Consider the following 62,371-nt stretch of genomic DNA (forward strand, 5'->3'; position numbering starts at 1 on the left):
CAGAGCAAGCAGAGAAAATGGCAGAAAGGAAAGTATTTAAGAAATAAGTTACATAAAAGATATTCTAAAAACTGAACAACATAAATTACCAGATTGAAAAGGCCCAGCAAATGCACTGTGCAATTAGTAGAAAAGACCTCCATCAAGGCACATACGATGAAGTTTCAGAACATAAGGGAAGAAGAGGAGTTATTTATAAAAGGTCAGGAATCCAGATGACAGAATTTCAACAGCCATACTGGAACTCAGTAACTTCAGAGTTCTGAGGGGCAGTACATCCAATCTAGAATTTTATAACTAACTAAAATATCAAGAATGAAGGTAGATTACAGATATGTAACATCACAAGATATAATAGTGCCTTTCATACACTGTTAAGATATTAAAAGATGTGCTTTGCTGAAATGAAGACATAAACAATAAAGATGGCAATGGAATTTTTTTTTTTTTTTTTTTTTTTTTTTTTTGAGACAGAGTCTTGCTGTCACCCAGGCTGGAGTGCAGTGGCGCGATCTCGGCTCACTGCAAGCTCCGCCTCCCAGGTTCACGCCATTCTCCTGCCTCAGCCTCTCTGAGTACCTGGGACTACAGGCGCCCGCCATCACGCCCGGCTAATTTTTTTTGTATTTTTAGTAGAGACGGGGTTTCACCGTGGTCTCGATCTCCTGACCTCGTGATCCGCCCGCCTCGGCCTCCCAAAGTGCTGGGATTACAAGCGTGAGCCACCGCTCCCGGCTGGCAATGGAATTTAGAAAACAAAAATTCCAACCCAGGAAAGAGGTCAAGGAAATGTCCAGAATGATAGGAAAGGCAGTCCCAGAACCACAACTGACCAACAACACAAATTGGGCAGGAAAACGGGGGACTCCATCATGGAGAGTTCCAAGCTGGGGAGAAAAAAAAAAAAATGAGTTAAGAGAGTGCCTGATGTATTTGCCTATTCTGAGAGGACATTTGTAGGTTTTGCTTTGTTTTGTTTTGTTTTTTCCCCCAGACATTTAGAGGCTAAATTAGGAGATAAATCAAATGAAAAAAAAAAAAAGCAAAGCTCATGGTTCTGTAAGAAAGGAAATCTGGTCTTTACGTTTTGAAGATCAGTTATGAAACAATATTTACAAAATCATCAGGTAAGATTATTTAGAATTTTGAAAGAAAACACAAGAAATCTAAGTATATGCTTCTAAGGAAAATGGATGAGGAAGAATGGAGGAGAGGATGAGAGGATTACCATTTTTTGAACTAGATCTTGTATTACTATTTAACTTTTTAAACTATGTGTGCATATCTACTAAAAACAAAAATCAAGTTTAAAAATCAAGTAAATAAAAAACAAGACAAAAGTTTCAAATTGGGGTGTTGAAAAGGAAATAAACAAGATGATTTGAAGGTAAGTAAGTGGGAATGAATAATCCTATGTTAAATAGAATGGTCAGGGAAGAACCCTCGAAGGGGTAATATTTGAGCTGAGACAAGAAAGATGAAAGGATTCAGCTATGACACAAGCCTGGGGAAAGAGTTCCAGGAAGCTGCAATAACGAGTGCAAAGGTGCTATTCACTCAGAGTGTTTGAGAACAGAAAGGAGCCCAGCACAGCTGGAGCTTAGAGAGGAGGGCCAAGTGGTGAGGAATGAAGAGGAAGAGGTAGGCAGAAGCCATAGCATAGAGGAGCTCAGTAGCCAAGGAGAGCAGTTTCTATTTTATTAAAAATGTGGTGGGAAGTCACTAAAAGTTTTCAAGCAAGTGGAGTGAATTGAATTAACATTGAGACAATTGCTGTGGCTGCTCTGCAGAGAATGGAAAATGGAGCAAGAGAGTTGAAGTTGGTAGAATAATTCAATGCTATTACCATAATTCTAATAGGTGAAGATGCCACTTGGACAGTGAAGACAAAAAAATGGAGTTGGATTTGAGATATGTCTTGAAACTAGAACCAATGGGACTTGCTAAATGATTGACTGTAGGGCATGAGGAGCGAGAAAAATCAAAAATGACCATTAGATATTTTAGCAGAACACTTAAGTGGAAGATGTACTATTTACTCAGATGAAGATGAAGTGGGGTGGAGGACGAAAGGTTTAGGGATGGAGGCGAGGCATTAGGAATCAAGTATTCCATTTTGGATGGGTTACGTCCAATATGCCTGTAAGATATCCAAGTGTCCAAGATGAGTACCAAGTAAAATTGTTTATATAAGTTTGGAATGGAAATACAGATCTGGGAGTCATAAGCACATAGATGGTGTTGAAAGCCATGGAACTAGGAGAAGAGAGCCAAGATCCAAGCCCAGAAGCATTAAGAGGTGAACCACAGGCCTTTTACTGGACACTGGATAACAGACTTGCTCACAGTAAGCAATTATTTACGGAATGGAATTGGCTAAGACATATTAGACCCAACACTTAAACAGAATACATTCATAGCTGTTCAAAGCTACTCAAGGAATTTGAGGACAGAAGAGCCTGGGATGAGATGTAAAGGGGTAGTCAGCAAGGAAATGGCCATTTGCTTAAGAATGTGGGAGACATTTAAACATTAGATTTTCACAGAGAATTCCTGTGAAAGAGAATGAAAATAGAAAGTTATTCTTTACTTGATATTTTATTATACAGAAAGGAAAACTGTGATGCTATGTGGTCTTTGGAAATTATTTAATCTTTTTAATACTTGATTTCCTCATCTATAAAATGGGGATAATAACAATATTTACCTCAGTTCATGAGGAATAGAAGTACATGTAACAGGCTTAACCCAGTGGCTGGCCCATAGTCAGCACTCAATAAATATTACCTATCACAATAATCATTATCATCAGTATCATTTCTCATGGACAATGCAAAATGCTTCATAGGCATCTGAAAATATTTATTCTTAATTTATTGGACAAATATATAAATTGTATGAAAATTGATCATTTGATCATTCCAGGCATGTATAGCCCACTTCTTTTTAATTTATTTAATCCATTAATTTCTGAACAAGATGTATTAAAGTGTTCTAATATAAATCTTCTTATATTTCTAATAGCTTTTGAAAATATTGTTTTAAAGTCTTCTTTCGGACCTTAATTTTCTTGTGAAATATGTCATTCTACAAAAGTTTTAAATAATTCTTTCATGCTTCTACTTTTAATGCCACGCTAAGAAAGGCCTTCTTCATTCGATATAAGAAAAGTGTTCTCTTTCCTACTAGCATCTTTCCATATTTATACGTATATCTGTGACACAGTAAGTGAACCAAAGATTTGAACAGACACCAAAGACAAAAAGTTGGAGCAATTATAGAATTCACCCCATCTGGGGTGGGTGCAGTGGCTCAAACCTGTAATCCCAACTCTGGGAGGCCAAGGCAGGAGGATCACTGAGACCAAGAGTTCAAAACTACCCTGGGCAACATAGCAAGAGCTCTAGAAAAAATAATTATAATAATTCAATGTGGTGATAGGTACCCGTAGTCCTAGCTACTCAAGAGGCTGAGGCAGGAAGATCACTTGAGCTCAGCAGTTTGAGGCTTCAGCAAGCCATGATTGCACCACTGTGCTCCAACCTGGGCAACAGAGTGAGACCCTACCTCAAACAAACAAATCAAAAAAGAATTTACTTCATCTTTTCCCTGTCTTTCCAGGATCCCTGAGCTTTGCTGTCTGATGTTCAGTCTTGAAAGCTGACCCACATATGTTTCTAACACATTTAATAAAAATGAGAATGTGCTAAATATATTGTAAAATTTCATTTTTATATACAATATACATGCATAAATACATACAAATAAATGTGCACATAGATTTCTAAGTGCATTGAAAATAAACAGAAATGATATATACCAAATTATTAACAATGCTTATCCTCATGAGTGAAGGAATAAAAATGAAGCAGGGATCACTTTTTATTTTACTTCATATATCCCTTCAATGCATTAATTTTCTATAGTGTTCATATATTACCTTTATAAATTATTGTAGAAATAATAAAAGTGTCGATAAGAATGTCTTGAATCATTCTCCCTGACTAACCCTCTTCAACTCAGTAAGCTGTGTTGAAGCAGAGGTGTTTGTGACTGACTGGCTCACATATCAGTTCAAATGACATTGTTTCCTTCACATTGTGATTTCTTATTAAGGTTTCCTAGACTTTATCTGTCTCCCATGTTTTGAAAAGCTCATCATTTAATTCAAATAATATGAGAATGAGGACAATTTAAATCAACAAATATATGCTTTTAAATTCAGTTTGAGAAAAATAACTCTATCAACCATAATTTGAAATATAGCTATGGATATTACCATCTCCATTGAAACTTTCTTGCTGGTAGAAGAGCTGTTTTGTCTCCAGAGAAAATTGAGAGGCTGTCAAGCAATTCCACTACATGGTACAACCCATCTCTACCATCTCTAAAAGTCTGGTTTCTTGTTTTGAATACTGTATTTAAGTTAGATGACAGGTTTTGCATTGTAAATTGAGGGAAAAAATTCTTGTGCAACCAAACGTCAATCTTATTTCCAGAGCTAGAGCTCAAAATGTAAATTCCACTATGTATTTTGAATGCCCTTTGAATAAAAAAAGTTTAGCAAAAGCATTTGGTCCAGATGTAAAGAAATGCCTCTTAATGTGTCTCCAGGTGGGATGTTAGTCCCTCAAGTGTTTTGAACCTAGGTCAGGTCACCACATAAAATAAAGTATGTCAAGTTTTTCCTTTCTATAATCAGAGAGGTGACATGGATGCTCTCTGGAGGGCCCCTTAAACTTTAGGTTCCATTTAAATCTATCATGTATTTTGTACTCCCACACACACACACACACAGAAACACACACTTATACATATACACATATTTACCCCTGTCTTACTCAGGGTTCTCCAGAGAAACAGAACCAGTGGGATATATAGAGATATATATGGGAAGATTTATTATAGGAATTGGCTCACATGGTGATGGAAGACAAGAGGTCCCAAAATATGCCACCTGCAAGCTGAAGAACCATGAAGCCAGTGGTGTAATTCGGTCCCATGTCTGCAGGCTGAGAATCAGGGGGAACGATGTGCAAGTTCTGATCTGAGTCCAAAGGCTCAAGAACCCAGAACACTGCTGTCCAAGGGCAGGAGAAGATGGATATCCCAGCTCCAGCAGAGCGAGAAGTTGCTCTTTTTCTGCCTTTTTGCTCTATGTGGGCCCTAAAGAGACTGGGTGATGCCCACCCACACTGGGGAGGGCAGCCTGAGTTACTCAGTCCACAAACTCAAATGCTAATCTCTTCCAGAAACACCTTTACAAATACACCCAGAAATATGTTTTATTGGCTATGTGGACATCCCTTAACCTTATCAAGTTGACACATAAGATTAACCATCACAATTCCTGACTTTTAACCTCAAACTACTGTAAGAAGTCCTAGCCAGAGCAACCAATCAAGAGAAAGAAATAAAAGGCACCCAAATAGGAAAAGAAGAACTCAAACTATCTCTTTTCATAGACAATATGATGCTATTCCTAGAAAACCCCAGTCTCTGCCCAAAGGCTCCTAGATCCAATAAAGAATTTCAAAGTTTCAAGATACAAAATCAATTGTAAAAAATTAGTAGCATTTCTATACATAAACAACATCCAAGCTGAGAGCCAAATCAAGAATATAATCCCATTCACAATAGCCACAGAAAGAATAAAATACCTATGAATATGGCTAACTATGGAGGTGAAAGATTTCTACAATGAAAATTAGGAAACACTGCAGAAAGAAATCAGAGACAACACATATAAATGGAAAATCATTCCATGCTCATGGATAGGAAGACTCAATATTGTTAAAATGGCCATACTGCCCAAAACAATTTACAGATTCAGTGCTATTTCTATCAAACTACCAATGACCTTTTTCACAGAATTAGAAAAAACTATTCTAAAATTCATCTGGAACCAAAAGAGAGCCTGAATAGCCAAAGCAATTCTATGAAAAAGAACAAAGCTGGAGATGTGACACTCCCTAACTTTATACTACAAGGCTACAGTAACTAAAACACAAACAGTAACTAAAACACAAACTATACTACAAGGCTACAGTAACCAAAACACAAACTATACTACAAGGCTACAGTAACTAAAACAGCATGGTACTGATACAAAAACAGACACATAGATCAATGGAACACTTTAGAGAATCCAGAAATAAAGCCACACACATAAAACCATCTGATTTTTGACAAATCCAACACAAGCAACAGGGAAAGCATTCTCTATTCAATAAATGGTGCTGGAATAACTAGCTAGCCATATGCAGCTGGTCAAAACTGGATCCCTATCTTTCAGAAGGTGAAAACTGGACCCCTATCTTTCACCATTTACAAAAATCAGCTCAAGATAGATTAAAGACTTAAATATAAAACCTAAAACTATGAAGACCGTAGAAGAAAATCTAGGAAATACCATTCCAGTCATCAGCCCAGGCGAAGATTCTATAATGAAGACTCCAAAAGTAACTGCAACAAAAAACAAAAAATGACAGGTGGGACCTAATTAAAATAAAGAGCTTCTGTACAGCAAAACAAACTATTGACATAATAAACAGACAGCCTACAGAATGGGAGAAAATACTTGCCAAATATGCATCTGACAAAGGTCTGATATCCAGAATCTATAAGAAACTCAAATCAAGCAAAAAACAATCCCACTAAAAAAAAAAGGGCAATGGACATGAACTGACACTTCTCAAAAGAAGACACACACATGACCAAGAAGCATATGAAAAACTGCTCAATATCACTAATCATTAAGAAAATGCCAATCAAAACCACAATGAGACACTATCTCATACCAGTCAGAATGGCTATAATTAAAGAGTCAAAAAATTATGATGCTGGCCACCTTGCAGAGAAAAGGGAATACTTACACACTGCTGGTGGGAATGTAAATTAGTTCAGCCACTGTGGAAAGCAGTCCAGAGATTTCTCAAAGAACTCAAAATAGAATTACCATTTCACCCAGCAATTCCATTACTGGGGATATACCCAGAGGAATATAAATCACTCTACCATAAAGACACCTGCACGTATATGTTCATCATAGCACTATTTACAATAGCAAAGACATGGAGGCAACCTAGATGGCCATCGATGGTGGACTGGATAAAGAAAATGTAGTACACATACAATATGGAATACTATGCAGCTATAAGAAAAAATGAGATCGTGACCTTTGCAGCAACATGGATGGAGATAGAGGCCATAATCCTTAGCAAACCAACACAGGGACAAAAAACTAAACACCACATGTTTTCACTTATAAGTGGAAGCTAAATATTGAGTACACATGGATACGAAGAAGGGAATAGACACTAGGGCCTATTTGAGGGTAGAGGGTAGGAGGAGGGTGAGGATTGAAAAACTCCCTATGAGGTATTATGCTGATTACCTGAGTGACAAAAGTATCTGTATATCAAACCCCCACAACATGCAATTTACCCATGCAACAAACCTGCACACGTACCCTTTGAACCCAAAATAAAAGTCGAAAATGACAACAAAAAACTACTATAGATTTTGAGTAGATCCTAAACTTTTAAAAGTGCCAGAGCTATAGCCATCAGGATTGTAGGAGAAAATATAATTTAATACTGAAACCTAAATGACTAACTTTTGTGAAAGCACTTAGAACAGTGCCCTGAACATGATAGAAGCCAGGGACGACATATTCAAAATATTTTATCATCAATATGGCATAGTCACCTACCAATCAGAACACATACCAGCTATAAAACTTTAGGATTATACCACAGCATACTGGCTAAATTGTTAATAAAAGTTCAATAAATGTTTGGAATTTTTATGTGTGCCTTTATTCACAGTTTGTCAAAATAAATTTAATATTTATAAGATGTTATAATACTAAATATCCTTTTTAATTGGGTTACAGTTTGGTGCAAAAGTAACTGCAGTTTTGGCCATTAAAAGTAATACAATAAATATTTAAATGTATTTACATTTTATCCACTAATCTCATTGATACTAGAAGACTGTAGAAAGCTATCTCCCAAGAATTTGAAATAAGAGAAATAAGATCTGCCTCTGAGGGTTAAACTACGAAATCAACTTTTGCTGGGAGAAATTATCTGTCATGGTAGCTGGAGAACTTCCTCAAATTAAGTAATTGGAGGGTAACTCAAAGCAAAGTTTATTATTATGTTAAAGCTGTGGAATATCTAAAGTCCAGAAAAAAGAGAGAAATAGAGAAAAACTCCATAGAAAACATTCAGAACTGCCCCATAGAAAAAAAAAAAAAAAAGAGCAGATGCTGACCTGGAGTACCTTGGCCCACATCACAGCTACCTTTAGAGGTGGGGAGCCCCTGGAACAATATCGCTAAGGGAAGTTACCCTGCGATTAACTACATTTCTTTCATTTTGACTTGCTTACTGATTTGGTAACCAAAAATGGGGGGTCGGGGGTGTGGAGGGGAATGATATGCTCATATGGACCTAATCATACACTCTGGCTCCTGTGAAGCTCCTTCTCACTGTAAATTAGTAAATCGACATTCTGGGCCGGGCGCGGTGGCTCACGCTTGTAATCCCAGCACTTTGGGAGGCCGAGGCGGGCGGATCACGAGGTCAGGAGATCGAGCCCATGGTGAAACCCCGTCTCTACTAAAAATACAAAAAAAAAATTAGCCGGGCGTGGTGGCGGGCGCCTGTAGTCCCAGCTACTCGGAGAGGCTGAGGCAGGAGAATGGCGTGAACCCGGGAGGCGGAGCTTGCAGTGAGCCGAGATTGCGCCACTGCACTCCAGCCTAGGTGACAGAGCGAGACTCCGTCTCAAAAAAAAAAAAAAAAAAAAAAAAAAAAAAAAAAATCGACATTCTGGTGCCCCAATCAGCCCCAAGTACATTCTAATTAATAAATGCCAGCCACTCAGGGCCTCATGACCTTCCAGTACTGATTAGAGAGAGAGGTGGTAGAGCCTAGTCCTGGAGACTACAAGATTTTAAATCATATAGAGCTAGATTCAAATGCCAGTTCTGCCTTTCACTATACTCTGCCTATAATTCTGGGCAAGTTTTAACTTCCTACATCTTGTTTTACACATTGCTAAAATGTATATACTAGCTCTTCCCATATAGGGTGATTAATGGATTAAAAGTGCTAAAGTTCATGAAGTGCTGTCATCATTAAGGGAGTCTCTGGGCTTTCAGAGCAGGAGACACTTCCCTATGACCAGACCCCAACACACACACGTTTACATGTCATCTGCAAATGCCTAAAAATGCACTGAATTATGTTTACATGGTATCTCTTTTGATGGACTCTGAGCTCATATTCATCTTTTTCTCCTCAGTGTCTCACTCACAATAGGTTTGCTTAGTTCTTCTAAATTGTTTTAAATCCTGAGAAAACAACTATAGTGCATGCGCAATGAAGCTACAGCACATCTGTAGAGCTTTTTCTATACTTTTAATAACAATTGTTACTGTAGCACAGTGATAATTTAGAAATGGAAGGATGTACACAATGACTGATAGCCATATTATCAGTATTTGCTTATTTTGATTCTCATAGGCACCTGTGCTGTTGCTTTATTATTGACCCTTTATTTCTAGATTTTTTTCAAAAAAGTCATAAAAGCTAAGTAGCTTACAAATATCAGATATGGAACAAATGTTCTCAGGTGCTTCCCATGTGCTTTTGATATCACAGCACTACCCACAATAAGCATACCTGTGCATGCGTGTGCACACGAGCACGCACGCACGCACACACACACACACACACACACACCAACTGGCTGGTAAGAATCTAAAGTTGCCAAAACAAACATCTGTCAGGAGAGATCAGTTGGCAAGAAAGAAAGAGAAGCAGATTCTTAAAGCAAGAAAACAGAAACTGAGTTGATATCTATAAATATTAAGAGCCTATGTTAGGTCAAGGCAGCTGCTGGGGAAACTTCTTTATTTCTGACTATTCTACGGGAAGGGAGCTGAATAGTGTAACTCTTGGACTCTCTGTGCCTCTGTATTCACTTCATCTCTGGAGAGCTGAAGGGATGGATCTGATTGGTAAATTGGGGGAAATCAAGGCATGCTGTGCTCTGCCACCTCATGGGAATCAAGCTGCTTGAAGGATGCGGTATTCTCTACCGCTTTCCCTCAAATACGGAGTCTTCCAGGCCCATGGCTGCCATGACTGCAAGGGCTAGTCTATCCAATTTGTGCATTCAGTCTTCAGGTCTCTTTGGCTCTCACAATAAGCCATATTTTCTAACCTTGCCCTTATTAGTAATTAAGATGATCATCTGGCCTCCACCTGCCATTCCTTTGTCTTGCCTGGAACTCAGGCAGGAAAAAGGAATATTATTTATTGAATTTAAACACTCGTAAGTATAAATTCTGATATTAGCAACGTCACCTTGGACGAGTTGGTTATCCACTCGGTAACATGGGACAAATTACTTAATCTCTCTGGGCCTCAGTGTCAACATCTATAAAGAACACAAAACACCACTCAGGTTAGGCCTAAGCATGAAACAAGATTTTAAATAGATTTATATATTTGCTATGGTGTGGCTCTGTCTCCACCCAAATCTCACCTTGTAGTTCTCACAATCCCCATGTGTCACGGGAGGGCCCTGGTGGGGGGTAATTTAATCATGGGGGTGGTTACCTCATGCTGTTCTCATGATACTGAGCGAGTTATCACGAGATCTAATGGTTTTATAAGGGGCTTCCCCATTTTGCTCAGCACTTCCCCTTCCCGCCGCCATGAGGACATGTTTGCTTCATCTTCCACCATGATTGTAAGTTTCCTGAGGCCTCCCCAACCATACTGAACTGTGAGTCGATTAAACTTCTTTCCTTTATAAATTACCCAGTCTTGGGCAGTTCTTTATAGCAGTGTGTGAACAGACTAATATTGTATATTGTACATTATATATTTTATATACTATATTTCATATATATATATATATATATATATATATATATCTCAAAGGTTCTGAAACTCTCAACTTGAATCAAGCATCAGAATCACCTGGAAGGCTTGCAAAAAAGATTTCTGGGCCCACTACTCCCTGCCACCTCAGTTTCCGCTTTGGCAGGTAGGGCCTAGAATTTACTAATGCTGCTAAATTAGGAACCACACTTTGAGAACCACAGAGATTATGTATATACACACACACACACACACACACACACACACAGAGAGAGATCTTAGCATAGCACCTGTCTCATGGGATATACTCAATAAAATATTTAATAAAATATTCTATAAAACAGCTACCATTGGTTTTCTTTTGTTATAACAAATAACAGCAGTGGTTGTCAACCAATGGAGATTTTGCACACACATACATGCACACACACATACATATACACACACCCGCAAGGACACTTGGCCTATATTTTTATTGTCCCAACTGGAGTATGGGCAAACTGCTCCTAGCATCTATTGGCCTACTGAGTAGAGGCCAGAGATGCTGCTAAACGTCCTACAGTGCACAAGACAGCCCCCCACAATAAAGAATGGTCTGGCCCAAAATGTCAATAGTGCTGAGATTTCAAAATCCTGCTCCAATGCCTCTCCTAAAACCCTCCATCTATAATTCAAGCATCTATGGCTACCTATTTCCACACACAGCCTCTCTTACCATTTGATAGAGATTTGACCCATTAGAGACTCATTAGGCTAAGCAGAAACACTGTGTAATAGTCATAAAGGAAGCTTACATTTGTTTCATCAGATTATTTTCCTATATAAAAAATGTCAGTTCAAGAGGGGTTTTGATAAAGGAGAACAAGTCCTGGAACCATTGGTGTGTGGGTTGAGAAATTTTTTAAGAGAATTGAGAGAGTTTTTAAGAGAAATTTGTGAATAAAGACTTATAAATATCCAGGATAGTCATAAAATCACTGTTTAAATGCAGAAATAAAAACAAATTATGCACAAGTTTCTTGCTCATTAAATTTTCATGCTTGAATATTTAGAAATGTTAAGATGCTAAGGAAAAATACATTTTTCTCCCTGAAGATTCCCTGAGTTTTTCTACCAGCAAATAAACAAGACACAATTTTAGTGGTCAGCAGTTTTAGGAATATAGAGTTGTTTGTACTTTTTTTCCATCTATTTGAGAAAATTAGATGGGCCTTCTGAAATAATTATTTTGAGTGATTTCTTCTCATTCACAGCTTTTAAGACCTAGCACAGTTTTACTACTTCTGTTGCAACCTCTCTGAGCTTTCGTTTATTAATGTAGAACACCAGATTCAGAAATTATAAATTGACAGTGCATGCGCAAATCTCGTCTTCACAATTGCTATTTTTTCACCTACCAACTTTTCTCAAACTTTGTACCTTAGGGCATCTGAGTTTGATCCCTGGCCTAGATTCAGTACCCACTGAAAATCCAGGGAAGTTCTTGAGTCAGGCCACGTTAGGTATTAACATGCAGCCTCTTTAGCCGCCTGGGAGAGACAATGACCAGTCAGATTGGACTAAGGCTATTCCCCAGGTTCTGGTTCCCAAGCCATCAGGAAGCAGTCCCCTGACTGCTGTACCTGCGACAGAAAGAACTCAACCAGAGGGAAGAGAAAGTTCAGTAAACAGTCTTGGTCTGTAGCTGTTGTTTGCCAGTAACTAAAGAACTGTAACAGTAGGAAAGCACATGCAGTTTCAAATAGCCATCTCATATACCCCCAAGGAAAATCTGCAGGCTCCCTAATGAGAAATTGGCTGTAATCAATTAGGAACGGCTCAGATTATTTTAAGTGCTAACAACTGAGATTCAGTAAAAAGGGAGAGCCAAATGACTTAACTGTATGGCCCAATGCCAGACTCCAGCCAGCTAGGGGCAGGGCTAACACAGGTGAGAAAAAGAGAGCTGTTTCATATCTAAGAAAGGGCCCCAATTTAGATTTGGTATGCGGTCTCCAAATTAAGCTTAAAGCATAATCAGTGTATCTGTTACATGAAAAGTGATAATGTATTAAAAGTAAAACTTTTAAATGTTTTCTTAGTCCAATTTTCTTAGTCATATTTGGCTACTTCTTCACTTCTTAATATAGAAAGATCTTTTAAAAATTGGCCTGGGGCTTTTCTCAACCTCTGAACAAGCCCATTTGGAGTTAGACAGTCAAGGAGAGCAAAGGAACAGCTAACGGACCAAAGTGCTGAGCCAGCCTATCTGCCAGTCCTCCCCTCGAAGAGCGGCAACTACCGTGAGAAAATGGAGAAACCCTGAGAGAACCTGGGGTAAGAGGAAGAAGCCCTGCTCTGGACTACCCCACACCCTCCTCGCCACTGCCCTAGGATGCAGTGCCTGCCCCACACCTGGCCCAGGTGTCTAATGGAGTAAAATCAAGGCCGAATGGAACCCCTAGGCTTACACGAGGAGCGAAGGAAAAATGGGTGAAGACTGACTGCTCCTGGCAGTTGTTTCCCCATCCTTGCCAACACAGCCCCTGGGCTATGAATAACCCTGGAAGGAGAGTGTCTTCCTAAGGTAGCTTATTATACGGGGAGGGGAAAAGGGTGAAGTTCTGACCTGGTGAGTTGTTTTGTGAGTAAGGGGAAAACATAAAACCAAGAAGAAATATGAGATACAAAATACATAATAGTGAAATAAAGAATGCAATAGAAAAATAAATAGCAGGATGGAAACAGCCAGGGGAGCAATTGGAGAGCTGGAAGAATTGATTGTGGCAACCTCCTGCAAAAAAGAAAAGACAAAGCAATGGAAAATATAACAGAGCTAAGAAAAATGGAAGGTACAAGTAGAAGTGCTAATATCCAAATGGGAATCTCCGACAGAGAAAAACATGAAAATGAAGAAGTTATTTCAATTTTTGTGTGGGTTGAAGTTTCAAAGATAAAATGTTTTTCAGAGGTGATTAGAAGTATTTGAAGAAATAATGAAAATAAATTTCCTGAAATTAAAAAAAAAGACTTTAGATTGAAAGTGCATAGGGTAGGGTGTCAATGGGGAGAGAGAGAAAAAAGTCTCTTTTAGTGTAATTTGAGGATGTCAACCAAAAAAAAAAAAAAAAAACTCTAAATCTTAGAGAGAGAATGAACAACCAGTATAAGAAAAGGTCAAGAAAGATTGATATCTGATTTTTCAACAGTTACATTGGATATAAGACAATAGAGCAATATTTTCAAGATATCCCCCAATATGCCATTATCAAGTTAGGGTTTTCCCAATTTTCATCTTAGAAAATCCATAGAGTTTACAACATTAAAGGAGAAATACCACGTAACTCTCTTAATAAATGCAGAAAATGATTTGATAAAATTTAACATCAATCCATGATTTTTAAAAAACACCTAACATATTTGTAATCAAAGACTGCATTCTTAGCCTGATAAAGAGATGAAAAGCCTACAGTAAATATTATCTTAATGGGGAAATGTTTGTGGATTGACAACATGATCCCTCAGATCTCCTTTGGCACGAATATGTAAGGCTGCTCCAGAAAGCGGGGGAGATGATTGTGGAGCATGGGCCTCTTTGAGGAAAGCAGATTTGAGGGAGCCTCGGAATTGGGAGCTTTATATATGCAGGAGACAGCATGAGAGAATGGGGCAAAGAGGGTCTCTAAGTGGCAAGGAAACGGGGGCGCAGACAGATCTGAGAAGGAGCCTTCTTCAAAATATTCCCTAAGGTGAGTTCTGTTCTTTCTCCCCAGCTCCCTCTATTAGTCTATTCTCACACTGCTAATAAAGACATACCTGAGACTGTGTAATTTATAAAGGAAAGAGAATTAATTGACTCAGTGTGGCAGAGAGGCCTCAGGAAACTTACAATCCTGGGGAAGGCGAAAGGGAAGCAAGGCACCTTCTTCACAAGGCAGCAGGAGGAATTGCCCAGAGAAGGGGGGAAAGACCCCCTTATAAAACCATGAGATCTCTCGAGAACTCACTTACTTTTATGAGAACAGCATGGGGAAACCACCTCCTTGATTTAATTACCAGCACCTGGTCTCTCCTTTGAAAACATGGGGATTACAATTCAAGATTAGATTCAGTTGGGGACCAAAAGCCAAACCATATCACCTGCCTTCCCTCACGTTCCATTAGCTGTGATGACAGGAGGCTCTTGGAAAGGGTCAAAGAGACTCATACCCGGAAAGTTTTCCCAAGGGGGCCCAGGATCCTCACAGGCTCACACCTAGGGACAGGAGCCTTGAAGGACTGAGCATGTGCACCATAGAGCAGAAACTTGGACGCTCAAACTTCAATCGCTAAGAACCCTGGAAAGATCTTCAAGTGCCAGCCTTGCTTTTGTCTTTTTTGTTCTCATACCCTTCCATAGCTTAGGAAATCCAAGTGCAAAATTCAGAACTGTAGGAAAGAAGGTGGATTCATTATATCTGGAATGGCACTTTGGGCTCTAACCTTGTAAAGTGATGACTCTTTTCCCTGTATAGCAGACGAGGTAGCATATGTTCTGAAGCCGTCAAGCATGCAGTGTAAAATCGAAGCTAGAAGGGAAAAAATACTTTTCCAAAGAGAAGACAACCTGTGTTAACTGTGGATTCATGAACAAAAAAATACCATGAAAGAGGGTGCTTAAGTCTTGGAAGTTTGGGGTCTACTAAACTATTTCCTTTGTTCATTTTCTTTTCCTAATAATGAGGCTCTTAGGATGGGCTAAAATATAGAAAACCTGGCACTCCCCATTTATGTTATTAAATACCATATTTATTTTATAAGAAGAAAAATTCCATTATTGAGCCAGTGTGTATTAAGAGAAAGAGACAGTGAGAACGCACTTAGGGCCTCTCTGAAGAGACATCTAGAATTTGGCACTACTTATCAGAGTGCTCCACGTTTTTAATTTCCACAGTTAAGTTGCATTATATTTAATTTGGGGAGAAAAAGTCTAACTCTGCAAAGGAGAATAGATTGAGTAGGGAATTTAACAGCATTACAACTGGATGACTTGTTATATGTTTGGGGAAAAAAAAAATAAGCCCTGGAACAAAAGAAAATAACCATGGATGTAATTCAGTCACATGTGAGGTGACATTTAAACTGCGTATTTAAAAATAAGTAGGTTTTCATCAGATAGACCAGGTGAGGAAGAACATTCCAGAATGTCCACAGGAGAGGGCACGCTGTGCACAGAGGAAGATGGCACAAGACAGCACCGTGTGTTCAGTGACCAGCATGACTTTCAATGTGACAGAGGCGTGCAATGCTCCCGTGAACTAGGGAGGGATGAGGCCAGAGAAGTACAAGGGGTGGCCATGTCATAAGGAACCTTCAATGCCCAATTTATCATTCAAGAACTTTTCTGCTGTGAGTAAAAAAGACTGGTTTAAGCAAAAAAATAAAAATAAATAACTAAAAGGAGGATATTCATTGTTTCATGAAACTGAAAGATCCAAGTGTAGGCTTCAGGCACAGTTCGAGTCACGGTTCAAATGATGGCATCAGGGCTTAAGTTCTCCCCAGTCTTCGTCTGGGTTGCCTTCATTTTCAGATTCCACATAGAAATTTCCAGAATCACACCCAGGACCTGGACTAGGGTAAGGCAAGTGAGGCACTGGCCACATCATACACAAAATTTGAAGGGGCACCCAAAAACTCTGTAATCAAAATAAATATTATTTTAGTGCAATATTTTTTAAAATCAAAATTAATGCAAGGAAATCTGTGATGAACAAAATATCAAAATTTTAAATAAAGACAGGATCCATATTACTCATCTCTCCTTTTGCACCTGGCTTCACTGTGGCTCTAATTTTACATAAAGAGAGAGTCAGTAATGGTGCTACTGATACTAGAAGAGTAAATGGATGCTGGGGGTGGGAGGGCACAATTTGATGGACACCACATTATGGTTAGAAGCATAACTTGGAGACATTGGGAATGAGAAATGTTGGGTAGTTAGGGACAGTGCTCTGACTTCTGGCTCTAGCAGCTGGCTGAATGGTAGTACCAATAACCAAGATCAAGAATATGAGCAGTTTGATGATTGTCCCAAGGAAGGCAAGGGTGGGAAACAGATACAGTTCTGGACATGTTTTGACACCAAGGTGGCAGTATCCAGCAGATAACAGGATCTGAAACTTGCAAGAGAGGTGTGGGCTGGAGAAGTGGTTTTGAAAGGTGCACAGATATGGGATAACTGAAGCCCTAGGAATTACTGCATTTGTCCAGGAAGCAGGTGCAGAAGGAGGAGAGAAGAAGACAGAGAATGGAGCTGTTTTCATGTGGAGTTCTCTCTAGTGTAAATTCTTCCCTGCTGATCTTGCAATAACTCCTAGAATTTTCACCTCACTCCTGCCTTGGGTTAAGATACCAAAGGCTTTTTAAAGTAATACAGATGTTACATATGTAATTTTAAACCTTGCATATACATGTTAAAATGGCTAGGATAACCACTGAGTGAATGGATTTAGAGCACATAACTTCCAAAAAGGAGAGAGGGGAAATGGAATGAGGTAACAGGTACTACCTATTGAGTGTGTGACCACCCTAAAAACCCTTGGTTTATAATTAATTCCCCAGGTTGGGCCTAAAGGAATTACAGAGAATTAAAGACTCCCTGATGTATCTTTCAGACACTCTATATATGATCACCTTGAAGAGTTAAGGGAAACCGAAGCAAGAAATATTCACTGCAAAGAAAGAAGGAAGGCCTCAAGCTTTGGGGTCTGGGCCCATGGTAGGTTTCTGTACTCTTTTCACCCTCCCTTCAGGTTAGGAGAGGAAAAAAATCAGTCATCTCTGGATGCCCCTTGATGATGCCAACCATAGGGAAAAATAAGAAGCCATCACATGGCTCTCAAGAGAAAGAACAGAGAGCAGACTCACTCCTCTTCCTGCAAAGTGAAGAAAAGCATCTGAAATATTTGAGTACTTCATCAGGAAATGCATGATTCAATAACAGGGTGCAATATAACTTTTTTAAAAGCCCAGCAAGATCTACAAGAAGAAGAAGGATGACTTTCATTTGCAGCTAAAGCTGGAATCATTATTTTTATAGTGTAAGGTTTAGTGGATTTTAAAAATCTCTTGTTACTCTAAAACTTTAGCCTGTTTTTAATTAAGACACACATGTCAGTTGAAAAATATGACATATTTGCATAGAAATAACTATGGAAAACCAAAATCTTAATTTTAAGCCATTTTAATCACTTTTCCAGATACACCAGTAATTACTTCTGGTTGACACCACTGAAATGCTTTCCAGCAGCATAGAATATATCATATCAATTGAAATTTTCCCTTGTGCAGAAAGATGAGATGCCCAGGATAAGTCTGTGGGAGTGGGCAAATCACATTTTTCATCAGTGCCTAATAATTAGCAGAAATTCATTACCCTGTGTTTGTTTGAGCCTGAACAATATCAGCTTGTAATTACTGGCAGCTTAGGGCAAGGTAAATATTTGGTGTGATGCTGGTAAATCAGTTTTAGTAATACCAGGAGTTAGCTGATCATGTATTTCTTTAGCCTTTAATAAGATTGTAAGTATTAACAACAAAGGTGAGGCTGAACCTCCCCCATCTGCTATTGTTCCTTCACGCTGCTAACAAATAACAGGAAAGAGACTGCCCATGGAACACCAAGCTAATGAACCCCTCGGGGACCAGGGCTGTCTACTTGGGTTAAAAACAGGAAATTGCTTTTAGCAGATTCAATGCAGGAAAACTGACTACGGTGGCCTTATCGCACAAGCTCTATCACCAGTTACAGGGCTAAGCTTTGGCCTAGTTTTGATTTAAATCTTTAATTTTTTTTGAGTCTGTATCTCTGATACTAGAGGTGAATTCAAGATTTCTGGGTGGTTTACTAGATATTTTTTAAGGCTTAAAATTAAGCAATATTCTTTATGCAATAACACAGCAGATAAGTTCCAGGACAATCTTCTCTGATGGTAAATATAAAAGTGACAATAAAAGTGCATAGGACTTTTTAACAGTCAAAACACAAACACACATGTCTCATTTGAACTCACTATAGCTCTGCCAGGTAGACACAGCTGGTGGCATTATGCCCATTTAAGAATGATAAAACTGAGTCTCAGAGAGGTTAAGGCATTGACATGAGGTCAGAGTTTTAATTAGTGGTGGAGTCAGGCTGAGAACACAGACCATCTAACTCTTAGTTTAGATGATGCCACATTTACTTCTAGGTCAACATCAAGAGCAAATCAGCAGTAATGGGTTCAGAACCAGAGATAACTGCCTTTCTCAAGGCTTAGGAACACTGCCAGTGCATTGTACAACACTAAGGGCACCACATCAATAGCTGCCTCTGATGGTTAATCTCATATGTTAATTTGACTGGGTTATGGGATGCACAGATCTCTGATTAAACATTATTTAGGGGCATGTCTCTGAGTGTTTCTGGAAGAGATTAGCATTTGAATTGGTAGACTAAGTTAAAGCAGATGGTCCTCTCCAGTGTGGTCAGGTATCATCCAATTCATTGAGGGCCTGAATTGAACAAAAAGATGGAGGAAGGCTGAATTTGTTCTCTGCCTGACTGCTTCAGCTGGGACATCTATCTTCTCCTGCCCTCAGTGTGCCTGGTTCTCAGGCCTGCAAATACAGACTGGAGTTCACAACATCGACTCTCTAGCTCTCAGGCCTTCAAACTATACCATCCACTCTCCTGAGTCTCCAGCTTGCAGACAGCAGGTTGTTGGACTTCTCAACCTCCATAACCATGTGAGCCAATACCTTATAATAAATCTCTTTCTAGATGCGTAAAGATATCAATACATATACTCCACAGAATACCACATAAATACTGCCTAACTGTATTGAAGGCAAACCAGAGGAAGGCACCAATTTGGGAAGTGACTTGGTGAGCATCAGAATAAGCTCCTTGAACACAAGGATTATATGTCTCTCTTCCTGATATCCTACATCCTAGCACAGTATCCATGCAGCAGAGGCTTAATAAACATGTGCATATTCGTGAGCCCAGTTGAGAGGAAAGGGAAAGGCAGAGGCAAAGGGAAGTACAGCGTACTGATCCATTCTCAAACTGACATCAGACTCTCCTATAACAAGTTCCAATCAGGCCAGGCAGAGTGGCTCGCACCTGTAATCCCAGCACTTTGGGAGGCTGAGGCAGGAGCATCGCTTGAGCCCGGGAGTATAAGACCAGCTCAGGCAACACAGTGAGACTTCATCTCCATTTAAAAAAATAAATTAATAAATGAAAAATAAAAGAAATTCCAGTCAAATCTTTCCTCTGCTCAGAAATTATCAAGGGCTCCCCATTGCCCACCAATGGCCTCACTTTCAAAGTCCTCATCAGCAACCCCTGTCCCCACTAAGATCCAGCCAGAATGGTTTATTGTTTCTTCCAGAACATGCCCTAGGGGTTCTCACTTCTGCAGAACTGGCTTAAGCTGCCCTCTTGATGCTGTCTCTGCAGCTGATGTCCCGCCCTCTTTTCACCTTCATTTGAAAGGCTGTCTACCCCATGAAGACCCTTCTGGTTTCTCCACCTGAGTAAGATTTCATTCTCCCTTGAACTCCCACACTTTCTTATGTTTACTTTCTTACCCTGCCTTGAACAGGTTGAAGTAAATGAAACTGCCAAAATTCAGGTGCTTCAGCCTAAAATTGTTGTCTGTCTTACGTTTGAGAGCTTTGGAGAACTGGAACTTATTCCTTTTAGTTGGTATCCTCCATAATGCCTGGGCTGTAACAACTGAACAAGAATTTTCAGTCAACAAAGAGGTTATTGATTGTTCCTCAAACTCTTCAGTTTTCTTTTACGTGATACTCACTCTATAAGACAGGTCAGGTCTCAGCCCTGCCACCTCCACTCCTCTCTCTCCGCTCTTTCTTTCTCTCCACCTCCATTGACTCCATTCTAGAAATTCTTCCTCCACAATAGTTCCTGAACTAATGCTGAAGAGGGTTGATTCCCATATCTAATCACAACCTGTAGAATAAATAGGAGCTCTGTATTCCATTTGTCCATCTATTCAACTAACATGCATTGAGGATTGCCACTTTGCCAGATTCTTGGAGCCCCCAGATAGACACAGCTAAAATATTCCATCTCTGTCTTCCCATCACAGTCCAGTGGGGAAAAAAGCAAGCAAGAAATCCAGGGATTGTCAAAGAATGTGGCAGGTACAATGAAAGGGCTTCACAGGGTCTTGTAGGGACACAGAGGATGGGCTGCTCCTGAGTTATTCTATAGGTGGCAGAGGGAGGGTAAAGTCAAAGAATTCTTCCCAAAGAAACTATTATAACTGAATCTTGAGAGATAAGTTAACTGGGTGGGAAAAAATAAGAAAATTTTTCCAGGGAGACAGAATAATGTTCAAAGGCAGAGACCTGTGTCAAAACATGCATTTTGGTGGACTATTAAGTGGTTTGTAAGGCATACATTTATAATTCTATGTACAAATATTTATTTGAAAATTAGTTTTTCTTACTATCGACCCTAATACATAGTCTTTAGCTGCTATATATACTTAGAGTCCTTCTCCACATGTATTTATAATTTATAAATACACACACACACACACACACACACACACATACAGAGAGAGACAGACAATTCTAATGACTTCTAATTATTTTCAGGATAAAGCCAACATTTCTTGCCTTGGCACACAAGGTCCACCATGATCTAGTTTTGTTCACTTCTCCAGTCCCCTCTTTTGTCTTAGCAAGGTTGTCAATATTTAAAATAGCTTATATAATAAATCGAATTTCAATATGAGCTATATCCAGATAGGAATAAATAAGTTTTCCATGATAGGAATAAAGCACAATCAGGGCGGTGTCATTAAGAAGTCACAGACAATGTCATTGACATTGCCCACGTCAGCTTTGGAACTCCTCATCTGAATGCCTCTGAAACATCTGGAGGGAACGCAGCACAGTCATTAAGCGTCGGCCTCTTGAGTCCCAGGGTGTCTACGTTCAATCTTGGCTCTGGCCCTTACAAGGTGAGTGATCTGAGCAAGTTGCTTAACTGCTTTGTGTCTCAGTTTCCCCATGCAGGGAAAGAAGAATAATTATACTTACCTCTAGAGTTGTTATGAGGATTAAATGAATTACAATTTATAATGGTGAGAATAGTGACAGGCACACGAGAGGCATTACATAAGCATGTTAACCATTCCGTCAAATATGAATATTTCTTCTTTTATTTGTTCAATGTTTATTGTTTAATTGTTGGCAAATCTCTTGTCTGTTTACATGTTTAAAACCTCAAATGACAAAAACCATGCTCTCTGAACCTACTCTCTAAGGTGCCCAATGCGAGTGAACACTTTTAATGATGAGGACTAAGCTAAATAAACAAGTACCTTTTCTTTCTCTGTCAGCTTTACTTGGCTTTTCTATTTTTTTTGGCCTATTACGCATTTCCTTGTCATTTACTTTATTTTGCTTCTCTTTTGAATGGGGAGGGATAGTGGGAAGATAGTTTCCCCCTGATTTTGGTGATCTGTAAGATCGCTGCATTCCCCAACTACGTGTAATCTGCCTCTTGGCTATTTTATTGCTGACTGGGTCTTCAGTAGGTCATTGAAGACACGAGGCAGCTTCATTTAGAGGTGAGACTGGGAGAGACCTACATAGGAGGAGAGGCAGTTATCTCACAGCAGCACACTGTTGCCCACCTGATCAAAAGGGCTTGCTCCTTGGATCAACCCAGAGAGCCTTGATATCATGCTCCAATCATTGTGATGAGGTAAATAATATAAAATAGAATGCTGAAATGAAACACGGTGGTTCTATATTTTGTAGGAAATAACTTACCAAAACACACAAAGGAAAGGACATGTCAGCGAAAAAATGGTTCTCGATACAGATAGAATTAAAACCACTTTTTAAAATCCCCAAAACAAAACATCACAAATTTAGCTATTTCAATTCCACTTCTTGAACTACCTACATATACCTTAAATTATTAAGTGCTTTGTAGGGCAAAATCTACACATTGGCTTTTCAAATAGTAGAAAATCGTTTCAAGAAAAATTTTGCAAAGAAAAAATCATTAAATCTCCCACACAATACTTCTGGAAATAAGAATGAGGCAAGGTCAACATGTTGAACTTCAACCAATATATAATAACATGAAAGCAAATAACTGAAAGCAAAAAGCAGGTTGTGAATAAGATAAAACACTTGAAACTAAAGGATCCTCTTAAGCATGTCCATATTCATAATAAGTAATATTTCTGTCAGCGATGAATGAAACTAGTGAGAAGCTAGATTGGTTCCAGAGTTATAGACATGTCAGAGCCCTCACCAAGCCCGGAGCTTACTGATCCAGTGGAACATTTGTAGCACAAGTTGTTGAGTTAATTAGTACAGACAGTATAGTATAATGAAAATATTCTCTTAAGGTGGAAATGCTTCTGTGTAATCTATTTGGACAATAAGATAAGAGCATTTTTATGAGCTTCCAAAGGTTGAAAAAAGGTCAAAGGAAAAGAACTACATAAGAGGTATACTAGGACAGCTAAGCACGGTGCTCATACCTGTAATCCTAGCTACTCAAGAGGCTAAAGCAAGAGGATTGCTTGAGCGCGGGATTGGAGGCTGCAGTGAGCTATAATCGCACCACTGCACTCCAGCCTGTCAGTGAGATCATGTCTCTGAAAAAAAAAAAAAAAAGACATATACATATTAGGATAATGAGACGAAATCTTCCCTGCTGTCAATACCTACCTAGCAGACACTAAATGTCAAGTACAAAGTCTGTGTTGTCAATGGGCAGCCTCTCCCACAATGTGAGTTTGGTACTTCAGAAGCGTCTCTACTGTTGTTTGTAAGAAAGTCTCTGAATTGCACCAAATCTGCTATTAATGCATAAGATGTGTATTTTCAATGTGCCAAGGAAATATGACAATATTGAATTGCCTACATTCAAGTAAATAAATCATTTCTCTGTGATGATATTACAATGGATCCCTCCTTTTTTCACGAGCTACTTCACATCTTCAAAGATCAAATCAATTAGGAATTAAGAAATTCACCTGTATTATTTCAAGAAATGCAACAAATATAATTCTCTTTTAAAAAACGTTCTGCAAGTCTATTTTTTTTTTTAAAAAAAGTCCTTGCTATCAATTTGTCAAGAATGTCTGAAAAGAGTGATTTGTGACCAAAAGGTCTTTCCATAGGAAATATATACATTCCCTCTCTGTTTCATTCTGACAGGAATAGCCAGCATTAATACACCTAATTATTTATGGTTTGACCTTTACTTTTCACAGAAATTCAATGAGCATCTTTCTTTGTAAATTCAAGATAATAACCATACTAACTTTCTGACTATAAATCAACTTTTTAAAATTAAAAGTGTGCCTACTACCATTTTGATTTCTTGTAAATAATCATATGAGAGAAGAACAAAAGAAATAAAATTTCAATATACCTGATTATCCTTTAATTTCATCTCTTCAACAAGTGTGAATGCAGTTTCTCCTAAAAGCAGCACACTGTGCTATATATAACATGAAGGAGGAGAATTAAGAAAAATAAAATAAAATGAAAACTTCACTTTGAGGAGGCAAAATTTTTATTAAGAAGTACTAGGAACTTGCCTCTGAAGGCAAAATTATTAATAACATGATGTTAAAAATGCAAAGTAGTATAACTACAAGGGCAAAACCATTTGATACAAAGAGTGTCTCTAACAGCTGGGAGAATGACAAATAATGGAATGATTTCTGTACGCAGGCTGTTATGCTGAGAAAGGTTTTTGAACAAGTCAGATTTTAAATTGAGTCTACAGGGGAGTAGCTTATCAAAATCTTGATTTCTATGACCTTCTGCTCACCTTTCTAAATTGTCTCTTTAAATTAACTCTCATTTGTTCATTCACTACTTAGTATGTGCCAGTCACTGTGCTGGGTTATACAAATACAGAAAGTAAAATACCTGAATCCTAACCTCAAAGAGGGAAGTAGGAGTGAATCTCCTAAATTTAAAGTAATGATAGTGGGGGAATGACATCTGCAAGATGGTAGAATAGGAAGTCCCAGGCTTCACTACCCCCAAAGAAAGTTCAACTAGTAACTACCCAAAGACAAGAACACCCTGGTGAAAACAATTTTAAAAAAATAGAAATAACCCTGAATCACCTGCATGATCCACAAAATGGAATAAAAACCATAGAAAAGGAGTAGGAGAAATGGTCTCACTTTAACTATGTCACCTCTCTCATCTCAACCCCCAAGTCAGCACAGTGCCCCACACACATACACACACACACACACACACACACACACACACAGAAGAATTCCCTAGGGCCCATGGTTTCTACAAAGAAAAAAGAGAACCAGAGGTGGACACCCAGCTTCCCTAGCATTCCAAGATACTTCCCAGGAAACCCACTCCCATTGTACCTCAAAGGAAACACAAGAAAAAATAGCATGGCTAGACCACCTGGGTTCAGGTAAAAACAAAGCAAGGAGGCAGAGCTCACAGTAGCATGCAGATCTTGGTGATAGCTCTATGTACCTGACAGCAACAGTGCCCAATCAGAAGTTCTAGCTAAGAACACAGCCCACCCACAAAGCTGATCTGGTTGCTCCCAGAAGCAGAGGGAAGCGCTACCTTGTTTGAATCCCTAGACAACTAGCCTCCAAGACCAGCCTTAGATCTTATCTCAGGATCTTGCCCAGGGAAGAAAATGACTCCTGCAACAAATTATAGAAAAGAGCAAGAGCTAGTTGTGCCATACTCAGGAGTTTCATAGCACCACATGCAACCTCAAAGTCCACCCGCAGACTCCACCCAGGGAGGGAGACAACTATCACAGAGAATTTTGGCAAAGAGCAGAGCTAAGTCTGCCAGACACAGGAGTTTAAACAGTCTTCAGCTAGCCTCAAAGCCCACCCTAAGACTCCAAATAGGCAAGGAGGCAAACCTCAATAATATATTTCCACAGAGAAGGCAACTGGTCCTGTGCATCCCCATCAGTAACTTCACCTAAGTTTGGGGCCCTTCCATAGTCTTGGCCAAAAAGTTCCTTCAGCTGATAAACAGCTTCACAAAGTTTCAGGGTATAAAATCAATTTATAGAAACCACTAGCACTCCTGCATACCAACAACAGCCAAGCCAAGAACCAAATCAGAAAGGCAATTTCACTCACAATTGCCACAGAAATAACAAAATACCTAGGAATACAGCTAACCACAGAGGTAAAAGATCTCTACAATGAGAACTACAAAACACTGCTCAAAGAAATCAGAAAAGACACCAACAAATGGAAAAACATCCCATGTTCATGAATAGGAAGAATCATTATCATTAAAACGGCCATACTACTCAAAACAATTTACAGCTTCAATGCTATTCCTATCAAACTACCAACCACATTCTTCAAAGAACGAGAAAAACTATTTTAAAATTTATATGTAACCAACAAAAAGAGCCCAAATAGCTATGGCAATCCTAAGCAAAAAGAACGAAGCTGGAGGAATCATGTTACTCGACTTCAAACTATACTACAGGACTAGAATAACCAAAACAGCATGGTACTGGCACAAAAACAGGCACATAGACCAATGGAACAGAAATGAGAGCCCAGAAATAAGGCCACACACCTATGACCACCTGAACTTCAATAAAGGTGACAAAAACAAGCAATAGAGAAAAGAATCAATATTTAATAAATGGTGCTGGGATAACTGGCTAGCCATATGCAGAAGATTGAAGCTGGACCCCTTTCTTACACTATATACAAAAACCAACTGAAGATACATTAAAGACTTGAATGTAAAACCCAAAAGTATAAAAACTTTGAAAGACAACCAGGCAATACTATCCTGGACATAGGAATGGACAAAGGTTTCATGGCAAAAACACCAAAAGTAATTAGAACAAAAACAAAAATTGACAAGTGGGATATAATTAAACTTAAGAGCTTCTGCATAGCCAAATAAACTATGAACAGAGTAAACAAACAACCTGCAGAATAGGAGAAACTTTTTGCAAACCATGCATCTGACAAAGGTCTAATATCCAGCATGTATAAGGAGCTTAAACAAATTTACAAGAAAACAGACAAACAACCCCATTAAAAAGTGGGCAAAGGACATGAACAGACACTTCTCCAAAGAAGATATACATGCAGCCAATAAGCATATGAAAAAAAGCTCAATATCACAAGGTTGTAGAGAAAAGGGAAACTTATGTACTGTTGGTGAGAGTGTAAATTAGTTCAACCATTGAGGAAAGCAAGATGGCAATTCCTCAAAGAGCTAAAAGCAGAATTATCATTTGACCCATACAATCCCATTCATCCCAGATGAATATAAATCATTCTACCATAAAGACACATGCACACTAATGTTCATTGCAGCACTATTCACAATAACAAAGACATAGAATCAACCTAAATGCCACCAATGACAGAATGGATAAAGAAAACGTGGTACATTTACACCATGGAATAGTATGCAGCCATAAAAATGAAATTATGTCATTTACAGAAACGTGGATGGAGCTGGAGGCCATTATCCTTAGCAAACTAACACAGGAACAGAAAATTAAATGCCACATGTTCTCACTTATAAGTGGGAGCTAAATGACGAGAACTTATGAACACAAAGAAGGAAGCGACAGACACTGGGGTCTATTTGAGGGTGGAGGGTGGGAGGAGGGAGAGGAGCAGAAAAGGTAACCATTGGATACTAGGCTTAACACCTGGGCGAAAAAATAATCTGTACAACAAATCCCCATGACAGGAGTTTACCTATGTAACAAACCCTTACGTGGACCCCTGAACATAAAATAAAAGTTAAAAAAAATAAAGTATACAATACAGTGTTTTTTACATACTTACTTGTATGTGCAAGTAACACCACGGTCAATTTTAGAATATTTTTATTACCTCAAAAGAACCCTGTATTATTTAAGTATCACACTTCTATTCCCTCCAACCAACTCCCCCAGACCTAAGCAACAAATAACCTACTTTGTCTACATTTCCCTGTACTGGACATTTTATATAAATAAAATTACATATGGGAGGGAAAGGCCAATGAAGAGTTAGCTTCTTGAAAAAAATAAACAAAATAGAAAAGAAATTAGCTAGACTAAGAAAATAAGAAGACTCAAATAAATTAAACCGGAAATGAAAAAGGAAATATTACAACTGATACCACATAATACAAAGGATCATAGGAGACTATTATGGACATTATATACCAAAAAAATGGATAGCCTAGAAATAAGTAAATAAGACACATATAACCTACCAAGACTGAATGATGAAGAAACAGAAAATATGGACAGACTAATAACAAGTAAGGTTATTGCAACAATAATAAAAAGTCTCCCATAAAGACCAGGACCTAATGGTCTTACAGCTTAATTCTACCAAACATTTAAAGAACAAATATCAATCTTTCACAAACTCCTCCAAAAAATTGAAGAGAAGGAGATACTTTCAAACTATTTTTACAAAGCCCTGTAACCAAGGCCAAACAAGAACATCACAAGAAAATAAAACTACAGGCCAATATGCACAATGAATATAGATGAAAAAGTCCTCAACAAAATACAAGCAACCTGAATTCTACAAAACATTAAAAAGATCATACACCATGATCAAATGTGGTTTATCCCTTGGATATGAGGATGATTCAACATACACAAATCAACAAATATGATAGATCAAATTAACAAAATAAAGTACAAAAACAATATGATCATCTCATCAGCTGCAGAAAAAAGCACTTGACAAAACACTTAACAGATCAGATACAGAGGGAATGCATCTCAACACAATAAAGGCTATATATAATAAGCCCACAGCTAACATTACACTTAACAGTTAAAATTTGAAATTTTTCCTCCAAGATCCAGAACAAGACAAAAATGCCCACCCTCACCTTTTCTATTCAATATAGTACTAGAAGTTCTTGCCAGAGCAATCAGGCAAGAGAAGGAAATAAAAGGCATCCAAAAAAGGAAATAAAGAAGTGAAATTATTATTGTTTGCTGACATGATCTCATATATAGAAAATGCTAGAGATTTCATTATTAGAACTAATAAATAAAGTTAAGTCACAGGATAAAAAAACCACACACAAAATAAGTAACATTTCTATACACTAAAAATGAACTATCTTGAAAAGAAACCAAGAGAACAATCTTATTTATAATAGCTACAAAAAAACCTTAGAAATAAATTTAACCAAAGTATGAAAGACTTGTATGCTGAAAACTATAAAACAATGATGACAGAAATTGAAGAAAACACAAATAAATGAAAAGATATCCCATGTTCATGGATCAGAAGAATTAATATTGCTAACATGTCCATACTACCCAACACAATCTACAGATTCAATGAAATGCTTATCAAAACTCCAATGTCATTTTTACAGAAATAGAAAAACTAATCCTCAAATTCATATGGAACCACAAAAAAACCTGACTAGCCAAGGAAATTGTGAGCAAAAAAGAACAAAACTACAGGCATCACACTACCTGATTTCAAACTATACCATGAGTGATAACCATTAAAACAGCATGTTACTAACATAAAAATAGACTCATCGACCAATGGAACACAATAAAGAGCCCAGTAGTGAATCCACATATGTGTGGTCATTTGATTTTCAACAGAGGTGGCAAGTATACATATTGGGGAAAAGACAGTCTCTTCGATAAATGGTGTTGGGAAAACTAGATATTCATATACAGAAAAATAAAATTGGACACATCTCACATCACATACAAAAACAACTCAAAATGGATTAAAAATTTAAATACAAGACTGGAATCTGTAAAACTGCTAGAAGAAAACAAGGGGGGAAACTACATGGCATTGGTCTGGATTTTAGATTTAACCCCAAAAGCACAGGCAACAAAAGCAAAAATAGACAATCAAAATTAAAAGCTTCTGCACAATAAAGGAAATAATTCATGGGATAAAGAGACAACCTACAGATTGGGAGAAAATATTTGCAAGCCACACATCTGATAAGAGGTTAATATCTAAAATAGTAGAAACTCAACTCTATAGAAAGAAAACAAATAATTTAATTTAGAAATGGGCTAGAGATATGATTAGATATTTACATTTCTCAAAAGAATACATACAAAAGGTCAACAGACATATGAAAAATGCTCAACATCACTAATAGTTAAGGAAATGCAAATTAAAACCACAATGAGATATCACCTCACATCTGTCATAATGGCTATCACAAAAAAAACAAAAGGTAACAAAAGTTGGCGAGGATGTGGAGAAAAGGAAGCCATCATACACTGATGGCAGGAATGTTAATTAGGATAGCCATTGTAAAAAACGGTATGGAGGTTCCTCAAAAACCTAAAAATAGGATTACTATACGATCCAGCAATCTCACTTTTAGATATTTACCCAAAAGATTTGAAATCAGTATGTCAAAGAGATATCTGCCCTTCTATATGTATTGCAATGCTATTCACTATAGCCAAGTTATGGAATAAACCTAAGTGTCCATGAACTGACGAATGGATAAAGAAAACGTGGTATATATACACAATGGAATACTAGTCAGCCTTCAAAAAGGAAAAAATATTATCATTTGTGACAACATAGATGGAATTGGAGAACATTATGTTAAGTGAAATAAGCCAGGCACAGAAAGACAAATACTATATCATCTCACCTATATGTGGAATCTAAAACAATCGAACTCAAAGAAGCAGAGAGTAGAATGGTGTTTACAAGAGACTGGGTGGGGTGGGGGTGGGAGACAGAGGGGGCAGATGGTGATCAAATGGTCCAAAGCCTCAATTACCCAGAGGGAGTATGGTTTTTTTTAATTTTGAGATATATTGCACAGGGTAGTGGATATTGCAAATAATAACGTATTGTATGTCTCCAAATCCCAAGAAAGTAAACTTCAAATGTTCTCATCACAAAAAATGTTAAGTATTTGAAGTGATGGATATGTTAATGACTTTAATTATTCCACATTGTATTCTGAATCATATAACTTTGTGCGCCATAAATATATACAACCATAATTTATCAACTTGCAATTAAAAAATAAAAATTTTTAAAGAAATTTTCTTTTCATTAAAAAAATACAAAAACAAAGGGATGATGGTGGTAACAGTGTAATCAAATTAAAAGAGAAAAATGGTTCTCCCCTGCAAATTAGAGATGTTTTCAAAAGGCAGAAACTAAGTTTAGTGTTGAGAGAGTAACAAAAGTCCCACCAGAAGAGTAGGAGAAAAGGCCATTCCATGCATACAACCATCAAAATTTGCAGAGCGTAGGGCATCCAGAGTGCAGCAGGGAGCTCTCTGTGGCTGGCTGGGCCAGAGAGCCGGGAGATATGTCTGTGAGCTAGTGGAGAGGCGGGGTGGTAGCAGAAGATCTACAGGAAAGCTGGTCTGGGCCAGAATGTAAGAATTATTTATTTTTCAAGTCTGTTTCCTCCTCAGCACTAAAAGCATTTCAAGAACAGCAGCTATTTTATTTATTATAATTTATTATTACGATTGTATTTACTCTTTTTTTTTTTTACCTCCAGCATGATTATCCAGTTGGTCTGTGGGGAGCCAAGGAGGGAAATAATATCAGATACTTACATTTTGTTACTTAGCATTGTTCTAAAATTAATCTTGTGAGGGAAAAAGAGGCACATATATAAGTATTTTTGTGTTGGATATTGACTTGCAGTACTAATTTCAGTTCTTAAATAGGGCAATCTTTATTATTCAGAAAAGACTAACGTATAATAGAGGATAAAGACTGCATTTATTAGCACGCACTTCGCTTAATCAGCCTGATAGTTACCATTGGCCAGACAAGTGCTTACGAATTATGGCATTGCTTTTGGCAAAACTATTTATCTGTGTGACACGATATGTCACTTTTGAACTTCAACTTGACATCTGTAAAATTACATTTTCATCAAACTGAAAGATCAAGCTTTCTGTGCTGACTCACTTGGGTCGACATTTTGCAAATGCCTAGATTTACCACTTGAACCATAAACCCTTTGTGAATAATTTTGTGTACCGATGTTTGATAGCCTAGGGCACAGATCATAATTTCTGAGCAGAAGAAGAGGTGTCAAAGCAAAGTGCATTTCCTTTCTGCATACAGGATGACTTACTCCAAAGTGTATTCTCATCAAGTCATTTTAAAATCACTGGATAAACACTTTGTTGAGATCCGAAACAGAGTAAATAACACCCGTGGTGTATCCTTTATTTCTTAGAGATTAGGAAGGCACATCACCTCCACTGCCAGAGGATTTTCACTGGTGCAATAGATGCCTGCTACAACTTGGTGATTCTCTTCTAAGGTTAGACCTAATTTTAGGTTCTTTAAAAATAAGCAAGAGGGTCAGATGTGGTGGTTCACACCTGTAATCCCAGCACTTTGGGAGGCCGAGGCAGGCAGATCGCTTGAGGCCAGGAGTTCAAGACCAGCCTGGCCAACATGCCGAAACCCCTTCTCTATGAAAAATTAAAAAAATTAGCCAGATGTAGTGGCACACACATGTAATCCCAGCTACTCGGTTGGCTAAAGCCTGAGAATCGCCTGAAACTGGGAGGCAGAGGTTGCAATAAGCCAAGATAGTGCCACTGCACTCCAGCCTAGGCAACAGAGCAAGACTCTGTCTCAAAAAATAAATAAATAAATAAGCAATGAGGTAGAAATTTCAGGACTGACCAAAAGACCTGGAGGTGAGTCAAGAGTTATTCTATCCTTACTTCTTTCCTTAAAATAATCTTACACAGCTTTCAGGTATTACCACCATTGTCTAAGCCCTCTGTGAGGTGATTCTTTATCTCATATGAACAAGCAGATTTCAACCTCTCACCCTGGTAAGTAGATGTAGAGGATTTAGCCCTCAGACAAGTGCCTGCTGGAAAAAGAAATTGATCCAATGCCCCCTGTAATCTGTTTAGACAGAAATGACTGGCTGTGATGAACTCCAGTCATAACTCAGTCACCCCATTCAAGAATTATTGAATGAATCATGTGCCTCACTGATCTTTGCTAACCAAGTTAAAGAGAAATCTGGCACCATTTTTGGAACAAGATTTTTCACAGTAATTTTGCAAGTATTATATATGCCATTTGGTGCAATGACGTATATCTCCTGAGAAAAGGAACAAACCAATTTTGGTGATACTTATATGACAACAGTTTGTTAGCTCCAAATCTTTCCCAAGAGGTGGGAAATATTAAATATGGTGATTTTTATGGTGACTTCACTAAGGGCTCCTGGAACAAATGGTAGCAGAAGTTCTCACTGAAGAGGAATGTTTGAAGGCAAACCTTTGGGGAGGACATTGCCCCAGGAAGCACCTGAAATTAGACTGTTATTAACAGGGTTGACTGGGATAACTAAAAAGGTGAAAGAGAGGGTACCTGGGGTTTTAGAGATATCTACAAGAACCACTCAGATCTTAACTAAGAGGATATTGAATTTCGGGGAGAAGGTTGGACTTAGTGTCAGATATCCAGCACTTAAAATCTCTCATTGACAAGACTTGTCATAATCAGTTTGGGTAATATTGCTATAGACCTTGCAGAATCTCAAATGTTAAAAAGCCCACCTTCTAAATTAGGTGATTGACAAAAAGATATATCACTTATGATACTTTATGTTGCAACTAACAGAAAATTTAATTGGACCTGGATTAAATAGCAAAGAAGATTTATTAGCTCACCTAACTAGAAAGTTCAGAGATAAACAGGGGCTTAGGTTGGGCTTGATATATAGCAGCTCAACTATATCACAAAACATCCAATTTCTTGCCATCTCTCTTCTCTGCCTCTCACAGAGTCCACTTTATCCTAAGCCTGCTTCCCTCATTATCACAGGCAGCTTCTAGGGTGACATGCTAGCTTAGTTAAGCCCAGGGACAAACAGCAGCTTTCTAGGTACCACCCACAGAACATCAGGTAAATTCCCCTTCCAGAAGATTCCAGAAACTTCTATTTAATTCTCGTTTTTGTGAATCCTGTGCCTAACCCAGAACCAACCAATGTGACTAGTAACCGAGGCAGAGATCTTGTCAAGTCATAGACTTTGAGTCTAAGACTGGGAATTTTTCTCTTCTAACAATCTTCTATAGTCCTTTATTTAATGGTCTTTACCTTGGACCAATTTCAAATAGACTGTGCAGGGAAGGCACCACTAAAAGAATTCCCTGAAGGTTGCATCCTGCTGCAGCTTCATGAAAGAAATCACCATTTCTGATCTCTGCAGGGAGAACACAGCAGAGGTTCCTGAGAGGAGTCGGAGGAATCAGGCTTCTCTCAGCTCTGACCTTATCTTCAGCTGAGTGTTTTACTTTCTTTGCTTTTGCTTGCACTAACTTTACGCTTGGAAGGGAAGCTTTTCAGACTGCTAGACCTTAAGCCACTTTGGATTATAGACTACCGCATAAAAGGCCTCTCTTCACAAAGTTGTGGAATTTTTTTCCTTTTCTTTTTGATTTCAGGCTAAGCATACTACTGCCTTTATAGGCAAAAGATCTAAGCACCAAACTGCAGCAAGCCTTAGGTCAATCAGCTATTCTACTACTATAAATAAGAACAGATAATTTTCCAGACTTGAATATTGAGACCTGCAGTCCACTCAATTTCCTGGGTTCAGCCAATTCCACATTTTTAGGTGTCTTCACTTCAAATACATTAACAGTTGCAAACAACAAAAGTAGTTTTTGACAATCCTAAATAAAAAGGGAAATTGTTGGAAAGTTATTGAGGGCTCATGGAACAAAAGAAGGTTGGAGTACGAGGCTTAGAAAATAAATAGATACTGTACTAATTAGGATATGAATTCTGCTTCTTCAACAGAGGCCAAATAACAGTGACTTAAACAAGACAGAAGATTCACTTCTGGGTCGTCAGAGCCAAGATGGCCAAACAGGAACAGCTCCAGTCTACAGCTCCCAGCGTGAACGACACAGAAGATGGGTGATTTCTGCATTTCCAACTGAGGTAGCGGGTTCATCTCACTGGGGAGTGCTGGACAGTGGGTGCAGGACAGTGGGTGCAGCACACCACGTGTGAGCCGAAGCAGGGCGAGGCATCGCCTCACCCGGGAAGTGCAAGGGGTCAGGGAATTCCCTTTCCTAGTCAAAGAAAAGAGTGACAGACAGCACCTGGAAAATCGGGTCACACCCACCCTAATACTGCAATCTTCCAATGGGCTTAACAAACGGCACATCAGGAGATTATATCCCACACCTGGGTCAGAGGGTGCTAAGCCCACAGAGCCTCGCTCATTGCTAGCACAGCAGTCTGAGATCAAACTGCAAGGCAGCAGCAATGCTGGGGGACGGGTGCCCGCCATTGCTCAGGCTTGAGTAGGTAAACAAAGCAACCAGGAAGCTTGAACTGGGTGGAGCCCACCACAGCTCAAGGAGGCCTGCCTGCCTCTGTAGGCTCCATCTCTGGGGACAGGGCACAGACAAACAAAAGACAGCAGTAACCTCTGCAGACTTAAATGTCCCTCTCTGACAGCTTTGAAGAGAGTAGTGGTTCTCCCAGCACGCAGCTGGAGATCTGAGAACAGGCAGACTGCCTCCTCAAGTGGGTACCTGAACCCCGAGTAGCCTAACTGGGAGGCACCCCCCAGTAGAGGCGGACTGACACCTCACACAGCTGGGTAATCATCTGAGACAAAACTTCCAGAGGAACAATCAGGCAGCAGCATTTGCAGTGCACCAATATCCGCTGTTCTGCAGCCACCGCTGCTGATACCCAGGCAAACAGGGTCTGGAGTGGACCTCCAGCAAACTCCAACAGGCCTGCAGCTGAGGGTCCTGTCTGGTAGAAGGAAAACTAACAAACAGAAAGGACAACCACACCAAAAACCCAGCTGTACATCACCATCATCAAAGACCAAAGGTAGATAAAACCACAAAGATGGGGAAAAAACAGAGCAGAAAAACCAGAAACTCTACAAATCAGAGTGCCTCTCCTCCTCCAAAGGAATGCAGCTCCTCACCAGCAACGGAACAAAGCTGGATGGAGAATGACTTTGACAAGTTGAGAGAGGAAGGCTTCAGATCAAACTACTCCCAGCTAAAGGAGGAAGTTCGAACCAATGGCAAAGAAGTTAAAAACTTTGAAAAAAAAATTAGATGAATGGATAACTAGAATAACCAATGCAGAGAAGTGCTTACAGGACCTGATGGAGCCGAAAACCATGGCAAGAGAACTACGAGACAAATGCACAAGCCTCAGTAACTGATGTGATCAACTGGAAGAAAGGGCGTCAGTGATGGAAGATGAAATGGATGAAATGAAGCATGAAGAGAAGTTTAGAGAAAAAAGAATAAAAAGAAATGAACAAAGCCTCCAAGAAACATGGGACTATGTGAAAAGACCAAATCTACGTCTAATTGGTGTACCTGAAGGTGACGGGGAGAATGGAACCAAGTTGGAAAACACTCCACAGGATATTATCCAGGAGAACTTCCCCAATCTAGCAAGGCAGGCCAACATTCAAATTCAGGAAATACAGAGAATGCCACAAAGATACTCCTCGCAAAGAGCAACTCCAAGACACATAATTGTCAGATTCACCAAAGTTAAAATGAAGGAAAAAATGTTAAGGACGGCCAGACAGAAAGGTCGGGTTACCCACAAAGGGAAGCCCATCAGACTAACAGCTCATCTCTCGGCAGAAACTACAAGCCAGAAGAGAGTGGGGGCCGATATTCAACATTCTGAAAGAAAAGAATTTTCAACCCAGAATTTCATATCCAGCCAAACTAAGCTTCATAATTGAAGGAGAAATAAAATACTTTACAGACAAGCAAATGCTGAGAGATTGTGTCACCACCATGCCTGCCCTAAAAGAGCTCCTGAAGGAAGCACTAACCATGGAAAGGAACAACCAGTAGCAGCCAAGGCAAAAACATACCAAATTGTAAAGACCATCAAGGCTACGAAGAAACTGCATCAACTCATGAGCAAAATAAACAGCTAACATCATAATGACAGGATCAAATTCACACATAACAATACTAACCTTAAATGTAAATGGGCTAAATGCTCCAATTAAAAGACACAGACTGGCAAATTTGGCAAAGAGTCTAGACTCATCAGTGTGCTATATTCAGGAGACCAATCTCACGTGCAGAGACACACATAGGCTCAAAATAAAGGGATGGAGGAAGATCTACCAAGCAAATGGAAAACAAAAAAAGGCAGGGATTGCAATCCTAGTCTCTGATAAAACAGACTTTAAACCAACAAAGATCAAAAGAGACAAAGAAGACCATTCCATAATGGTAAAGGGATCAATTCAACAGGAAGAACTAACTATCCTAAATACATATGCACCCAATACAGGAGCACCCAGATTCATAAAGCAAGTCCTTAGTGACCTACAAAGAGACTTAGATTCCCACACAATAATAACGGGAGACTTTAACAGCCCACTGTCAACATTAGACAGATCAACGAGACAGAAAGTTAACAAGGATATCCAGGAATTGAACTCAGCTCTGCACCAAGCCAACCTAATAGACATCTACAGAACTCTCCACCCCAAATCAACAGAATATACATTCTTTTCAGCACCACACCATACCTATTCCAAAACTGACCACGTGGTTGGAAGTAAAGCACTCCTCAGCAAATGTAAAAGAACAGAAATTATAACAAACTGTCTCTCAGACCACAGTGCAATCAAACTAGAACTCAGGATTAAGAAACTCACTGAAAACCGCTCAACTACATGGAAACTGAACAACCTGCTCCTGAATGACTACTGGGTACATAACAAAATGAAGGCAGAAATAAAGATGTTCTTTGAAACCAATGAGAACAAAGACACAACATACCAGAATCTCTGGGACACATTCAAAGCAGTGTGTAGAGGGAAATTTATAGCACTAAATGCCGACAAGAGAAAGCAGGAGAGATCTAAAATTGACACCCTAACATCACAATTAAAAGAACTAGAGAAGCAAGAGCAAACACATTCAAAAGCTAGCAGAAGGCAAGAAATAACTAAAATCAGAGCAGGACTGAAGGAGATAGAGACACAAAAATCCCTTCAAAAAATCAATGAATCCAGGAGCTGGTTTTTTGAAAAGATCAACAAAATCGATAGGCTGCTAGCAAGACTAATAAAGAAGAAAAGAGAGAAGAATCAAATAGACACAATAAAAAATGATAAAGGGGATATCACCACCGATCCCACAGAAACACAAACTACCATCAGAGAATACTATAAACACCTCTATGCAAATAAACTAGAAAATCTAGAAGAAATGGATAAATTCCTCGACACATACACTCTCCCAAGACTATACCAGGAAGAAGTTGAATCTCTGAATAGACCAATAACAGGCTCTGAAATTGAGGAAATAATTAATAGCTTACCAACCAAAAAAAGTCCAGGACCAGATGGATCACAGCTGAATTCTACCAGATGTACAAGGAGAAGCTAGTACCATTCCTTCTGAAACTATTCCAATCAACAGAAAAAGAGGGAATCCTCCCTAACTCATTTTATGAGGCCAGCATCATCCTGATACCAAAGCCTGGCAGAGACACAACCAAAAAAGAGAATTTCAGACCAATATCCTTGATGAACATTGATGCAAAAATCCTCAATAAAATACTGGCAAATGGAATCCAGCAGCACATCAAAAAGCTTATACACCATGATCAAGTGGGCTTCATCCCTGGAATGCAAGGCTGGTTCAACATACACAAATCAATAAACATAATCCAGCATATAAACAGAACCAAAGACAAAAACCACATGATTATCTCAATAGATGCAGAAAAGGCCTTTGACAAAATTCAACAGCCCTTCATACTAAAAACTCTCAATAAATTAGGTATTGATGGGATGTATCTCAAAATAATAAGAGCTATCTGTGACAAACCCACAGCCAATATCATACTGAATGGGCAAAAACTGGAAGCATTCCCTTTGAAAACTGGCACAAGACAGGGATGCCTTCTCTCACCACTCCTATTCAACATACTGTTGGAAGTTCTGCCCAGGGAAATCAGGCAGGAGAAGGAAATAAAGGGCATTCAATTAGGAAAAGAGGAAGTCAAATTGTCCCTCTTTGCAGTTGACATGATTGTATATCTAGAAAACCCCATCGTGTCAGCCCAAAATCTCCTTAAGCTGATTAGCAACTTCAGCAAAGTCTCAGGATACAAAATCAATGTACAAAAATCACAAGCATTCTTATACACCAATAACAGACAAACAGAGAGCCAAATCATGAGTGAAATCCCATTCACAATTGCTTCAAAGACAATAAAATACCTAGGAATCCAACTTACAAGGGATGTGAAGGACCTCTTCAAGGAGAACTACAAACCACTGCTCAATGAAATAAAAGAGGATACAAACAAATGGAAGAACATTCCATGCTCGTGGGTTGGAAGAATCAATATCGTGAAAATGGCCATACTGCCCAAGGTAATTTATAGATTCAATGCCATCCCCATCAAGCTACCAATGACTTTCTTCACAGAATTGGAAAAAACTACTTTAAAGTTCATATGGAACCAAAAAAAGAGCCCGCATCGCCAAGTCAATCCTAAGCCGAAAGAACAAAGTTGGAGGCATCATGCTACCTGACTTCAAACTATACTACAAGGATACAGTAACCAAAACAGCATGGTACTGGTACCAAAACAGAGATATAGACCAATGCAATACAACAGAGCCCTCAGAAATGATGCCGCATAGCTACAACTATCTGATCTTTGACAAACCTGACAAAAACAAGCAATGGGGAAAGGATTCCCTATTTAATAAATGGTGCTGGGAAAACTGGCTAGCCATATGTGGAAAGCTGCAACTAGATCCCTTCCTTACACCTTATACAAAAATTAATTCAAGATGGATTAAAGACTTACATGTTAGACCTAAAACCATAAAAACCCTAGAAGAAAACCTAGGCAATATCATTCAAGACATAGGCATGGGCCAGGACTTCATGTCTAAAACACCAAAAGCAATGGCAACAAAATTGACAAATGGGATCCAGTTAAACTAAAGAGCTTCTGCACAGCAAAAGAAACCACCATCAGAGTGAACAGGCAACCTACAGAATGGGAGAAAATTTTTGCAACCTACTCATCTCACAAAGGGCTAATATCCAGAATCTACAATGAACTCAAACAAATTTACAAGAAAAAAAAACCCCATCAAAAAGTGGGTGAATGATATGAACAGACACTTCTCAAAAGAAGACATTTATGCAGCCAAAAAACACATGCAAAAATGCTCATCATCACTGGCCATCAGAGAAATGCAAATCAAAACCACAATGATATACCATCTCACACCAGTTAGAATGGCGATCATTAAAAAGTCAGGAAACAACAGATGCTGGAGAGGATGTGGAGAAATAGGAACACTTTTACACTGCTGGTGGGACTGTAAACTAGTTCAACCATTGTTTTGGTGTGGCAATTTCTCAGGGATCTAGAACTAGAAATACCATTTGACCCAGCCATCCCATTACTGGGTATATACCCAAAGGATTGTAAATCATGCTGCTATAAAGACACATGCACACGTATGTTTATTGCAGCACTATTCACAATAGCAAAGAGTTGGAACCAACCCAAATGTCCAACAATGATAGACTGGATTAAGAAAATGTGGCACATATACACCATGGAATACTATGCAGCCATGAAAAAGGATGAGTTCATGTCCTTTGTAGGGACATGGATGAAGCTGGAAACCATCATTCTCAGCAAACTATCGTGAGAACAAAAAACCAAACACCGCATGTTCTCACTCACAGGTGGGAATTGAAGAATGATATCACATGGACACAGGAAGGGGAACATTACACACTGGGGACTGTTGTGGGGTGAGGGGAGGGGGGAGGGATAGCATTAGGAGATACACCTAATGCTAAATGACGAGTTAATGGGTGCAGCACAACAACATGGCACATGTATACATATGTAACAAACCTGCCTGTTGTGCACATGTACCCTAAAACTTAAAGTATAATAATAATAATAATAATAAAAGAAGATTCACTTCTGGATTATGTCAGGAGAAAGGGTGCAAGGGATGTGGGCTGTTCTTCCCTTGGTCCCTTCCACCTGTCTTTTCATTGTCTAAGATGTTGTTTTCATTTGCCTGGCTGCGTCACCAGCATCACATCCAGGCTCCAGCCCATGGAAAGAAGAAGAGGAAGTAAAGAGTAAACCACTTCCTTTTAAAGATGGGACCTAAAAGTTATTCACATTACTTCTACTTACAGCCAACTGGCCGAAAATAGTCACGTGGTCTCCCCTAGCTGCAAGGGAGCCAGAAAAATCTAGTCACTAACTAGGTAGCTAAATACCCAGCTAATATTTGGGGTGTACGAAGTCTGTTTCAAAAAGGAAAAAAGGGGAATGGATGTGGGAGAATTGGCAGTCTCTGCCACAGTAACCCGGGAAGTTATGGATGACAAAGAAGAAGAAACAATATCTTTAAGGAAGAACAGTCAGCTGGGGTACCTAACAGCACTACCATCATTAACATAATGCATTGCTTCCTACTGCCCTGAATAAATTCTAGCTGTCTATTTATCCTTTTAGTCACTTACTTGAGAGCCAGAGTCCTAGGCCACAGTATCTGATTGCCCATGCCTAATTCATGTGCTCATGTCCTGGCATCCAAGAATGGTGTAATGGAAATCCTGTCTCCCACCATGACTACATCTAATGAGGGATTCTCCAAAAATAAGAAGGGAGATTAGATACTAGACGACCAAATAAAAATGACAAATGTCCACTACAGATGAATATATAGTTTCTCTTAACTATCTTTTATCATCTCATTAATCTGCTTAAAGTTAATGAATCTTAAAGGGGTCGTACTTCTGGTTCATGGCCTAGAAAACAAGTAGATGTAACTCTAGTAACAGCAGTGAACTCTACCAGCTTATTTAAGAAATTTATGGAAATATTATGGGGGAATGATTCATGAGTCAAGGAAGGAGTTTTTGTACTCGTATAACATCAAGATTTCACATATGCGGAGAGGGGTTTCCATTTGTTTTAGAAAACATGATTTTCTTTTATCTAAATAAATCTTAGAAAACATCACATTCCACATCTCCAATTAAAGAATCTCTCTCTGAAAATTCTGCTTAAAATTTTTAGTTAATGAAAAGAACGTCATCATTTCAGCTAACCAACACTCTCTATAAGCAGGATACCAGGCTTGATAAAGATACAGAAAGTTTATAAAAAGATTTTGCCCTAGATCCGTTTGCAACTGTGTTTCTGGAGGAGGGTACTATAGCCATTTGGGTGAAACAATTTTCCATTGTGCAGGCCTATCCCGCACGTTGGGCAATATTTAATACTCCAGGCCTCTGGACACTAAATGCCAGTGGCACCTCATTATAATATACATGATAGTCATTATAATAACAAACATCGCCATACATTTTCCAGTGTTCTCTAAAGTGACAGCACCACCACTAGTTCAGAACAATTGGTTTATAATCTAGAGGAAGATAAATATACAATAGATGATATGGCAATCAGGAAACAGTCAGCATAGACTGGGAAATGATTCCTAGTGGCATCTAGCACAGTGCCTGCAGTATGCAAGCAATGTTAAATGAATGGATGGATGGGTAAATGAGTGAAGATGGACTTAACTGGATTTTACAGAGTGGTAGCGTATACACAAAATCCTGATGGAGAGGTTGGAGAACAGTAAATAGACTTATAGGGTCAGAGTGAGGAGTTTCCTAACAGGATCCAGATGGAAAAAGGCTTTAAATGTCAGGCATGAGTTTGATTTTCTCACTCTGCCACATAACATGTGACTTTGGACAAGTTCATCACTTCACTACACCTAATCTTTTGTTAATTTGTGAAATGAGGATACCTGCCTTGTAGAGTAGTTGTAAGAATGAAATGTCAGAAAGCCTAACGTAGTGCTTAGTCTATAGTTAGCTAACAATAAATGGTAACTATTATTGTGTTATGGTAGCAAGTTAGATTTAAACTTAAAATGCTGACTGGGAAACAGTGAGGTGGGGAATGCAATATGTGCCAAGTAGTGCATGGGACTGAGGTACAGAAAAGGCTGGAACTGAAGACCAGTTAATCCTAAGAACTCAATTCCAGCTTTTTTTTTTTTTTTTTTTTTAGCTGAGATAGGGTCTGTCTCTGTTGTCCAGGCTAGAGTGCAGTGGTGCAATCGCAGTTCATTGCAGCCTTGACCTCCTGGGCTCAAGCCATCCTCCTACCTCAGCCTCCTGAAGAGCTGAGACCACAGGCACGTGTGCCACCACGCCTGGCTAATTTCTTTATTTTTTGTAGAGACAGGGTCTCACTATGTTGCCTAGGCTTGTCTTGAACTCCTGGGTTCAAGAGATCCTCCACCTCAGTCTCCCAAAGTGCTGCAAATTATTGGGATGACAATCATGAGCCACTGTACCTGGAAAGCATTTTTCATTTAAAGCAATATGGTACCATTTCAGGTTTTCCCTTAGTTCCAAGACCATATGTTTTTTTAAAGTCCTCATAATAAGATATATACTATGATATAGTATTTATGAATTAAAGGTGTGATTGTGGGTACTATTTACATTCATTTTTTAATATATTTTTACAATAAATCTCTTAAATCTGTTTTATTTTTATAATTTTCACGTAGAAAGACTTACAATGAAACAAATATTGAAAACCAGGAACTCTCTAATAAAGTCTTCTTAGGATAGTTAGCATTCATTGAATAGCCTAGATGGACTGGCAGAATCTTGCCCCTAATGTCTGTCCCAAATGACCAGCAACCCACAGGGAGCCACTGAGAGGGACCAAGTGGTTTCTCCATGAAGTTGATATACTTTCTGGAGCAGGAATAATGGAGCCCCAGAGCCTGTGGGTACCCAGGGGAGCCAAGGGCAGAGGAGAGGGCCAGAGCTTTGTTCCCAGGCTGTTGGAGCTCAATTGCTTTCTCCATCCCTTTTCACATCATGTGAAAAACTATCAGAGAGAGCTTATTTCACTATTGAGTAATTGTTTGAACCGGGTTAAAATAAAAAGCCATTTATTTAAGGCAAGTTTCGGGAGAATTGCCTTAAGGTTCCTTCTGAGTTTATCAAGCTACTTCGCATGTTAAATGCAATCAATATTTGTTAATGTAATACAATATGCAAAATATAGTGGTTGTTACAGCTACAAGACAGCTGTATACAATACTGTACATGTAATTATGTTCTCACCTCACAATAGTTTACCAGTGTGACACACAAAATTGCAGACAAATTATCCACAACAGTGATTTTTGTATTTAAATATGTATATAGCTTAATTTATACCTTAGTTTGAGTAACATGGTAACGAATCAACTGTTTGAAAAGCAAAATAATTTCATCAAACTGGTGACTAAGAAAATGCAGATTTTTTAATTGTATGTGCATAGACACAGCCCTATAATGATATTTTTGCACATGCTGTGAACTGGAATGTTCACGTTCTTATACTTCAGCTGTAATTTGGTCTAATTTGTCAAAAGGTTTCCCACATACTCTGAATGATTGAATTTAACTAGCTAACATGCAATTACCATTAGTAACTTTTTAAGACATTATTTCAGCAAAGGATTTGTTTGGGTAATTTTTAACCTTACACTCAGAGAAAATACAGAAATAACAGGGAAAAAATATTTTACTCATTTTTACTCAAATCTTTTGGATTGTCTCCTTCTAGGACTTAGCCACAATAATAAAAACCTACCTTTTATTGAGCACTTACCATGGACCAGGTAAAGTGCAAAGTGCTTTCCATCCCATCCTCTTCAATCCCCCAGGTGATCCCTTCCATGGCTCAGAAGGAGTAAGTGATCTGCTCAAGGTCACGCAGCTTACAAGTGGCAGAGCCGAGATTTAATTCCTGAGCCGTTTGACTCCAAAGCCCTCATTGGTGGCAACACCACCCCGGTCTCCATTCACATGAGCCATCCTGAGAGATAAATGGCACAACTAGCGACTACTTCAGGCCGTTTAGCGGGATGCTGTATATCTCTCAGGCCATCTTAGGGGTGCGGTATGTCTTTCACTAATGTTCACATCAGGTAAAAACCATGCCTTAGAGAAGAATGCCAAATAATTATAGCAAGCTCTTGATGTTTGCATTTGTTTTGTGTCAGGCACTGTAAAATATAATACAGGTTTATTTTTAATTCTCAAAACCCTGCAAGTTAACTATTATTATTGTCAACCCTAATTTACAGATAGTAATTTGAGACATGGGGAAATTAAGTAAAGGTGATATGGCTGGCAAGTGGAGGAGCTGAGATTCAAATGCAGCCAGGCTGGGGCCAGGGCCAGAGTCTTCACCAGCATTCTACACCAGCTCTCACAGAGTCTGTGCTCTCATCTGCATATTCCCACTGTCTGTGTAAAGCCATGGCTGAGGCTTTCAGAAGTAGCTTTACTAATTGAGGTTTGGAATAACATACTTCTTGGCAAAATATTTTGGGAGGTAGAGGTGAATGATTCAATGCAATAAATAGATATTCCATTCATATACTCATGTTCTTTTTTGTTCAAAACACTCTTAGATTTGTATTTTCTTTGCTAAGCCATAAAGAGGCAATAAAGAGGAAAGAAAATTTTATGGTGAGAAAAATGTTATAACCATATAAAATGGCTTTTTAAATATACACAAATTGCAAGACCTTTCTTTTAGTCAGATAATATCTAAGTGGCTATAAGATTAACAAGTATAAGACAATACATTTGAATTGTAAAGAATTAATATTAAATTTGGTGTCCATGGTGCACTCTCAGGCATAGGAAAAGGTTATTTTAAAAAGTAAAAGAAAGAGATAGAATAGTTCACATGACACTCAATTGCTATGAGCCACCTCTAAGGCCAGATTTACATGACTTAATCAGTCGATTAGTTCAATAATTTCACCACCTGTATTAATCCTTTTCCTAATCTAATCTCATAACCTTTGGTCCCATGAAAACAAAACTCATACAACTCTATTAAGCTTCTGCACATTGGCTACCTCAGGCAGAAAGAAAGAAAATCTCTCATCCCACAATGTTCCAGCGCAGGAGAGAGAGGCTGGAGGCTGGAAGAGAAGCCATTTGCCTGAATGTCTCCTCTCTCCTGATTTAATCGTACTGCACTGAATTGACAAACGAGACCAAAATGAGAAAACCCATCTAATTATTAAGATTTGGGTGTATCTTTTGCCCTTCATACACTATTGGCTTGATTCACTTTGGAAAGCAATGCAGATCCAAGCGATTCAAATATTTAAGTAGACTGTTCCGTCCGGGAGAGAAATGCTGTTGTCATAGGGCTGAAATTACCCTGCGATATGAGAGAGGTACATACTACAGAAGACTGGGACCCCAGGAACTAAAAAGAGGCCTAAGATAATCCAAACCAAGAGAAGAGGTCTGTTTTATACCATGTATGGTTGCAGAAATAAAAATAACTATCATTTACTGAGTAGTTACTACGTGTGAAGCACTTGCTAAGCATTAGGGGCCATGAATCCCATTTGGGATGGATGCAGTATTAATAATCAGAAAACCTGGGCTCAGCTTCAGGCACCTCCTGCATGGCCTCCTTGATGTTTGCTTTCCTTATTTGTAAAAAGAGGTCAACAATGTCCAGCTGACTGAGCTAATGTGAGGATCACGTGACATCAGGTACATGTGGCTGATGATTGCTGTAAGGGCTCCCAATTTTTAGCTAGGCACTGGGCTACCTGAAATAAATGCTGCATTTCCCAGGCTCCCTTTCAGTGGAGTCTTGGCCTGTGACTATCATGGCCATGGGAAGCAGATAGCAGTCAGGCGGTAGTTGTCATTCACTATCCTTAAGAGAAAGCATGTGAGGGTGCCCTTTGCTTGTTCTTTGTCTCTTTCTCCTGCAACTTAGAATACAAGCCTGGCATCTTGGATCTCGACGTTGCAGTGACACATGGTCAAACAACAAGATAGCAGAAGCCTGGGTCTCTGACGCCGTGGAGTGTCATACCTCTGAACCAGCCACCCAGACTTGATTAGAAAGAGAAATAAGCTTATATCTTCTGTACTTTACTGTTATATTTTGGCTTTCTATACAACTCTATTCTTGTCATTTGTTGTTGTTATTGTTTATAAAATACCATCCAAGCATATATCTCATTGGGGTGGTGAAGAATGAAGGGAGGGAGAAGAGGGATTTATAGCCCAACAAACAAAAAGCAAACCAGGTCCTTCCCAAATGTACCTTGAGTGTCCCAGTTTGTAAATGCATATAGCCTCTTCTCTTTTTATTTATATCACTTTCACATGGCCTAGATTCCAGCTCTAAAATGCTAGGATTCTATCTCCCCAATGTTGTTACTCTCACAGAATGTCAGCTCAGAGGAAGAGTCTAAACAATAAACCTTACCAGGGAGGTGTAAGGCTCACAGAAGCACTGCCTCCTCAATGTAGCATTAGCTCCCTGGAATACCTAGGAGGAGAAACCTGCAGCAGCCTGGAACCAGGCTGATATAGGGCTCCAGAGAAGTGTTCACCATTTGGAGGTAGAGGCTTTAAGCCAGATGAAAAGAGTAGTCAAGATCCCAAAGATCCACCTCTGCCCACACTAAGCACAATTGTGAAAATGAAAGATAATGGCAATGTATTGCTGATGCTGATGTGTGGTCCCTGCCAGATTCACCCTCCTCAACACCTAAGTATTGACAAAATCCAGCCCCTTTCCCACCCTCCTTCATTCTCCAGAAGTGCCACAGACCAAATGGCTAGTCATTTGCCTTTATCACTGTCACTCTCAGTCCAGACTGCTAGCCAAGAAAGCATGCACACCAGTCCCCACTCAATGGTGTAGCATTGGGCGAGTCACTCAGTTTCTTCCGCTCTAAAATTAGAGAACTAGAAAATTGCTTAACACACCTTTCAACGGCATAATCAGTGATCCTGTGCAGCCATGTTCAAAGATGCACTGAATCCGGAGAGCAGCCCTAGTGCCGAGCAATGGCACTCAGTGGTGTCAGGGCCTCCCAGGCCTCAAGGACCCTGAAATTCCTCTCACTGGAAGTTGGCACCCTGTGGATTCTGCATCTTTTATGTGCCTACCTCAGACAGCCTGCTTCATTTTCACCTGGGTTAATATCAGGCACAGGTGTATGACGGGAAAACCTATCTGCTCTCTCTCCCATTTTCCCCACCTTTAATGGCACCTCTTCTGTCCTAGGCCTCAGGGCTGACATATATGTGTAGGTCAGAAGACAGATAAAGGATTCTTCCCAAAGGCCCACCTCCTGAAGTACTACCTGTCTTCAGGGATCAACTCAGCATCACTTCCTCTAGGAGACCTTGCCTAACCCACACAGGTGGTTTTGTGCACCATCTGCTGCTTCTCTGGCACCCTGTCCATGACTGTGATAACTCACCACCTTGTGATGTGTTACCTGTGTGAAGCTAAAAACAGTATGTTGAATGGGGAAAAAAAAGTTAGTAAAAAAAAGTAAATATTGTATTCAAGTGAAGCTGAAGACAATGCAAAAAAAAAAAAAAAAAAAAAAAAAAACACCATATCTATAGTGGTTGTCTTTAGTGAGTAAAAAGGCCACACAAAAAATTTTGAGGATAATAGAAATGTTTCGTATCTCAATTTCAACAATGATATATATGGGTGCATATATTTGTCAGAAGTCGTTGAACTTAAGGTCTGGGCGTTTTACTGTATGTAAATTATTTCTCAATAAAGCAAAAGATTTTGAAAATTACTGTTTTAGAAGAACTATGCATTTCAAGAAGTAATGCTATGAGCACTTTTCCTTGGGAGATGGAAAACTTCAGGTATGTTCTATTTGAGAAACCACCTCATAGGAGAGAATATATGGCATTATACACCTAACATAATGACAGTGCAAAATATAAGCCCTTTTAAAAATGACAAACCATCAGTCATTTGAGGAATCAAAGAGGAAAAAGTGTTGTTCCAAGCCCTCATTAAAATTTCACTTTTGCGATTGCGCCACTGCACTCCAGCCTGGGCGACAGAGCGAGACTCTGTCTCAAAAAAAAAAAAAAAATTTCACTTTTGCTTACTTGTCATAATAGGTCTTAAATCAATTCTCTGATTATGAATTGCCTGTTATAATATTGTCTGTTATTTTTAGCCTCTTTTTCAGAAGAGTAGAGAAAAATATTTTAACTCAAAGAAGGAATCAGGGAAATGTGACTGCAAGCCAAGGTGAACAAAAGCATTTTATGAAGCCAGAGTGATTGGTAAGTGTTCTGAGATCTAAGAATTAAGAGCTATGCCACTTGTGCCTGGTTGCTCAATAAGAAAACGCTTTCATTTTTGACAATTTGCACAAAGACTTCAATTGGCATCAGCAGTCCATAAATGTATCCAAAATATATATCTTACACAGGCTTGTAGGACTCAAGCCGATGTTTCTCAGCTCTTTATTACTGGACACCCCCCTCAGTGAGTATTGCAGATTCAGAAGCTCCTTCATTTGTGCGCACACACACACACACACACACATTTATCTTTCACCCACTGAGTGGGCTTTGGAGTCATGTTTCATCTTCCATTTATTAGTCCCATGACTTGGAGCAAGTTACTTAACCTCTCTGCTTTCCAGGTTCCTCATCTGTAAAATAGAATAGTAACAGAATGTACCTCAAAATTCCTTACAGGTTAAATATGATTATGTATTTAGAATAGGATCTAGCTAAAAGTAAATCTTAGTGAATGCTAGAAGGAAAGCAGCAATTCAGTGGAGATTTAGAAATGAAAGAGACTTTAGATATTATCAATTTATAAATGAGAACAGTAATGTTAAGAAAGGGAAATTGACTCCCTAAAATTACACAGATATTTGATGGCAGAGCTGGTACTAGAACATAAATTTTCTGACTCCCAAAACAATACTCTTTCCAATACTCCTAGTCTTTTCTCCTCTGCCCCCCCAGCTTTTGCTATGCCAGGCACCCATGAATAAGAAGATATCATGATGAACAGAATTAAGAGACCCATATTCTACTCCCAGACTGATGCCTCCTTCAACTTCTTCTTTCTCTTTTATGAAATGAAGGGATTGGAACCATATGACTGCAAAGATTCTGATCAGTAATAGCAGCATTCTATGATCCTACTGACAAATCTAAGTTCCACACCATTTTTATGGGTGAAGAGTGGGACAGGAATCACTTTCACCACCTTCTACAGTCTTCTGCTCTGTCTAATCACTTTGTGAAGTTGTCCAGTCTTGTGCTCACCTCCTTGCTATCTCCTGCTCTGATGTTTTCACCTTCTGCCTGGAGCAATGTGGGGAGAATGTAACGAACACAGATGAGGTATGGAAAGGAGATCTAAGGAAGCATCTCTAGCAGGAGATTAGAGAACTAGTATGTTCCTCATGCCTGATGGTTCACACAACAGGTATCTAAGTTAAAGAGCAACCAGTAGTTCCATAAGGGCATGGATCACATTTTGTGGAAATAAGCCATAGAAGAAATCTAAGAAATTATTTTAATTCTGTTTCTAGAACAAAGCATATCTCCTCTTTCTGTATCATTAGAAGGGTGCTCATTTACAGTAATACATGAGTTCTATAAGAACAACAAAGGGCCAGGCATGGTGGCTCATGCCTGTAGTCCCAGCACTTTGGGAGGCTGAGGCAGATGGATGGCTTGAGCCTAGGAGTTTGAGACAAGCCTGGGCAACATGGTGAAACTCTATCTCTACAAAAATACAAAAAATTGGCCAGACATCATGGTGCACACCTGTAGTGCCAGCTGCTTGGAAAGCTGAGGCAGGAGACTCACTTAAGCCTGGGAGGTCAAGTCTTGAAAAAAAAAAAAATACAGAATGTGATAAGTATACCTATCCCTAGGTTAAAGGAAGCATGAAGGTGAGCTAGACCACTGTGATTAGATAAAGCAAGCAGACTCAGTGGCCTCTACACCTACTTTTACATAACATGAGACAGACCCAGACGCACAGAGAGCTCTGAAATGTCATGGAGGAAGCAGATGAAGAAGACAGTGCAGGATAGAGGTAAAATGAACAGGATGGGATCACACTTGTTCTCCAGGTAGAATTGGGAACATGAAATGGTTGCCTATTTGGTCCCTCAATTTCTTTTCCTATAAACCCCTCTTAAGCCCATCATGTCAAAGGGCAGAGCCAGAGAAGCTAATCCACACAGGTAGAAACAACTAGTTGAACAGTTCATCAAACATGACGTCAAAGTCTGGACACTGAGTAGTCCTACCCTTCACCCAAGAAGGGGACAATGGAGGGATCCACCTCACATGATGAACAGAGGAAAGAACTAAGCATGCTTGACTTAGAGAAGAGATCCATTTGGGGCAGAGAAGAAAGTTTCAAATGTGAAGGGATAAGATATGGTAAAGAAAAGAGGTTACTTCTCCTTAACTAGAGTGAATATCATTCTCCTCGTCCCTGAGCCAGCACTGGCTTATGCCTGTTGACCCAGGACTAGTTTAGCATTTGTCCCATTTGAAGAATTTTTATTAAAGCTGCATTAAAATAAGTCAGGATAGGTTTGGTAGACTTTCACTTTGTACTTCCAGCTTCTGCCATAATTCTTACTTGGCTTTGTGTAAGGCATACAGGGCAGTGAACAGAGATCTAACTTTAACACATGGTTTAAAACCAAAAGATGATCAATAATCCATCTCTCTTTTCCCAACCCTTTTCAGAGGTAACGTGATTAATAGCTCACTTTCAAGAACGGCATGCAGGGTGCATGCGTGCCCACATGACAAAAGATACTCAGATCCAAGCACTCGCAAACTTCCAGTGTTGGGTGGTAGGAGACTAGTCATCATTCCTCCCTCTGCTGGCGATTTCATGAATAAGCCAGGTGGACCAGCCTTGTGAAATGCCTAAATGCAGAGATGCCAGGCTCCCAGCTAACCATTGAGTGGGAAATGTGGGAAATTATATTACATATCAGAGTATGGTCTGAACAGTTTCACCATAGAATGTATCATAGAAAGTAGTCTGAAAGCTCTTACTAAAGTGATTTTGTCATTTATAATATGGTGTTCAGTAATTTTTTAATTTTGTAATAAACTCTTCAGCTGCAATGATCTTTTTAAAAGGGGCTATTAATAAAAGAAAAAGTACTGAATTTCTATGTCTCAAGAACATTTATTAAGACTTACTTACCATCCACCATGAGGGCCATGGTGATATCACTGACCATGTGAAAACCTGAAGACAAACCTAAGAAGCATCCTCGTCTACTTCAAAAGTTAATTATTTTAAGACGACTATGCCCGGAGATGAGATTTAGCACTTTCAGCTGCAGAACATGTATTTATGTATTATTCTGTGAGGCATGACTTTCTATTTATATCAAATGACTGTTCTTCTAAATAAATTTCGCTTACTTTTTATTCCAAATATTTCTGTGCATATACAAAAGGTAAAGTGAAAGCTGTATGGAGTGACTCCATAAGCAGAAAAATACTTCAAAAGTTAAAAACTGTCAGTTTTATATCATTGTCATCACTGAAGTTTCAAATACAATATCAGTTCATTCCAAAAATAGCTCCAGTACTTCCAATATTTCTGTCTATCTCATGGAAAAATTCAACAATGAAAATAAAAACTTTTGTAGCGGACATAGGATTTTTGGAGTACGGTGTTATGGTAAAAGCAATATTCTTACTAAGTTAAATCAGACCAGACATGGTAGCTCAAGCCTATAATCTCAGCACTTTGGGAGGCCAAGGTGGAAGGATTGCTTGAGGCCAAGAGTTCAAGACCAGCCTGGGCAACAGAGCGAGATGTCTCTACCAAAAGAAAAAATTGTTTTAAAAACCAACTGAAAAGGAAATAGTAGTGAAGATTCTATGTCATAATAATTGTATGATGCTCTAACAATTGCCTTATATCTGCGTTCCAGAAAAATGGGTCAATAGGTCAACAGTAGTGAGAAGTGTGAAAATAAGTATGTGAAAATGCTGTGAAAACAGTCAAGGGCAACACAGATGCAAGCTATCATTATTAATAAATTGAAACATATTTACATTTTTAGTGTATCCTATATTTGATCATTGGCTGTGCAAATCACTGTTTTATATACTCTAAGATTTTGGTCTTCTGTGTTCAGGTTTTCAGATTTCTGTTTCTTAGGCTGGGCACACTTTAATTTGTGTTAACTTGCATTTAGTCCTTCCACAGAAGCATGTTTTACCTCCCAAAACAGCTCATATGAATGTTAAGGTAAGGGTCCCATCTCACATTTTCCTGTTCAGCCCTCACAGTGTTTAGATCAATGTTTAGCAACTCAGAGGTCTCAGAAGACAAGACTGGCTTCATAAAAATATTTTCTTCCACATTTGGTAACAATAAAGTCTCAAATCTTTAGCACATTTTTTTTTCTCATAAAGAGTAAGCTCCATTCTGTGAGCCTTCCCTGCTCCTACCTCCTATTGTTCCCCCACAAAGTGAAATGTTACTATGACCAGGATTCAACAAACAAAACTAACATGGCTCAAATCCTTAAAACCCTAAGAATACTTCTCAATATAATAAAATTCAGATCCACTGGTGTGCCCAGCAGCTTTTGATCCCAAGGAGGATAAAATTTGTGCCTTACTATCTAATTCTTTTTCACTCCCTTCAATTGCAGTGGGATCCTTTTATCATTATTTTAATGTTTCTTTGCCTAAATGGCTGAAAGCCTTCATTCCGTGCTCTTGAGAGCTGATCCGAATCACACCCACAGAGCCTATTGTATGAACTTGCAATTATTTCCTGTGAATGCTCTGTGAATGTGTTGAAATCAAGCATGAACATTTCCAGCCAAACTGCAAAAATTTTTTTCAGGACCTTTGCAACATCCCAAGCTCTGAAAACAAAGAATGTTAATGGTAGTTTGTAACACAAAAATTGCAGATGCTCAATTTACAGAGGCAAAGGTTTCTGTTTCCACATTCATAGTTTTAACGTTTAAATAGTAAACCATAAATAATATTTGAGCAATCACCAGTTCTATTCCATTCCTGGACAACCGTTACAAAAGAAAACGTCCATGACAATTGTAAGGACAAAGGGGGCTCACCACTGTCTCCTGATACACATAATGGGAAAAATGTTTGTGAAACTATTACTGATGTATGGTGAGGGTTCCCTGGCAGTCATTTCATCATTATGCTGTGGTGGGAGGGAAAGTACATGCCCCCTCAAGAAGAAGGAGAGGATGGGGTCAAGGAAGTTCCGACCAGACAGGAAGAGAAAACGGAAAGCCTTCGTGTTTCAAACCCCAGTGGAATATGGGGAGGAGAGATAAGCAATAACAGATAAAATACTCATGATTTCACTTATCGCCTCTGAAGTGAAACCCTGGGAGGAAAAGACACGATAGAAACATCCAGGTAGATATGGGCGAGCACAGGAGCTGTTCGTGGGATTCGTACTGGCAAGCTCCCCTCGGCATAGTTTGGGGAGCCTGCAAGGCACAGGAGGAAACATACCCAGGGCCTCATCGCAAATAGCATGGGAACAAAAGTTCAGACTGGTAGAGAGAGGAGGCTAAACAGAAGAGCCCTGGCAGCGCTCCTGGCTTCCCAAGGCCCAGGAAGGTTCACAAGAGATCTGGGACCCCCTGTCGGCCCTGGATCAGGTGTTCTAGGACGGGAGGGCCTGTGGAGGATTGCAATCAGGATAAAACGGTTACAGCATCCAAGAACTGCATGGCCGGAGGCAAAAGCATGAACTCGGTGCTAGGTACCTGATCTCCAAATAGCCAGATAGGCCCATCTCCAACACCAGCTCAGGGAACAGACTAGTTCAGCTATCACACAGTAAAGACCAGTGTGGATGCAAAGGGCCCCGCGTGCATTGGAAACTCCCGTATCTACCCTGCTACCCTACCCCTGTGAGGTCACACATGCCCCACACCCTGATCTATCCAGCGGCCATCATAGAGGGGGAGGGGCATGAGGTGGAAATATAAACGACTAAACACTTACCCAAAAGAAACTAAGTCATCCGAGAGCGACTATTTAAATCCCAAGGTTCTGGGATAGCGTTAATTGGCAAGTTTAAAGTCGGTTTCCGCATCTTTCCCTAACTACTACCATCCAGGAGAGTGCAGTCGGTAAGGAAGATCGCGTAAGTTTTAAGAAACAAACCAACTCTATTTGCTTTGCACATCTGTGTGAGACATGTGAGTGTGTCCTACCACTACCCACAGTCCTGAGTGTTCCTTTGCCACGCCCTGATTCTAAGATGATTGATTTTATTTCAAATGCTTTTTTTCGATCCCAAGTTAAGATTTCTTTTCTTTTGCTGGGTCTCATCTCATCAAGATGCACCTGAGAAAAAAATTGAGAGCTGGAAAAAGATGGCCAAACAATGTCCACACTGCCCTAGGAGAACCAGTGGGGTGGTGTTTCCACACCGTGGGGTCCCGGGGCTGTGCTGACTTGAGAACTGGCAGAGGGAGGAAGTGCGCGTGCGCGGTTCCACCTGGTGACGTCAAGCGTCCTGAGACCTCCCCAGAAGCATTCATGACCAGACTAGGAGCCAGCAGGGCGTCTAAATGTTAGGGAAGTACCCCATATATCCCCATTCTCTTGGTCCTAAGTGAAACACATATTCCCTTCCAAATCTGTGAAGCCTAGTGATAGGTGGTTAAGACAAACCACTCCTACACACAAACACGCACACACACAGCGATCACGTGTCAAACAGCTCCTGTTCCCACCGCCGCCATCGCACGCCATCACCAAAGCAACGAGGCAAATCCATCCCCTCCACCGGTCCTAGGACAGAAACTCCTACTTGAGACCCCCCCACATTACCCCTTTGTGAGTTATTTGCCTTCGTTTAAGCTTGCCCTTAATGTTCTACTAACTCTTCAAACCGTTTTTGGAAAGAGAAAGTGAATGAATGCATTCATTTTATTTTTATGAGAATAAAACCACTCCAATTGCTCTGGGAAAGGAGGAAGAGGGCATAACTCTGCCTTTTCCAGGCGGGCTAGGGCCCTGCTGGAGAGGACCCTATGACTTGCCTTCTCTGTTCTTTAGCCTGCTTGAGGCAAAGTTGACTCCCACTCACAATTTGATTTGCTTTCATCTGTCCAAGGCCTGCTGTTGTTTCAGATTTAATCGTTCGGCCGGAGACTCCATTCCCTATAGTGATGTCAAAGACCTCTGCCTCCTTCTTCTAATTAGTTTTACTCCAATTGCAGAAGCCAACTTATATTTTCCTTCTGCATTCTTTTCTGGGCAGCATGCCCAAGGTTAAAGAACACACACAGTTGTATTCTGGCTTGATCTTTAAAAGTGCTTGTTCTTTCTTCCCTTCTGGCTTGTAAAATGTCTCCTTTCTCTCAGCTCAGACAATAGTCAGCACCTGGGAGGTCTCTTATTAAAAATCAAAAAGAAAACCATTCTTCTCCCAAATAATTTTCTTCCTCCTTGAGACCTGGTGCCCGTTGGATGATAAGTCCAGGACACATTGATTATATTTCCCAGAGTTCTTTCCTCTATTTCTACTTCTAGAAATTAAAAAAAACAGCTATGCTCTATCAATATTTAATGATAGCAATTATCTTGAACTGGCAAAAGTGCCTTCCATTATATAAGGTAGAAGGACAGCATTTGTATAGTCCTTGTATAAAGATTCTTGTTCCATTACATCCACTAGGGGGAACAATGTAATAAATAATTAACTAACTAAAATTGTTGCAATAAATAATAACATGGTCAGGAAGGACTTCCATCAATATACAAGATCAATCCTGTGAGGATGCCACCACCAGTAATCATACACACCCTCCACTCCTCTTCACTCCTGATGCAGGCCCAAAGGACCCGTTTCCATCCTGATTGCATCTTGAACTTGCAGCAATGTTAAAAAATGAGGCCTGAGCAGGGAAAAACGTTTTCTAAACGGACATTTTGGCTACAAGCAGAGCCCTGCCCTCAGCCTAGTATTGCACCGTTGGTTACAGGTGCTGTGAGCTCAGGCCTCTCGCCTGACTTCTACAGGGCTGTTCCCAAGGACTGACCATGGGGCTTCCACCAACACAGAATAAGCTAAGTTTTCATATGAAAAATAGACGGGGGTGGAGCCAAGATGGCCGAATAGGAACAGCTCCGGTCTCCAGCTCCCAGCCCCAGTGACACAGAAGACGGATGATTTCTGCATTTCTGCTTCAGGTACCGGTTTCATCTCACTAGGGAGTGCCTAACAGTGGGTACAGGACAGCCCATGAAGCGCACTGTGCGTGAGCCGAAGCAGGGCGAGGCATTGCCTCACTCGGGAAGCGCAAGGTGTCAGGGAGTTCCCTTTCCTAGTCAAAGAAAGGGGAAACAGACAGCACCTGGAATATCGGGTCAGTCCTATCCTAATACTGCGCTTTTCCAATGGGCCTGGAAAACGGCACACTAGGAGATTGTGTCCCGCACCTGGCTCGGAGGGTCCTATGCCCACGGAGTCTTGCTGATTGCTAGCACAGCAGTCTGAGATCAAGCTGCAAGGCGGCAGCGAGGCTGGGGGAGGGGCGCCCGCCATTGCCCAGGCTTGCTTAGGTAAACAAAGCAGCCAGGAAGCTCGAACTGGGTGGAGCCCACCACAGCTCAAGGAGGCCTGCCTGCCTCTGTAGGCTCCACCTCTGGGGGCAGGGCACAGACAAACAAAAACTCAGCAAGAGCCTCCACAGACTTAAATGTCCCTGTCTGACTGACAGCTTTGAAGACAGTAGCCCAGAACGCAGCTGGAGATCTGAGAACGGACAGACTGCCTCCTAAAGTGGGTCCCTCACCCCTGAGCAGCCTAACTGGGAGGCACCCCCCCAGTAGGGACAGACTGACACCTCATTCAGCCAGGTACTCCTCTGAGACAAAACTTTCAGAGGAACTATCAGACAGCTGAATTTGTGGTCTCACGAAAATCCGCTGTTCTGCAGCCACCGCTGCTGACACCCAGTCAAACAGGGTCTGGAGTGGACCTCTAGTAAACTCCAACAGACCTGCAGCTGAGGGTCCTGTCTGGTAGAAGGAAAACTAACAAACAGAAAGGACATCCACACCAAAAACACATCTGTACATCACCATCATCAAAGACAAAAAGTAGATAAAACCACAAAGATGGGGAAAAAAGAGAGCAGAAAAACTGGAAACTCTAAAAAACAGAGCACCTCTCCTCCTCCAAAGGAACATAGTTCCTCACCAGCAACGGAACAAAGCTGGATGGAGGATGACTTTGACGAGTTGAGAGAAGAAGGCTTCAGACAATCAAACTACTCTGAGCTATGGGAGGAAATTCAAAACAATAGCAAAGAAGTTAAAAACTTTGAAAAAAAATTAGAAGAATGGATAACTAGAATAACCAATGGAGAGAAGGGCTTAAAGGAGCTGATGCAGCTGAAAGCCAAGTTTCGAGAACTACGCAAAGATTGCAGAAGCCTCCGTAGCAGATGCGATCAACTGGAAGAAAGGGTATCGCTGATGGAAGATGAAATGAATGAAATGAAGAGAGAAGGGAAGTTTAGAGAAAAAAGAATAAAAAGAAATGAACAAAGCCTCCAAGAAATTTGGGACTATGTGAAAAGACCAAACCTACGTCTGATTGGTGTACCTGAAAATGATGGGGAGAATGGAACCAAGTTGGAAAACACTCTGCAAGATATTATCCAGGAGAACTTCCCCAATCTAGCAAGGCAGGCCAACATTCAGATTCAGGAAATACAGAGAATGCCACAAAGATACTCCTCGAGAAGAGCAACTCCAAGACACATAATTGTCAGATTCACCAAAGTTGAAATGAAGGAAAAAATGTTAAGGGCAGCCAGACAGAAAGGTCGGGTTACCCACAAAGGGAAGCCCATCAGACTAACAGCTAATCTCTCAGCAGAAACTCTACAAGCCAGAAGAGAGTGGGGGCCGATATTCAACATTCTTAAAGAAAAGAATTTTCAACCCAGAATTTCCTATCCCGCCAAACTAAGCTTCATAAGTGAAGGAGAAATAAAATACTTTACAGACAAGCAAATGCTGAGTGATTTTGTCACCACCAGGCCTGCCCTAAAAGAGCTCCTGAAGGAAGCACTAAACATGGAAAGGAACAACTGGTACCAGCCACTGCAAAAACACGCCAAATTGTAAAGACCATCGAGGCTAGGAAGAAACTATAGCAACTAACGAGCAAAATAACCAACTAACATCATAATGACAGGATCAGATTCACACATAACAATATTAACGTTTAATGTAAATCGGCTAAATGCTCCAATCAAAACACACAGACTGGCAAACTGGATAAGGAGTCAGGACCCATCAGTGTGCTGTATTCAGGAAACCCATCTCACGTGCAGAGACACACATAGACTCAAAATAAAGGGCTGGAGGAAGATCTATCAAGCAAATGGAAAACAAAAAAGGGCAGGGGTTGCAATCCTAGTCTCTGATAAAATAGACTTTAAACCAACAAAGATCAAAAGAGACAAAGAAGGCCATTAAATAATGGTAAAGGGATCAATTCAACAAGAAGAGCTAACTATCCTAAATATATATGCACCCAACACAGGAGCACCCAGATTCATAAAGCAAGTCCTCAGTGACCTACAAAGGGACTTAAACTCCCACACAATAATAATGGGAGATTTTAACACCCCACTGTCAACATTAGACAGATCAACGAGACAGAAAGTTAACAAGGATATCCAGGAATTGAACTCAGCTCTACATAAAGTGGACCTAATAGACATCTACAGAATTCTCCACCCAAAGTCAACAGAATATACATTTTTTTCAGCACCACACCACACCTATTCCAAAATTGACCACATAGTTGGAAGTAAAGCTCTCCTCAGCAAATGTAAAAGAACAGAGATTATAACAAACTGTCTCTCAGACCACAGTGCAATCAAACTAGAACTCAGGATTAAGAAACTCACTCAAAACCGCTCAACTACATGGAAACTGAACAACCTGCTCCTGAATGACTATTGGGTACAGAATGAAATGAAGGCAGAAATAAAGATGTTCTTTGAAACCAACGAGAACAAAGACACAACATACCAGAATCTCTGGGACACGTTCAAAGCAGTGTGTAGAGGGAAATTTATAGCACTAAATGCCCACAAGAGAAAGCAGGAAAGATCCAAAATTGACACCCTAACATCACAATTAAAAGAACTAGTAAAGCAAGAGCAAACACATTCAAAAGCTAGCAGAAGGCTAGAAATAACTAAAATCAGAGCAGAACTGAAGGAAATAGAGACACAAAAAACCCTTCAAAAAATTAATGAATCCAGGAGCTGGTTTTTTGAAAAGATGAACAAAATTGATGGACCGCTAGAAAGACTAATAAAGAAGAAAAGAGAGAAGAATCAAATAGATGCAATAAAAAACGAAAAAGGGGATATCACCACCGATCCCACAGAAATACAATCTACCATCAGAGAATACTACAAACACCTCTATGCAAATAAACTAGAAAATCTAGAAGAAATGGATAAATTCCTCGACAAATACACCCTCCCAAGACTAAACCAGGAAGAAATTGAATCTCTGAATAGACCAATAACAGGTTCTGAAATTGTGGCAACAATCAATATCTTACCAACCAAAAAGAGTCCAGGACCTGATGGATTCACAGCCGAATTCTACCAGAGGTACAAGGAGGAACTGGTACCATTCCTTCTGAAACTATTCCAATCGATAGAAAAAGAGGGAATCCTCCCTAACACATTTTACGAAGCCAGCATCGTCCTGATACCAAAACCTGGCAGAGACATAACCAAAAAAGAGAATTTCAGACCAATATCCTTGATGAACATTGATGCAAAAATCCTCAATAAAATGCTGGCAAACCGAATCCAGCAGCACATCAAAAAGCTTATCCACCATGATCAAGTGGGCTTCATCCCTGGGATGCAAGGCTGGTTCAACATACGCAAATCAATAAATGTAATCCAGCATATAAACAGAACCAAAGACAAAAACCACATGATTATCTCAATAGATGCAGAAAAGGCCTTTGACAAAATTCAACAACCCTTCATGCTAAAAACTCTCAATAAATTAGGTATTGATGGGACATATCTCAAAATAATAAGAGCTATCTATGACAAACCCACAGCCAATATCATACTGAATGGGCAAAAACTGGCAGCATTCCCTCTGAAAGCTGGCACAAGACAGGGATGCCCTCTCTCACCACTCCTATTCAACATAGTGTTGGAAGTTCTGGCCAGAGCAATCAGGCAGGAGAAGGAAATAAAGGGTATTCAATTAGGAAAAGAGGAAATCAAATTGTCCCTGTTTGCAGATGACATGATTGTATATCTAAAAAACCCCATCGTCTCAGCCCAAAACCTCCTTAAGCTGATTAGGAACTTCAGCAAAGTCTCAGGATACAAAATTAATGTACAAAAATCACAAGCATTCTTGTACACCAATCACAGACAAACAGAGAGCCAAATCATGAGTGAACTCCCATTCACAATTGCTTCAAAGACAATAAAATATCTAGGAATCCAACTTACAAGGGATGTGAAGGACCTCTTCAAGGAGAACTACAAACCACTGCTCAATGAAATAAAAGAGGATACAAACAAATGGAAGAACATTCCATGCTCATGGGTTGGAAGAATCAATATCGTGAAAATGGCCATACTGCCCAAGGTAATTTATAGATTCAATGCCATCCCCATCAAGCTACCAATGACTTTTTTCACAGAATTGGAAAAAACTACTTTAAAGTTCATATGGAACCAAAAAAGAGCCTGCATCGCCAAGTCAATCCTAAGCCAAAAGAACAAAGCTGGAGGCATCACGCTACCTGACTTTAAACTATACTACAAGGCTACAGTAACCAAAACAGCATGGTACTGGTACCACAACAGAGACATAGATCAATGGAACAGAACAGAGCCCTCAGAAATGATGCCGCATAGCTACAACTATCTGATCTTTGACAAACCTCACAAAAACAAGAAATGGGGAAAGGATTCCCTATTTAATAAATGGTGCTGGGAAAACTGGCTAGCCATATGTAGAAAGCTGAAACTGGATCCCTTCCTTACACCTTATACAAAAATTAATTCAAGATGGATTAAAGACTTATATGTTAGACCTAAAACCATAAAAACCCTAGAAGAAAACCTAGGCAATACCATTCAGGACATAGGTGTGGGCAAGGACTTCATGTCTAAAACACCAAAAGCAATGGCAACAAAAGCCAAAATTGACAAATGGGATCTCATTAAACTAAAGAGCTTCTGCACAGCAAAAGAAACTACCATCAGAGTGAACAGGCAACCTACAGAATGGGAGAAAATTTTTGCAACCTACTCATCTGACAAAGGGCTAATATCCAGAATCTACAATGAACTCAAACAAATTTACAAGAAAAAAACAAACAACCCCATCAAAAAGTGGGCAAAGGACATGAACAGACACTTCTCAAAAGAAGACA

At 39.6% G+C, this 62,371-nt stretch overlaps 1 long non-coding RNA gene across 1 annotated transcript; it reads left to right on the top strand.

Moving 5' to 3' along the window:
• The first annotated feature begins 50,156 nt into the window (after window positions 1-50,156).
• On the top strand, window positions 50,157-52,027 carry LOC129466058 (uncharacterized). Its single transcript, XR_008652072.2, has 3 exons — window positions 50,157-50,253; window positions 50,793-50,956; window positions 51,625-52,027. It is a non-coding gene; the product is annotated as an uncharacterized lncRNA (long non-coding RNA).
• Window positions 52,028-62,371: the final 10,344 nt, after the last annotated feature.

The sequence above is a fragment of the Symphalangus syndactylus genome, chromosome 17 (assembly GCF_028878055.3).
Source record: "Symphalangus syndactylus isolate Jambi chromosome 17, NHGRI_mSymSyn1-v2.1_pri, whole genome shotgun sequence".
NCBI lineage: Eukaryota > Metazoa > Chordata > Mammalia > Primates > Hylobatidae > Symphalangus > Symphalangus syndactylus.